Here is a 67,492-nt window from a genome sequence, read left to right as displayed (position 1 = left end):
ACCACTGCTGCTGGGACCAAGCTGCTCCAGGCACTGCTGGCAGAGCTGCAAGGTCCCAGCAGCCAAGCTGAAGTGAGGACACAGAAAGAGTTTAAGGAGGTATCCCAGCAGTTCCCCGCTCATTTCAGTTTGCTGAACTTTGCTCCAGCCCGCAGCCTGGCTGCCTGCCTTGTGCAGAGCCCTTGGTAGTCAGGAATGTCTTGCAGGAGCAAGGGAAGAAGCTGCTAGCACAAAAGCCATGGGTGCAAGAGGAAAATGGGAACTCCAGCAGAACACCTGAGAACAGACAGGGTGAAAGAAAATGCGACAATCATCATTGGGAATTGCTGTGAAGGAATAAGGAAGTCCCAGTCCTCCTCAGACCCGACACAGGATGGGGGTCTTAATGCCAAGTCATTTCCACCCCAGGAAACCACAGCCTGCTTTGTCCAGACTGCACAGCACTTGGATTTCAGGGGATAGTTTGTTTTGTTTTTTTTTTTTTTTTTTTTTGTGCAGAGCCTGTCCTAGCTGAACTGACTCAAAACAGCCACTGTGCAGCTTGCACTGCCCTCACAGAGGCTGCAGCATCCCAGACTGCCCAGGACTTCTGCAGCTCTCCAGTTTTGCTCCCAACACAGTCCAGCTTTCTTTCCAGAGCCAAAAACCAGGAAAGCACTCAGGGTTCTAGTGGCCAAAGTTGCTCAAGCCTCTTTTGCTCACTAGGGAAGAGCAGTCAGCCTTTGAACTTGAGTTCTTACAGACTTAAGGAACACCAGCCAAACAATCCCCAGCTCTTTCGGAAGGCTGGCCACTTCCAACACCAGCTTCCCCAGGGCACCACCACACCACATAAGTTGTGGCAAGACACAAAACACAATCCCATCCTTCCACAGCCTGGCCGTGCCGGTACACCAAGGGGGATGGGGGCGACTGTGGAGCCTATTATCCCCATGTCAGACCCAAAAGCAGCAGTGGGAGGAGCTGTGGGGGGCCTTGGAAGGCAAATTGCCTCTTATCTTTGCACTGGTGTGCTGCCAAAGGGGTGTGTTGTGTGGCAACAACCCCCAATTGGTGTCAAGGCAAGTCAAACGGATTTGTCGCTTTCCCAGTGGGAAAGGTGCCTGCTTCACCTTCCTGCTAGCACTCACTTTTCACCCAGAGCCAGCACATCTGCACAGTAGCCCCTGGTAGGGCTGGGTTTTGGCTGCAGGCAAGCCCTTAGCTAAGCAAACCACATCAGCCCCACTGCAGCATCCGGCACTGTCAGGCACAGGGCACTGCCACCAGCCAGGTGGGGGACACAGGTGAGGGACAGCCCCCCACACCCCTGCCTTGCAGCTGCACCAAATGTGACTCTGAGGGGCTGTGGGCACAACCCCCAGGTCCTTTTTTTCCTGTTGCTTGGGGTTTTTTGCCAGCATATTTCTTCCAGCCTTTTCCTACCAACTTTGTAGTGATCTGCTAGATTCCCTTCAACGGGCAACACTGCACAGAGGTTTTCAGCAGTCACTGGAGTGGGGGGAATCAAAGCTGAGAGACAGGAAAAGCCAGTTAATACATCTCCCTTGCTAGAAAGGACTATTTCCCTATTTTTTTTCCTCAGGCAGCCTGCTGCTCTTAAGCATTTTCACTTTGAAGTTGAGCACCACTGTGGTGCATTGTACTGTAATCACTGCTTTTACCTTGTGGGCCTGAGACACAATGTTCAGAGACATAACAGTTCAGCAGCGCCAGACACGATGTTATTGGGACAACTACAGAGAGGCAGACCCACGCATCAGAGAACAGACAAACCCAGCGCATTTGAGTCACCAGGAGCTCTACTGCAAGAACAATCCAGCTTTGGTTCCCACCGGAGGAGATTGCATCCTCTCTCACCATCCCTCCCCTGTTACAGCTGGATTTTTCCCCCTTGCAGCAGCAACAGCAGTCCAAGAACCAATAGGGTACTCAGAGACACATGCTTAGAGCAGCAGGCTGAGGTACAGCAGCTGGGTTATGCCATCCTTCCAGAGAAGGAGGGATACCCCTCCAAACACGGATCAACCCGGATCTAAGGCTCATCCTTCCCCCGTGCCAGCCCACATTCAGTTTTCTCAGCAAGAAATATGTCACAGGTAGAGCTGCTTTCCAATCTATTAATCCTTTCCAAAATACAGGTAGAATGTGCTGCCCTGCACACCAGCGCTGATGAGCTGCGGAGCTGCTTTTATTGCTCTTAAAGGCAGAGAAAAAAAGAAGCGATTTTCTTTTCTTATTAAGAAAGAAAGTGACCTAGCGAGGTTAAACAAATTCAGACGGACACACTGCATGAAACCACGAAAATAAAAGGCGGAGGAGTCATGAGGCTGCCCTGCGCTGCAGTTTGGGTGTAGCAGGCTGCGGGGAACACCCGCATTGCCCCGGCGGGCGCTGCCCCTCGCCCCGCTCCGCTCCCACCTGCCAAGGGCCAGCCCCTCCCGCACGGCAGCCAGGAGGTCGTTCTGCCGCTGTGAGTCAGCATTTACTGCAGAATTCCCGCTCCTGCCACCCTAAAGTTGGGCAGAGAAGGGCACCCCCATGCACGACCGACACCATTGGGGGCGAGGGGAGGGGGAGGAAATTAGAAAACTGCATGGCCGCCGAGGTGCTCTGCAGGGTGGGCAGCCCCGGGGTCAGTGCAGGTGAAGGGGGACGGGAGAAGCGCTGACCGCAGCCACAGGAGAGATTCTGGAGGGGAAATAACGCCGCTACCCCGGCCGAGCCGGAGCCACCCTTGCTCCGGGCAGCCCCCAGCTCTGCCCGGTGACCCAGAGGGACACAAGGTCCCGGCCGGAGAGAAGGAGCGAGTAAACCCCACACCCACCCCGCACCCCCCTCCACGTGTCCGCCGGGCCCCGTCCGCCGCCCGGCCAGAGGCCTCGGTGGGCGCGCTGCCTCCGCCGGATCACCCATCCCCGGGCACGCAGCGAGCCCGCGCGGCTCCATCTCCACCCCCGGCTCCATCCGCAGCCCCGGCGCTCGCCCGAGCCCGGGCCCGGCCGCGGAGCCGCGCACGTGGCGGGGCGGCCGCTCGGACCCGCCGTGCTGCCATGTGGCCGCCGCGCCCGGCCTGGGGGGCCGCCCCACGGAGCTCCTCCGGCCCCGGCGGGGCTCCCCGCACCACCGAGCCCGCACCTTGCCGCTGGCCGTGCCGCCGCTGACCCCGATGAGGAAGGGCTCCCCGCCGCTGGGCTGCCCCTGCTCCTCCAGCCGCTGCTCGCTGTCCCCCGCCATCCTCCCCGGCTCGTCGCCGCGCCTCCTCCGCCTTCGCTCGCCGTGCGGGGCCGGATTTATCTGATGAGTCAAGGGCCTTCCTCCCCGCCTGGTTCACATCCCCGGCGCTGCGGCTCCTTGCCAGGTGCTGCCGCAGCTGCACATGCTCCGGCCCAGCCCGCCGGCGGGCGGCACTGCGGCCACATGGGCCCGCACCGCGCCGCCGCCCTCCCTCCTGCCCGCCCGCCCGCGGACAAAGGCGCTGCGGCCCCGGGCCCCGCACCGGCCGCCTTCGCCTCCCTGCCCGCTCCGCTTCATCGAGACAGCGCTGGGACCGCACCGCGGTGCTCCCCGGCACAGCCTCCATTGTTTGTCTCCCACGCTGGAGGCCAAGGGCACCCTGGCTTAGACCAGCCGTAGTGTGGCCAGCAGGACCAGGGCAGTGACTGTCCCCGTGTGCTGCACTGGTGAGGCCACATCTCGAAAACCAGCTTCAGTTTTGGGCCCCTCACAACGGGAGAGATATTGAGGGGCTGGAAGGTGTGCAGAGAAGGGCAGTGGAGCTGGGAAAGGGTCTGGAGCACAAGGCTGGGGGGGCTCAGCCTGGAGAAAAGGAGGCTCAGGGGGAGCTTTATTATTCTGCACCTGAAAGGAGGTTGTGGCCGGGTGAGGGTCGGCCTTTTTCTCTCATGTAACAAGAGGAAATACCCTCAACTTATTCCAAGGTTTGGGTGGGTAGATTGGATATTAGGAAAATTTCTTCACACAAAAGAGTGCTCAGCCATTGGAACAGACTACCCAGAGAAATGGTGGAATCACCATTCCTGGAAATGTCCAGATGTGGCAGTCGGGGACAGTTTCATGGTGAGCAGTGCTGGGTCAATGGTTGCCCTTGGTGATTTTGCAGGTCTTTCCCAACCCTAATGACTCTGTGATTCTCCCACCCCAACTGAGCCCTAGTCCTGCAAGCTCTCAAATTTCTATTAATGACCCCAATCCAGGAATAAAAATTACACTTATGCCTTTGGCAAATGGGAGCTGTATGGGAAGAGCCGTGAGCACTGTGGAGGCCAGGATTCAAAGTCAAAATGACCTCAACAAAATGGAAAAAGGATTGGCAATATGTAGGGTGCAAGTCATTGCAGACAAATGTGATCATGATCCGTGGCAATGCAAGATAGGAACTTGCTGGCTAGCCAGGCCTTTTACAGATAAAGATCTGGTGTAGAGTGGATCAAAGAATCAATTGGTGATGCTGCAGTGAAAAAGGCAAACATGCCATTGGGGCATATAAACATCCACAGGTTTTGAGAAGGGTGAGGCCTGGTGGAGACAGTCCAGTGGGGACTCAGCAACAGCCCAGGGTCTGGCTTTGTATGACTGCAGGACCCATCTGTGTTTAGTCTGGGGAAAGTCTCTGCTGGGCTGTAAGGCTGTGGGGATACAATAACCATTTCCAAATACATAAAAGGCTGTCACAAAGAGAAAGGGAATAAGTTGGTTTTTTTTACCAGTAGGGATTAAAACAAAATGTTGCCAGCTCAACAATGTAATGAGGACAATTCAGGGACATTTTCTAGGGTTGAAAATGGTTAAATCCTAGAAAAAGTTGTTTAAGGAGAGTAAGGACTCTCCACTTTTAAATCTGAGGATTTAAAACAAAACAAGAAAACAGTAGACATGGTCCTGTATGGAAAATGTTTAGTAGTGCTTATTCTGTTTTGGGGCAGTAGCCAGCCCAAGCAGTGCCCCAAGGTTCCAGCCCTGTTTGGAGAGGATCAGAACTCTCCCTTAGGTTTCTAACTTCAACACGGCAAAACAGGTGTGAGATGTTTGCCAGACAGGTCCCATGTCCCTGCCCTCATCATGCAGGATGTGAGAGAGGATCTCCTGGGAAGCCCTGACCCCTCTGCCCACTGCTCCCAATTCCTCTTCAGCAGTGCCATGGGAGAATGGCAGTGCATGCAGCCGCTGCCAGGGAAGGAAGAGCTATATATGGATGAGAACTTCCTGCAGGGACGAATTCCTGTGGATTCCCATGGCCCCGTGCCAGTTTCCAAGCACTGACCATGGGCACAGCTCCTGTGCACCCCACTGGGATTCAGGAGCTATTCACAGCTCTTCTTTCTTATTCCAGCACTGACACAGCTGGATCTGGATGGCAAAACCCCCTCAGGACAGTGAGAGTTCAGGGTTATTGAGTTCTCCTCCTGTCTGCCCTCCCTGCTGCCCTGCTTGGGGACAGCCCAAACCCTCTGCTGTGCTGCACCTGTGTCAGACCGTGCTGGCTGTGTTGAGCTTCTCTGTAGGATGCCCATCACGGCATTTCACTTCCAGGCCCCCTTATCACTGGACATGTGGCAGGAGCTGACACCTGCAAGGGGAAGGAGAAATAAATGCCTCTTGATGGGCCCTGGAGGGGTTTGAGATAAGGGTATCCAAGGCTTATTTATACAGGACACAAGGAGAACTTGCAAAGGTCAGGTTAACAGCTCTTTCAAAACCAGGCCAGAGCTGTGAACTAGAAGTGAACCAAATCCAAGTCCCAGTTAGTTTCAGTTGGCACCTTTCCTCAAAACTGAGAATTTTACACACCCTTCTACTGGCTACTGGTCACTAAAACACTGTGCAAAGCAACTGAACCTTTTGTTCAGTTTAAGTTTCGAGACTTCAGTATATGAAACCTGCTGGGATTATGTGACTCTGCAATCTGGTTTCAAGGTTGCCTCCATAAATATTACCACTTCTATATCTAGAAGGTTTGTAGACTACAGCAGCCCCTGACTCATGTAACCAGAGCTATGTATTATGCAAATGCCTTCCTTTTTCTCATATCCCAGGCTGGTAGATCAAATCTGACTGCACTCAACCCTCATCTATCCTTTACACATTGATCAAAGCACAGAATGCTGTTTTGAAAAGGAAATGCCATTGAGGGTAATATGCCGTGTGTTGTCTGAAAAAAGGATCTGCTGATAAGGATCCCCGTGTGATTCAAAGTGACAGGATGAAATTACAAAGAGCCTGTTGTCACCTCTACCTCCAGTTCAAAGCACAGACACTGCAGAGAAAAGAGGTTCATGTCACTGACCATCTCCTCCTGGCCTGCATCTGCCAAAAAAAACCATTCAGTATCAATAAGTGATACCATGTGAATCATTTCCCTCAGCAGCATAAGAAAAACTATTTCAAAATACTGCTTTGAGACATGGTACATCTCACAGCCAGGAAAGTCAGGGAGCTCTAAAGAGAGGGAGAGAGGGTGGAGGATGGCATACAGCACAGGGAACTGGATGAGGTGGCACAAAACAATATAGAATCACAGAATGCACTGGGTTGGAAGGGACCTTAAAGATCATCTTGTTCCAAGCCCCTTCCATGGGCAGGGACACCTTCCACTATCCCAGGCTGCTCCAAGCCCTGTCCTTGGACACTGCCAGGGATCCAGGGGCAGCCACAGCTTCTCTGTACCCCCTGTGCCAGGGCCTCACCACCTTCACAGGGAAGAATTTTTTCTGTATATCACAAATCCTGCCACATCACCAGCTGCCAACATCTTCCCGCTCCCCCTAAACTGAAATATCCACCCTCAGTTTCATCCCTGTCTCCCTGAGTCCCGTTTTGCTGACATCAGTTCTCAGTTGTGCCCTGCTGTTGCAGGAAGCTCCCCGTGCCCAGACACGGTGCTGGGACTTTTCCTCTAGTGTGGAGCTGCAACTCTCTGTGACGTCTTGCAGCCACCTGCACACACCTGGCTCTCTGGTTTCCTCGTGTGCCTGTCCCTGGGCTCAGAGAGGCTGTTTGCTGTCTGACCTCACGCCCTCGCTCACTGCTTGTGCTGTCTTCTCCGAGCTACAGTTCCTCAACTCTTTCTGACTGGCATGTTTAATTTAAGGGTGGTAGTATTTTTCCTTTCCCTGTTTTTCACTCAGCTCTGCCCATGTAATCCCACAGTGCACCGCTGTCACCGGCAGCAAACTCCTCTGTTACGTAAGGACAGGCACAAACCTGCCCTTCCCTGCCTGCCCTGTTTCCTTTTCTGTAGTTCTGCTTTCTAGGTCTCCTCACCCCATTACAACCCGTGGGTTTGGTCTAGTTCTGCTGCTCCAGGTGTGATCGCTGGAGCCTCAATAAAAGTCAATTTGTCTGCCAAATCCTTGCCATTATTGCACTGTCCTCATTAATGCACTTCATAGTCCCATCCCATCCGTGAATATTTTACACACACAAGCAATGGGAGATGTGATTCCCTGAGAATCACAGAATGCTGCACTCCACTGCTGGCTCTACAAGGAACGTGTGGGACAGCAACAACCCCTGGTAAAGGGCAGGCAGCAATATTCCTAAATATTTGATCCCAGAAAGTGCTGCCTGGTGAGATGCACTAACAGGGTGTTCACAGAATCACAGAATCCTAGAACGGTTTGGTTGAAAGGGACATTAAAGATCATGTAATTCCTACTCCCTGCCATGGACAGGGACATCTTCCACTAGAGCAGTTGCTTCAAAACCCGTCCAAGTGGATCTTGAACTCTTCCTTTCAGGAAATTAACTCAGGGCAGAGTTGTAGAAACCAGGAAGGCTTCTCCAAGCCAACCTTTTCGCGAGCAAACGCCTTTTCCATCTTCCCTGGCAAGCGGGTCCAGGCACCACGTCCCGGCAAGGTACAGGGAGGGCAGACAGCCCCCCAGTGTCAAACTACACCAGGAGAGGTGTAGGTCGGACTTCAGGATGAATTTCTTCACAGGAAGGGTGATTAGACATTGGAACGGTCTACTCAGGGAGGTGATGGAGTCACCGTCCCTGCAGCTGTTTAAGGTGCTGGGTCCCAGGTTGGACTCGGGATGATCGCGGAGGTCTTTTCCAACATAGCTGATTCTATGAACCCCTCGGCGAGCCCTGACACCACGGCCCGGTGTATGGGACTCGGGCGGGCTGCGGCAGGACCTACGTCCGGACCTCGCCATCACAATCAACCTCCCTCAACCCCGCTGAGGGGCGGTGTCCACCGCCACGATTGACGGCCGCATGGCCCAATCAGCGCAGCGCCCGCCGCCACGATCGACGGATTGACAGCTGTTTTGCCCAATCAGAGCAGCGCCCGCCGCGCTGTCCCCGCCCCTCGCCCGTCCTCGGCGTCTCTCACAGCCCGCCGCTCCCGCCGGAAGCGCAGGTGGTCACTTCCGGCCGTTGCTAGGTTACGGGGACAGGCAGCTTCCGGGTGGCGGGTGCACTTCCGAGTGCGCGGCGGTGTTACCGGGTCGGGGGCGGCGGCACCACCATGAGCACCATGTTCGCCGACACCCTCCTCATCGTGTTCATCTCCGTCTGCACCGCGCTGCTGGCCGAGGGTGAGCCGGGCAGGCCGCGGCTGTGTGCGGGGGGTGACCGGCAGCTCCCGGGAGCGGGGGAAGGGTTGGCATTGGGGAGAAGGGCTGTGACACGGGGCTTGGGGTCATCCGAAGCTCCTCACGGGGAGGACAGCGGTGAATGCCCCCCGAACAGCGCTGAACTCTGTAGCAAAGAGCTGGGAATTGGGGTTATTCCCTCCGTGGAGGGAGGATGAAAGGGGACGTAGTGGGTTTTTTTGCTCAGTAGCTGTTGTGGGAAGGATGTGAAGAAATCACCTGAGCTTGCAGTGATGGTGGTTTAAGCTGCTTGAAAAGGTTTTTTTGTATGTCAATGTTTGAAATAGGGGCAGCTTTTCAAAGAAGTGCTGGATAGGTGCCTTTTGGGGTAGTCACAAGTCACAGTTGCTATTTCTGATACCATGCTGTATCCCTAAATCCCCTTTATCCCCCCGTCCCCAAATCTTCATCCCACACCTGCAAAACAGGTTTATCAATAAAAGTAACAACTGAAAACTTGTTTCAGTTTCACACCTATAACCCATTTCATGGTTTATTTTACAGTTCCATTTTACATGGAACTTGGAAGGGGGATTTAAAGGAAAGGGATGGTGCGGTTTGCTGGTGCTTTGTGCTCCTTCAGCTGTGTTGTAATAGGGTTTTGTAAAGTTTATTTAATAAAGTTTAATTTCTGCACGTGGATTTGCTCCCTCATATCAGCGTTATTGCAGGAGGTTTTTACTTCCCTCGTCACTGGCTGGGTTTTTGTTTCAGGTATAACCTGGGTGCTGGTTTATCGGACAGACAAGTACAAGAGATTAAAGGCTGAAGTGGAAAAGCAGAGCAAGAAACGTAAGTACTCACCAGGGGCTTGTTTGTGTCCTTAGTTCTGGTCTTTTGCTGGAGGAAGTTCAGCAAAGACCTTTTGCCTTGTCTAAATTGCCCCTCCTGTCAAAGGAGGACAGGAGGGAGTAAGAGATTGGTACTGGCATCTTTTTTCTGCACATGAGCAGCCAGTGTCTGAAATAAATATCTGAAATAGGTTCAAAGATGCAATTTCTACCTTTCAGGGGCAAAGAGGAGAATTTGAGGTCTCTAGAAAGAAAGAAGTGGAGTTGAGTAATGAATACCACGAGGAAAAAGCATTTTATGTAAAGATTAAAAGTGGGGATTGATGGTGGGCAGTGAGTAAAGACAAAGCCATCATAGAAAGGTCTGAGCAATCATCTGATGTAAAACCAAATTATCCTACTGTAAACTGGAGCAAATAGGTTAGGAAATAAGTCCCAGGTTCACTCCACAGAGAGGAGGTCTGGGAGAGGGTAAACAAAGGATGAGGGAAGAAGAGAAAAGGGAGCTGAGGGTGAGCAGTCAGAAGATCTGCATCAAATATTAATAGAAATGGTAAACAGGAGGGAGCATGGAGTGTTTAAAAGGGCCTGTCTGTATCAGAAGCAGAGTTGCAGAGGAGAAATTCTGACCTTTCAGCCTCAACTGTGTACACCCTCCCCGAGTTACAGCAGTGAGAGACAGCACACGACAACTGGGGCCAAAATAGAGCTGGTTTTACCTTACAAATATCTCATCATGGTGTCAGTGCTCCTTAATGCATGACAGAACAATATTATCACATATTGCTCTTACCAGCCCAGCTATTCCAGCCTTCCCCTGAGCAATTTAAACTGAGGAGCTGAAGTATAGTCATGTTTGTGTCACAGCTCCGACATTAAGGGCTTTTGTCACCACAGCAGGAGCAGATGGGGATTGCATCTCTGCCTGCCTCACTTGAATCCCACTTGTCCTGTGTGTGGGATGGAATTAGCCCCAGAAAAGCAAGTTAGAGAAGGAGCTGAAACCCAGCTGCAAACTTAGTGTTTGTGCTGTTCAATTCCAAAAGCAGTTAGCAGGGCTTAATCTCTAGGGCTTAATGATTGCTGTAGGAGTTTAATGCTGTTTGCTTTTATAGCTCTCCTGGTATCTAGGCTATCATCTGTGAAAGGAGTGATGTGAGGTTCGTGCATCTCAATTAGTTTCTGATCTCCTGGTCTGATTCCCCAACCCTCCCCGCTCCCAAAAAAAAAAAAAAAGAAAAAGCTGAATAAGGAGTCAGTAAAAATTCTGCTTTGTTTTTTTTCTCTTCCCCTCTTGTGCTGAGGACAGATGGCTGACCTGAGCGCTTACAACTTGCCAAGTGGACCACTTGAGCCACACCTTTCAACTGTTATCTAACACATCTGAAACAGGAAAAAACACATTTGAGACCTTTAAGCTCTCCCATGAGAGTCCTAGCGATCCTTAGTATTTGCAAAAACAAAGGGGCTGGGTAGTGTGTTTGAGCAGACATTGTTACTCTTTAATTTCATCTCTTCCTGTCCTCTCCTTCCTAGGGAGAGGCTCAGCGTTGGCTGAGGCTGCTGCAGAGGTTGTTCTGGGTGAATGTAGGGGGACATTTGCAAGGCTGAAGGCTGCCCCTGGAATTTCTGATGTGTTAATGTGGATGTTCCCACCGACAGTCCTGAGGCAATTGGGGCCTGGAGTTCCTCAGGCTTGGCATAATGCTTCATAGCACTGTCTAGAGTTTAGAGCTGGGGCTGTAGGGTTATGTGGACTGGGGCAGGGACGGATTGATGGGCTTTTCCCAGCTGAATTTGGCATAGGGGGGGCTATGGAGACGGTGTTCTGTGAGCCCTGGGTGCTTTGTGTCACCTGACACCTCTCTCCAGTATTCCCGAGGGACACAAGCTCCTTGTTTTCCTCCCAGCCCACCAGAGATCTTCTTGTTCCTCGGGAAAAGCAATTGTACCTCACTCCATTGCCGTGGAAGGTTGATGTTGAGTGACTTGTCTGGGCTGGTGTGATTTTCTGAGGAGTTGTGACTGACTCACAGGCATTTCATAAGGCAGCTCTACAAATCCTGCTGTGGCTTGGAAGGTTGGCTGTTTTCATTTCCTCTGGGCTTTGAAATCAGGGCTGGGAGGTCTGTGCTGAGCTGGTACTTCCCCCAGCAGTCAGGTATCTAGGAGCTGACAGTGAGCCAAAGCTCTTTGCTGGTAGGATAGATATGGTACATGCAGTTTGCATAAATACAGAGAGTTTAAAGTAAAAAAGGGTTTCTCTCTGTTGTTAGGCCATGGTCATGCTTCATCATCCTTGCTTCCTGAAGTACTCTTGGTATAGGTCTTGAATGAAAATCTCTCTTGCTTCCTGAAAAAGCCTTTTTTGCTGTCCCAGAACCTCCTTTGCAGCTGAGCAGCACATTTACTGAGTTCCCATTTCCCTGTGCTGGCCTGCTTTGCTGCAGTGCTGATTGGTGGCAGGTGCTCCATGCATGTCTGATTTGGGGTTTTAGTACCTTTGACCTTAGGCTCTGCTTTAAAATATTGGAAATACTTCAGTACTAATGAATTGAAGAATGGAGAGGCTGTGGCTGCCTGCTTGGACAGCATTTCCCCTGAGAATGGCTGCCTGTGAAGAAGGGATGTAGGAGAACACAGACTTTCCTGTATTCTGCTTCCCACTGCAGATAATCAGGAGCAGAGCTTACCACAAAGCTCTTTTCATTCCACTTGCTGAATCAAAAGTACTGTCTGATACTAATGACAAATCAGCAAGGGTCACTTGAGCCAAAATTGTCCCCAGACTGCTCAGTCCACAGTGTAATGGGCTCTTGACAGAGTTCAGAATTAACCCTTTAAATATGTTTGTATCTTATCCAGGGTTTTGAAACTTTTTTGTTACAGGTTTTTGGGTTTTTTTTGTTGGATTTTTTGGTTTTTTTTATTGGTGTAATCAGCCTTGGTAGTTGATAACTTGCTGATTCTGAACACATTCTTAGTCCTGCTTGGCTCCTTTTTGTACCCCTGTTCTGCAGAGGAATGAAATGTTTGGTGTGTAAAAAAGAAGAGGTGTAGAAATGATGGAGTATCTTTTCCTTTTGCAGTGGAAAAGAAGAAGGAAACGATAACTGAATCAGCAGGCCGGCAGCAGAAAAAGAAGATAGGTAAGACTGGTGCCTCAAGAATGGTGGAAAGTGAGAAACTGATGGAAGTCTTTATCCTTTCCTTCCTTTCAAGGTTATTTGTTCATTTGCCTTGCTCTCCCAAGGCAGATACCCAACCTCCTGGTGGTTTAGATCAAATGGGTGGATCCCTGAGAGGAGCAGCACCTCTTGCTGAGCTCCCTGATTTTTTTCTCCCATTTTAGCCTTGATATCCACAACTATTACTGACTTCAGCTGTCAAAGCTCTTTGCTGCAGTGCCTTGGCAGCTTGCTGTAGCTACAGGACTCTAATTGTGATTTTGGTTATTTTTTTTCCCTTCATTTGAACACTTTAGAGCTGAAGATGTTCATGTTAACTGTAGCCATGCTTAGATTAATTTCAGTTTTGATCAATTAGTGGTGCTCAGTTTTAGGCAGTGATTTATTTTTCCTTTCTTTTTCATTGTCAGTAAGCAGAATTCTTTCTGGGTTAGGGTAACTTTTTAAGTACTGAACTAAGCAAGAACAGGGTAAAGAGATGTTTAAAGGTTTTAGGAGGATCTGCTATCTGCAGGACTCACAACATGCAGCAAAGCTCAGTAAAGTTATTACAGAGATCGTGGCAGGAACACTTCTGAGAGCTCCTGGGAGTTGGTTTCCTCATTCCTCTGTAACACCAGGTAGCTGGATTAGTCATTTGATCTGTACAAAGCTTGGGAATTATAAACACATCTTCAAACAGTTCTTCCTAGGTAGAAAACCTGTTGTCGTTAGGTTCCTGAAGGGACAGGAGCCAAAATGCTTCCTCTTGTGCACTTCAGTTCTTAATCTTAACTAATCCCTGCATGGGATGAACACTGCTTGGTGGATAAGGCAACTTTGGAAGTGACCATATGTGACAACTGCAGATAACATTCAATAAAAAAAAGTGTGACAATGATTTTTTTGCAGGGCACCATCCAAGCTGTGTTCCTAGCAGACAATATTTTACTTGTGCTTGGACTAAAGCAATAAACAGTAGAACCTGAGGACTTCAGATGCTCCACCAATTTTTATACACTGAAATAATCTTGTTTTGCAGATGAAAAACAAAGCACAAAGGGACAAAGATCAGAACTTAGGAAGCAACCACTGGTTTTGTTTGCTGTGATGCTTGCTGGCCAAGCCTAAGATTCTGACACTGTGTTTTTAATTTTTTTTTTTTTTACAAGTGCTGCATAACTTCAGTATTTCATTTGTGTTCAGGAAAAGATGAATTATTGGTGTTTCTGAAAAATGAAACCTTAAAGTCACACTGGACTTCCAGAAAATGACTCACAGCTGTTAAATGGTTTGGAAATCTCTGATCTCAGTAACTTGTCAAGATTTCAAGGATGTCAAATCATTCTGCAAGATGGGGCATTGTTGTCACAGCAAATCTACTTGTGCTGGAGTTCTTCCAAGTTCTACCATTTTAGTTAACAAAAAGTAAATATTGAGCTGAGGCTTTATGGATAAGTAACAGCTGTGGTACAGACCTGCCTCAGTTGCCATCTGTTCTGTGCACAGAATAAGACAGGAGGTGTGTGGATGGAATTACTTGGTTTCATAAGGGATGAATCATGCATGTGCACAAGTAGGTAGGGGGAATGTTGCTTGGAAATGCTTAATTTGGTGTTTCCTACTTAAAACCCTTCATTTTTAGCTGCAAAATGAACCAGTTGTCATGTTATGTCACCCTGGGCACTGCTGGAACAGGACACCTTTAGCATTGGTGTAGCCTGTCATTTTAATTTAAAGAGATGATTTGTTAGCTTAAACCTTGCTACTGCTTTCTGTGTCCATGTGCTTCTGGAAGAAAAGACAGTGACATTCCCAGGAGTCCACACAAGTGCTGGATGGACAGCAAAACTAAAACTAAAATCCCCCAGTCTTGGCACATCTCTAAAACTGTATCCTCATAGTTTGTGTTCCAATGAGCAGAGTAAGATGATTTTGGATTCCAGGGAGCTGCTTGTTAACCAAGTCCTCTTCCTCTGTGACTTTACCCAACTGTAAACTACCCAGCAAAGTGCTTAACAGGCTGTTTATGTGTGATTTGGGCAGGAATAGACCATTTACAGAAGTTGGTAAATGACCCAGAGCATGTTCATTTTGAATCTGTAGAAATAGGTGAGAGATAGGTCAGGTATGTTGGGCAATCAGAGCTGTGTTCTTTCCTCTATGTAACCTTTAGTCCACCTAAATAGATGCTTAGTTATCAGCAGAGGGGAAAAAACAAGTGTTTGTGCCAAATGGGACTCCTGAAGAGCTGGCTTGTGGTTGCTGAAATGTCCCAGGACACAACTTTCCACCTAGCTCAGGAAGCAGGTGTCTGAAAGGTTCCTGCCAGAGGGGATGGTTTGTAGTTTGGAGCAAGTGGAAATAGCAAAGAGGGTTCTAAGAAATTGGGTAGGGATCTTGCTGTTGCTTTCCATAACACTGACTGTGAGTCCCTGTGCTTAGCTGGGGCTTGGGAGAGAATTGTGGAGTTTCTGAGCTGCAGGGCTCTTGTACTGAAACTTCAGTGGGGATCCTTTGAAATTCCCATGCTGGCAGCTGTTGGTAACCCTTCTGCATCCTCCCCTGATGCCTGGAGAGGCTACCTGGAAAAGAGGCTAGACAATACTAAAGGAATAAAGTAGTTATTTATTAAAAGCTCTTCAAAGGATTCACCTTGGGCAGTGCCAGAGCCTGGCTGTGGCTACACCCAAGGTGGGCTCAGAGTCAGGAGTTCTCACACTTTTATAAAAGTTTGGGTCCATTCCCATATTGGGTTTAATTGTCCAATTCCAGCTCCAGGTTCTGCAGTCCCACCCTCCCAGATTCTCTCCTCCATTCCCTGCTGTTTGCACTTTTTGGGGCTGAAGCTGCAGCGGTGTCCTTGGTTCTGGGGCTGGAAAAGGACTGAGCTGGGAGGAGAACTTGTAACACTTTGTGTGGAGTTCAGAGTCACACACTAATGCAGTGCAGAATCTGGAAAATATGAAAGCTAAAACTTAAGGCATCACCCCCTTCACTCATGCTGCTCTTTGGATATTCCTTTGTTATCCACATCCTTACTTCAGCTGGCTGCTGCTTCCCAGCCCTGGCTGCCCCTCTGGATCCTTGGTCTGAGGGGAGCACAAGGCATGATGGGGACATGGGACAGGAAAGGTGACAGATAGTGGGTAATGCTGAAGGCCAGAGCAGCCCTCCAGTTAGGGACATGGAAAATACCCTCTTGAAAATCTGAGTATCTTTGAAGTCTGTGCTGATTTAAGGACAGACTAAACTTCCAAAGTATTTCCTGCAAAGCACAGTAATACACTCCTTACTGAATTAGGTAGGAAATCTCTTTCCTCTTTGGAGAATCTCCTAGGTATGAGAAGGGTGCAAAATTCACTACTAAGACCAACAGGATTTTGGCATTGCTGAGGTGCAGCTCTGTGCATGGTTTTCTCTTTTGAGACCTCCAAAATTAAATCCTTCCTTACTCAATGTATTTATGACAGTGTGCAGCAAATTGATCAGTGCTCCCTTTGGGAACTGTGGTAGAGGGGCACTGTTTTTATTTCCTGGCAGCAGTGCTCATGCTCCTATGTGAGTTGGTTGAGTTAGCAAATCTGACATTTCTTTCAAAAATGCTGAATGGGTGATTCCAGCCGCCTCCTCTCTTTGTGCCTGACTTGCTGCATGTTGCTGTGGTGGAGAAGCAGTTGGCTATGAACAGTTTTTCACTTTCTACTGTCTGGCAAAGAGAGCTGGAGTTGATTTTGGAAGTGTTGTTTGTTTGGAGAGCCAAAGAGGTTAAATTTTCCTGGAAATGAAAACACTCTGGTTTCTAGGTTGACATAACTGATTATAACTGTTGTTTTTGTCTTTCCAGAGAGACAAGAAGAGAAACTGAAGAATAACAACAGGGACTTGTCAATGGTATGAGAATTTAAAGCCTGTTCCCAACTGCTGAAGATTTCAGTCAGTTTTCCAACAGAAAGACTTTGTTCAATTGGCAGACAAAGCTGCTTTTCCTCTGGAAAGGTCCTTCTGAATTTTCTCTAATAACTACAGATTTTAGTATGAGCCACAGAGTTACTGCCTCATCTCATACCAAACTTTAGCTATTTTCATCTTTATAAGTCTCCATGATGTTTTTCAAAGTAGAATTAATTTTTCTGGCTTCCTATAACTTTGGTCATTGTAATGATCCCCTGCTGGGAGTCCCCTGGGAAATCCCCCTGATGGGTTTTGTAGGCTTAAGGAACAAATAAAACCAGCCTGTGCAAGGTGACAGGACAATTCTTGAGCATTTTCTGGTTTCATCTCCTTGAAGCAGCGCTTCCCATCACTGGCCCACGCTGTTGCTGCCTTTGTACCCAGTCTCTTTGGGACTTCTCCAGTCGCTTTTACAACTCCTCTGCCTCCTGGAGCACTCTTTTTCCCTCTTGATTTCAGTGATCTGTACAAAGCCTGTTTTTAAGGGTGTGAGCTCATAATACCTCAGTGTGGGCCTGTTGTTTTAAATATCTCTGCCATTTCTGCTTGCAGGTTCGGATGAAATCCATGTTTGCCATCGGTTTCTGCTTCACTGCCTTGATGGGAATGTTCAACTCCATGTAAGTATCAACTTCCTGCATTTTTTTCTGAAATTTTTATGGTGAACCTATTTTCCACCTTCCCTTTATCACTTGAAGTGGTAAGAGTAGCATTGTCCAGCCAAGAACCATGAATAAATAAATAGATCCATATTTCTTATGAAGATGTGCTGGTTTGGTTGTCACATGCACGTTCTGCTCAAGAGGGAACACTGAGTACTGAACACAAGCAAATAGAACAAATTGAATTCAGTCTAGACACAGAATTTTTATCATTTCTCCATGGGAACATCCTGATTAGGGCAAGTTTGGTGCATGTCAGGTAAACATTTTCAGTCTTCAGCTGCTTTGGCTTTGCTGTAGTGGTGTGACCAAAGAATGCTCGTGCAAACCAAACTGGGTCAGCTCTCTTGCCCTTAGAAATGAGCTGTAATTGCAGAGTTTGTTGTTGTACTACTTGAGGTAATCAGAGTCCAGATACAAACAGGTCCAGGCATGGGCTCCAAGCTTCATTTGTTTTAGAAGTGACCTGGGATAGGTGTAGTTTAAAAAAAAAACAGAGAAGAAACCCAAAACTGGTATGCATGATTATAGACAGCTTTGTTTCAGATATGCAAATCTGAAGGGCTGTGTTTGGCTTTTAAAACTTGATTCAGTTTAAATGTGAACTGTTGGCTGTTCGGTCTGAAGATGGCATGAATATTGTTAGGGTAACCTTTAGGAGCTTGCTTGATATCTGGGCAATATCCTTGCCCTGCAAACAGGATTTTACAGGATTTCTTGGGCACTGAAGCTTTTTGCTTCTGTGCTGGCAGTCCCCAGGGTAGTCAATTGTTATTTTTCTGGAGATCTGGGGGTGGATAAATTGCAAACATGGGGTAACATAATAACAGAAGTGCCACTGTGTGGATCCTTTATTTATTCAGCTTAGTCAGACTTCAGCACTGAGTGTTCTGAGCAGAGCAAAGCAACCCAGCACTGGAGGATTTTAAAATTTGGGTCGGTGATGTCTCATTTCACTGCAGCCCTGAGCAGGGCTGGAGGTGCATCATGAGCAGTGAGGGGTCTGAGAGGGCATTTGTAGGGTTGCACCTGAGATTTCCAAGTGCTTGCCTTGCTCTTTGGGCACAATACAGAGCACCAGCACCTGCCTCTAAAGCAAACTGAAAAACAAACTAAAAATGCTTTACCCCACTGTGCCCACTTTCCCAGAGGGGGAAGAGGCAGTTGCTCTGAGTATTCTTTGACTAACAAGTACTACAGAACTGTAAATTTAAGAACTTCAGGAAGGGGTTGATTTGGGTTAAATTCTATATGGTTCCTCCTTCCATAGATATTAACTTAAAAAAAGGTAGAAGAAACCAATAAACTTCTACCAAGCTTGCTTGTCTTGTTCCTCTTTTGGGGATTCCTGCCCATGGAGACCATGCCACTGAACAAAGAACCTTTGGGCATATCTTTGATGTGAACCTTTGGGCATATCTTTTATTTAACTACCTCTTTCTTTAGAGGGAATCTGAGCTGCAGGAATATCCATGGAAGCACTGTGGGTGTGGTAGGAGAAGGAGAAAAGGGCGACACCTGCAGTGGCTGCAGCCACGTTTGCTGCTTTTCCTGTTCTTGTATGAGTTTATAGCTGCTGGGGAAAAAGGAGCAGGAATTGTGTGGAAGCAGCACCCTCTTTGTAGATGCTGCTACTCTGAGCACCTCACCATTGCCAAGTGCCCCCTTAGTCAAACTGGAAATCACTGGAGGATTTCCTGCTGTCATTCCTGGAGTATCAGCAGTACTGGGGCAGCAGGTTGAACTGTGATGGAAGGATGTGGAAGTGTCAGCAAGGCTGGTTTAAATCCAAAGAGCAGAATGCTGTGCCCAAGACAAACAGCTGAGTGACTGTTGTGGCTTAAAAGGTTCATTATGGCAGTGAGATCTGCAGCAGCAGTGGCCTCCAAGCCACCAGGGATTTCACCTGGGGCAGAAATTACCTTCTGTGTGTCTCAATTTTCTCTTGCCAGGAACTTTTTCATTCCCTGCCTTACTCTAAGAGCTGTGCATTCTGGTACCTCTTGATAACTGTGAAAACCTGCTGGAATTAGAAGCAGGTACCTCAGGGTGCTGCTGCTGAAGTACTTGTCATTCTCACAGCAGGAATAACGCAGAATTTTAAGCCACTGGGGGATGTTCCAGGGAGATAAACATCCGTTCCGAGCTCTTTTGCCAAACTGCCTGTGAGATGTAAACAAAGTTGGCGTGTGTTTGAGCCGTGGCTGTGTGAATGCATCTCCACAGGAAAGAAGGCTCATTTAGGATCTCTTGAAACAAGAAACACCTGTTCGAAAATCAGCACATGCAGAGAAAATAACATCCAAATATGCACATGCTGATGAGGCATCATACACATCTACATCAAAAGATTGGGTCGACTGTCTGGCTTGGGAGAAATCTTTGCAAACTGGCCAAAATTCACACTCTGCCTGATGCCCTGGAATGTGGGCCTGGAGGGATTCCAGGAGCAGGACATGCCGCTCACAATGTGCGGCATCATCCTGCCTCTGCACTGCCTGCATCTCCACAGCTAATGCAGGGAAACTGGGCTATGGAGTGTTCTGCTGATGGCTCTCTTGTGCATGCTGAGGAGCACAGCTGCTCCAGGGAAGGAAAAGGTGTCTTTGATTTACGCTCTGGTTTAAAAAATGCTGTTTTGCTTGAAGCAGAGGGTCTGTCTCGTTGCAGTAACTGCAGTACAGCAGGTGACAGTCATTCATCTTTTATTGAAGTGCTGACTGTCTTCTGCTAAGTCTGACTTAGAAATAAAGTGCACCAGGACACTGCAAAACATCAAAATTTCATGAACCAGCAGCTTGTCCAGGTGATCACCTAAATCACTAGGAAACACTTTGATGATGGTAAAACTGCTCCTGAGGGAATCTTGCCCTGAGGAGGGCTTGGGGAGAGAAATGTCTTTATCCTCCTTGGTGTAGAGAGGCTGGAGAAGGCAGCAAGGCCTTTTAGCCTTCCATGTGTCTTTACCTGCTCTGGTGGCCTGTTGGTGATGCTCACTTGTTCTCTCTATATCCAAAAGCTCTTCTGCTGTCTCCATTGGTGATGCAGTGCTCTTTTCCAGATTTGACGGCCGAGTGGTGGCAAAGCTTCCGTTTATCCCCCTCTCGTACATCCAGGGTCTCTCCCACCGCAACCTCCTGGGGGAGGATTACACTGACTGCTCCTTCATCTTCCTCTACATTCTCTGCACCATGTCAATCAGACAGGTGAGTACATTTTCTCTGGAACAGGGAAAGCATATCCCCATCCAGGAGGAGGACTATTGCACATATAATCTTGGATCAATTTGTGGTTTCTGTGTTTGTCTTCATTCCTGTGCCTCACATTCAAAGCAATTCTAGGCTGAGATCATTAAAGTAGTTGCTGTCCTGGATGGGCCTGGAACACTTGGCTGGAGACTTGCACCAGGGCTCTGGGACAGAGTGGGCAGAAATGGATTCCTGATTTGTGTGATAAGTCTGTGGATTGCCATACCAAGGGATTGTCTCCATCAGAAGCTGATCTAAATGCTACTCCTTAGTAATTACGACTTTTACAGCACTATGTACATCTTTACAAATAGCTGCATCTTTAGGGGGAACTTCCCAGGTGGCTTGCAGCTCTAGAAAAGTTTCATCAGTCCATAAAGCTGCTAGGAAAGTGAGGAAAGAGTTAAAGCTGTTCTTTTGGGTTTGTCCTTCCTGTTTTTGCTGGCTGCCTGTTTTTTTTCAGAGTCTCAAGAAGTGTACCTTTGGTGTCAAGTCTCTCCCAGCGTTAGGGACGTGACACAGAGAGGGGGCCTGGTGTGGTAAGCCAAGAGTAGGATCCACAGAGCTCTCCAGCAAAGCTCCATAGTCCCATCTTTTGGAAGAGGATGAGGATATCAGTGAGGATAAGGGACCTGTTCAGGAAGGTTCATTGGCAGCTCAAGTGGCAGAATGGCTGGTGAGGACAAGAAGGCCTTCTCAGTGCAGCAGGAATTCTATTTTATTTTCCACTTCCACCCACAGGATACTGAGGATAAGTTAATATGCTCTGGAAGAACGCTGGTACAACTAGCTGCAAATTACCTTCTCTTCTGTATCTATATTTCTCTTTTCTTTGATTCACTTCCTGAAGTCTCGCTGCTTTTCTCTCCCTCACTTGTTGCTTTTCCTTAGAGGTGCCAAGGAAACAGACTTAAAGCAGATCAACAAAGGGAAGTGGTGTGTAATGCCAGGATCTGGGGTGAGCTTGATGGAGCAGCTCCATAGCACAGAGTTCCTTTAGTCACAAAGTGCATGCTGCTGGATGGATTTCCCCACAGCCCTTTGTATTGGGTGCTTGTGCTGAAATGGATCCCAGTCTGGTCCCGTGCAAAAGCAGATAATGAATTGTAGAATCACTTAAGCTGAAAGGATCACCTGGGGGTTCATCTGGGCACCCCTCACTCCAACAGGCCCAGCTTCACCAAAGGCCAGGCAGGGGCTTCCTCTCTCTCTTTGCTGCAAGACAAACTTTCACTTCCCAGTGATTATCACAGGGTTTGCTGCTTTGAAGGCACTGAGAGCTCTTATTGAGCTCTTAAGATCACCTTCAGAATTCCTGGGATGCTGTGGCCTGATGCTGTTCCTTCAGGCAATCTTGGCTGGTACTGCTCTACCTTACCTGTTACATGGGAAGTCCTTTCTTTACAGTGTTGCAGATTATGATAGGAAACTAAATAGCAACACCAGCAAGATTTTTCTGCACCATTGGGTTGATTGGGGAACTCTCTTGCTGAAAAATCCCTCATTTTTTTTGTCCAAAAATAAAATTCTTGTGGTTAATTCTAATGCTGGGCATTTCCTGATGATTTATATGGTGAAATTGGTGGGCTGCATGAGCTGAGGGGCAGAAATGCCAAGCTCTTTACTGTGGGTTGAGCTTTCCATAAAGCTTCTGGGAAAAAATTGCCCTTGTGCTCAAGAGCTCATGCTGATGTCCCTGTGGAGGAGGAGAGTGAGTTTATTGCTTTGGAGAAGGGTGTGAGACTGCAAACTCCACAGTGCTGCCTTATCTACGTGACCATGGTTAACAATTCCTGCACTTCTCCAGCTGTCAGGCAGCTCAGCTTCTTCCTCCTTGCTGCTGGAGGGAAGGGCAGGGACACCTCAGTTTGCACAAGAGGTCAGAACTGAAGCTGTGATTGCTGCTGGCATCCTGCTCCTGGCTTTATTGCTGTTTGAAAGAACCTAGGTGATAACAGCATTGGGAAGAGGACTTCAGAGCTGTGACAGGCTGGGGGAGAGGGCAAGAAAGTAATTAAGGGCTTAAAATGGTGCCAAAGACTTGCACTTCGTGCTTTGGGTAACCTTGGAGGTGAAGGCTTTGTGATCCTTTGTATTTCACGGTGTGCAGAAGGGGAAATCTTGCCAGGTTGGCCTCAAATCAGGTGCTGGCTCAGGGGAGGACAAGTGGGAGTCGGTGTCTGGCTTGATGCTGCTGACACAAGAGGAGGAGCAGACTACCGAAAACCAGGGAAAAGGTTGTGAACAAACCAAGGAGATCATAGTCCCTCAATCTTTCCTTAAATCCTGGAGCTGCCTGTGAAACCATCAAAGACAGGGAAGAGAGATGTTCCTGTGGAGCTCAAAGGTAGAGCAGGAACTCGGGTGTGTGTGGAAAAGCAGTGACCTGGTGGGAAATGCAGGGGAGTCTGCGGGGGTGGGAGACGGGGGCGGTGATTGAAGTGGCATTAGTGGGACAGGCAGGAGCAGCATCAGGGACTCTCTTCATGTGGGGGTGATAAACTCTTCAAACACTGACTGGGAAGCTTTGCTGCCTGTGACCTGGCCAGCATCTCCCAAAATAGTCACCTCACAGTGAGTAACTTCCTTTGCGCTGTTCCCAGCTCTCCCTGGCACGTAAATCCTGTCCCCTAGTTCCTCCTGCCTTCCTGTTTGGAGAGAGGAGGGTTGCTGGGAGAGGCCTTCCAAGGGTCCTTGAGCTGTTGGGTTTTCAGCTGGGAAAGTCTGCTGCTGGGCTGGGTGGGAGGTGCAGTGTCAGGGTTACATCCTCTGTCGCTGCTCCTGCTTCTGAGCTCCCAGGCTTCACCTGTGCTGTTTGGGAAGAGGGATACGCTGCTGTTCCTGGGCTGTTTGCTGCTCTTCACTTCCTTTTCACACGCATCTGAACTGTAGATTAGGCTGCTTCTCACTGAAATGTATTCCCAGTGGGAAGGGGAGCCAGCAATTATCTCTACTGCCAGGATTGCACTTTCCCACAGAGCCTGGTTGTAGGGCAGGGAGCCACTTGCTGCCTTGTCTGAGGGCCCTTCTGGGTTTGAAGACCAAAGCAGGAGCAGCTCCCATGCTTCCTGCAGTCATTTAAGGAAAGATCAGAAGAGCTCAGATGAGACATTTGGATCCCTAAGTCTTACTCTTCCCTCCCTGCTCCTGAGGGTGATGGTCGAGCTTGTGTTGCACATTTCCTTGTCCAACAATTCTGCTGAACCTTGCCTCATCTTTGGTGTTTCCAGGTATAGATTTCAGAATTGCTGTCCAGCAAAACGTGCTTTGGAGCTAGTGTGCAATGCTCTGCCTTCCGAGCAGGGTCTGCATGTAGGGGTAATGCTGGACAGTGTCTGAGTCTGGAATTGAGACAGACTGTCATCTCTCTTCCTCTTCAAGCACTTGGAATAAACTTTAGCACCGCAGTTCTCCTCTCCCTCCCTGCTAGAAGGAACAGGGAGGAGGCAGTGCAGGTTTCCTTGGTTCCATGGATCGCTGCTAGGATCTCTGCTCCGTGGGTGAGCCGGCAGGACACCGGTCCTGCGGGCTGCTGGCTCTGCAGCACCCTCTGGTGTGCTTGCTCTGTCCCTTGACTGCTCCTTTCCTCCTTTCTGCCCACTAAGAGGAACCACAGCAAGGAGTTAATGCTCTCCTACATACATAGCTGCTGAACATCAACCAGGGGCTGGTTTATGTATGCCAGGACTAAACCTGATGTAATTCCTCTTCATGTCTTCCTTGTGTGTGGGCTGAAACCTTCTTTTTCATAATCTCAAACTGGAATGAATCCCAATTCTATTTTATTTTAGCTACTGTGAAATTGCAAAACTATCTGTCTTTCTTTTTTCTTTTTTCTCTTCTCTCTTTTATTTTTATTTTTTTTTCAGTTTATTCTCCTTCCATGATAAAAAAGTTGAAGAGCTCTGTGACCTTGCAGTCTTACCTATCCTGAAGTTATTTTGGAGAGGACACTGAGGATTGAAGAGAATCCTTCCTCCTTTTGTTGTCTCGATAGCCAGCACTGGTGGTGACACGAGGAGGCCACAGTTTTTTTCTTCTTTCCCCTGTGTCTCAGATGTCCCTTTTTTGCCAGCACTGCAGGAGCAGCATCTTGAGCTGGAGTTCCTTGCAGTGAAGGATGAAACTCAAAGAACTGATGGCTCTTTGGAGTTGCACTGTTGCGAAATTTAAAATTCCACAAAAATCAAGAAAAAACATTCAAATTTAAATATTCTGTTGTGATTTTTTTGGCTTATGCCTGGCTCTGCTAATTAATTCTTCCCCTGTTTGTTGTTTTCCACTGAAACACCCTGGATGCAGATGAGGTCATCCCACTAGTCAGGTTTTGGGGTTTGCTCCATATGTCCTGTTATCCTGCATGTCTCCAGCACCCCATTGTTCTGTGTGCAGCACTGGCATTCATGTTAATTCTGGGACTAAGCTCCTGACTTGCACTTGGCACACACTCTAGTTGCCATGCTGCTGTCCCAAATTCCAGCTGCATTAGGAGACTCCAGCTCCCATGGCCACCACCAGCAGTGCTTTCTGGAATTTGGGAAAACCGAGAGGTGCAGGGGTCTGTGTGGGAGCAGTTAGATAAAACACCATTGCAATTTAAATAGTGTGTGTAAACACAGCTGACAATGGGAAAAAATCCTCATCCAAAATATGGCTTCTGTTGAGGTGGGGAAGAATGGCCCAGCCATTCTTGTCTGGCTCCATGCTGAGCTGTTTTGGACATATAGGGAGAGAGGTTCAATATACAGTAGCCAAATGGATTAAGACTATGTGGGTGAGAACCTGAATCTGTTGAAACAAGTGGGGAGGTTTTACTTGTGCTGCTGGAGAGAGTCCAGCAGAGACCACAGAGATGATTTGGGGTCTGGAACATCTCTAATGAGGAGAGACTGCAGGAGCTGGGCCTCTTAGTCCAAAGAGAAGACAGAGGGAATCTCATCGTATGAACGTCTCAAAGGTGGGTTTCAGGTGCATGGTGCCAAACTCTTCCGTGGTGCCCAGCAACCAAATGAGGAGCAGTGGCCGTGAACTAAACAACAAGAAATTTCACCTCAATGTGAGAAAGAAATTCTTTACAGTGAGAGTGGCAGAGCACTGGAACAGCTGCCCAAGGAAGGTGTGGAGTCTCCCTGTGCAGAGATATTCCAAACCCACCTGGATGTGTTCCTGTCACCTGCTCCAGGTGGCCCTGCCTTGGCTGGGGGGTTGGACTGGATAATGTCCAGAGGTTCCCTCTGACCCCAGCTATTCTGTGAGCAGAATTGAAATTTCTCCCTCTTTCCCTCACCATGGTCTGACCTCCGCTGCTCTTTGCTGTTCTTGCAGAACATCCAGAAGATGCTCGGCCTTGCTCCTTCCCGGGCTGCCACCAAGCAGGCAGGAGGCTTCCTTGGCCCCCCACCTCAGGCAGGGAAGTTCTCCTGAAGCACAGCCCTCACGGGAAGCCTGACCAGTGCAACGAGACTGCTTTGGGGAGGTAACAAGACGAGGATTCTGCACCGGGCATCACTTGTCCAGAACCAGGCTATGCAGTATTGAAATCATCATCCATCTGGAGTATTCCACCAGCAGTTGTTCATCCAACCAAGAAACTTGACTCGGAAGATAACGCGACCTTTGTTTCTGAGTAATAAACGGCATGGGCATGTTAATTTATGTTAACGGCGTCTGTTAATTGGGCGATGGGAGCGGGCCCGGCTTGCGGACAGCTGGCACGCCCCGGGCGGGGCGGGCTCTGCCGCTGAAAAGGCGTCCATGGGAGAGGCGGCGCCTCCGGGCCGCGGCGCCTGACGGGACCCGCCGATGTTGGCACAGCCCCGGCTGCCGAGCCTCCTCCTGCTGCTGCCCCGGCTGCGCTGCCCTGCGCCCGGCCTCGCCATGAGCTCCGCCACCGGCACCAGCACCGTGCAGCAGCCGCTCAACTACCGCGGGGGCAGCCGCGTCCAGCCCGCCGACGGCGGGCAGCTGGAGGACGTGTTCGAGCCGGCCACAGGTACCGGGAGTCCAGGGCACGGAGAACCTCTGTGCCTGCAGGGCCCCGTGTGCCCGGCTTTCCCTGGGTGTCCCTGCTGCTCCCGAGCCACCCCAGCGTCTTTGGGCATTTGGGCATCCTCGTTGCTTATGCAGGAATCGGCTCTCACACCGCCAGGCGCAGTGTGATTTTGGCAAAACCCCACGATTTAAATATCTCTGTAATTACGTTGTTGTAGTTATCGGTATGTACTGGTGCTCGGCAGAATCACTTCTATGAGTTTAACCGTCCTGAGCAATGTGTAACGAGAGTGCTGAAGAGGGTGGTGGAAGTGTAACAAACTCAACTGGGAAACCCAGGATTTTTGTAGCAACTGGAGCTAATTAGTAACCAGAACGCGACTGTGGAGACTGTCAGCTCTTTTAATTCGGGCCAGCTGAATTGCAGCACCTCTTCTATAGCTAATTACGAATCTGTGGGTTTCCCTGGGAAGTTCTGTGCCTGGTTTAGCTGGCCTGACTGAAGTATGTGAGGTTTGGTGCAAGATAAACCCCTTTTCTGAGATTTCCATCTCATTAATTCCCTGTTTAAAACGTGTCCAGGTCGTGTGCTGTGCAAGCTGCCCTGCTCTGGGGAGAAGGAAGTTGATTTGGCTGTGCAGAGTGCCAAGGCTGCCTTTAAAATATGGAGTCAGATGTCGGGCATGGAGCGGTGCCGGGTGATGCTGGAGGCTGCCAGAATTATTCGGGTATGTTGGGGGAGAGAGGGATGGTTCTGTCTCTGAGCTTCCTTGTGGGTTGTTGTGGCTCTTGGGGGCTACAGCAGGCCTTGCAGAGCTCCAGGAATTGCTCAGGAGTTAAAACCCACCTTTGGCCAGAAGAGACAGCCTCAGGCAGGGCTTTGCTCTTATCACTGGAGTCAGCATCCTGCAGCTTTGGTCTTATCACTGGATCCAAGGCCAGTATGTGCTTTCTCAGCTTAATTCTGTTAGAAGATGTAAAACTGAAGCCACCCATTTGGCATCTTGTGGAGTTTGTGGTTCTTTTAATAGCTCCAAAGATTAAGTTTCACTCTACACAGTTTCAGAGCTGAAATTGCATAACTGGCATTGCTGAACTTTTGGCTCCTCAGAGGCTGTTGTTACATGACTGGAATGTGTCCTGGCAGTAAGAGAAAGTGGGAGTACTGGTTTTTATCTATCAGATAATACACATGGGGGAGGATGCACATAAGCAAGGTTTAGCACAGACTCCTTTCTGAGATAACAGGTTCTTGGGCATCAGAGTTAATCTCCATCAAGGCACAGATCTGTAAGAGCCCAGATCATCTTTTCATGAGAAAACTTTTCTTTATGCCAAACTTTTGCCAGACTTCCACAGCAGGATATTATTTCTGCCTGGGAGATGGACTGCATTGCTTTGTCCCTCTTCACCGACCTCTGGTTCCATCCTGATCTTGCTGTTTGCTCTTCCCAGTTTATTTCTGCGAATTCTAATCACTGTTTGCCAGCCGGCTTCTAAGTTCATGTTTGTTCATCTTTTAGATAAACAGGGATGTTAAACAAGACTAGACCAGCAGTGAACCCCAGCAGCTTTCTGTTTGATACTGCCCTGCACTCAGTCACTGTGGGGAAATGGATAAGCAGCAGTTGGGAATGTCCCTTTTGGAGATGACCGTTTCTCATGGCAGGATCTTGTTTGGGACTTGTGTGCTTGGGAAGCAGCTGTCTCCTTGTGGAGTTCTACTCCAGGCTTCTCTGACATGTTTTCTCTGTCCTGTGCCTCTCACAGGAGCAGAGAGATGAAATTGCCACCATGGAGACCATCAACAATGGGAAATCCATCTTTGAAGCCAGAGTGGACATCGACATTTCCTGGCAGTGCCTGGAGTATTACGCAGGGCTGGCAGGATCTCTGGCGGGTGAGCACATTGCTGGAGTTCGCTCTTTGCTCTCTGTCCCACCTTCCCTGGTAACTCCAGTGGCACAAAGCCATCTTTGCTGCTCATTTCTCTGAGAGATGGATTCCTTTTCCTGAAAACCTTGGAAGGATTCAGAGAGGTCTCTGCCCAATGCTGCCATGCTCTGTGGGCACTCACATACCTTCTGTGAGCTTGCTGGGGTAAAACTGTGGTCTCTTCTCCCAGATCTGACCCCTGGGGGCTCTGATCAGACAAGAAGGAACTTTGCTCTTTTCTTTGCAGGTGAACACATCCAGCTTCCCGGGGGATCCTTTGGATACACTCGGAGAGAACCGCTTGGGGTGTGTGTTGGGATTGGAGCCTGGAATTACCCTTTCCAGATTGCCTGCTGGAAGTCTGGCCCAGCCTTGGCTTGTGGTAATGGAGCCTTTCTGCCTGCACAAGTGTCTCTTCAAAGCCAAGGGATCCTGTGGGGGAGAGTGATTTCTGGGATGAAGCCTATGATTGCCTTGAAGTGTTGAAGGATTAGCAGAATGTTCAGGCTGTTACTCTGGCAGAAAGGGAAGGGAAGTGGAAGGAGGAACATGTCAGATGTCAAGAGGTTAAGAGTGCACCCAGCAAAACTGATAGCTTGGCTTTGTACCAGATGGGGAAGGTCTCTGGAAGTGTCTGCAGGGCAAGACCAGCAGCCCCATCTCCCCCAGCTCTCTCCCCAGCAGGAAGGGCAACTCTTTGCTAATTGCAGTGATCAGCTGAAAGTGTTTCCTCTTCTCTTGGGAGAAACTTCTGGGATCTGTTGAGACAAACTCATGGGTGCGGGGTGAAGATTGTTTTTGTTCCTTTTGTTCCAAAGCAGTTTGGGTGTTAACCCCACCTTTCCTGTTTCTGGGTTCCCTTAGGCAATGCAATGGTCTTCAAGCCTTCACCCTTCACCCCCATTTCTGCAGTGAAGTTGGCAGAGATCTTCACGGAGGCTGGAGTGCCCAAGGGGCTCTTCAACGTGGTGCAGGGTGGGGCTGCCACAGGCCAGTTCCTCTGCCACCACCCAGATGTGGCCAAAATCTCTTTCACTGGCAGTGTGCCAACTGGCATGAAGGTAAAGGCACCTTGAGACAAGGGGTCTGTAGTTGATACCTCCTTGGGCTTTTTGAGGTTGAACAAGGAGCTCACATCACATGCAGGGTCATGCTGGGGATCCAGTTAAGCTGCTGGGCATTGGGAGGGAAACCACTTGGTCAGCTTCACTTGCTTGGCCCCTGTTTGCAGTGAAGTCTTTGAGCTGCTGAGGTGGGTGTTGTTGTCATGAGGAGAGTACACGAGACAGCAGCTCAAGAAAAATGTGTTTCTGGCTGCTATAAAGCACTAAAGCTGCATGCAACCTACTCTTTTAAAGTAAGAGGGTAGTTTCTGTGAGTTTCTCCCCCTCAATTTATTATTACAAAATTAAAGAAAGACTTTTGGAAATCTGAGTTGAAGAAGGGGAAATGTCCTGTGAATGCTCACTACATGTGTGTACCTGTGGGTTGCAGTGACAGATGGCAGCTACAGCTGCCTGCAGCTTACACTGAGCATGAGACTTCCTGCAAATACGTATTTTGTTGGTTTTATCTGTGAAAAAACAACCCCCAAACCCTCTGAGGCTGTCCTTAATCTGAACTAACCACATCTAGGGAAGCCACCTTGCCCTTTGTGCTGCTTCTCTTGTTGGTGAATGGTCCTGCAGGAACTGTCCCTTTGGGTCTCACTTGCTTCTCCCCACCAGCCTCCCCTTGGCCAGTGGGTCACTCTTGTGTCCTTGTTCCCCTCAGATCATGGAGATGGCAGCTAAAGGGATAAAGCCAGTCACCCTGGAGCTGGGGGGCAAATCCCCCCTTATCATCTTCTCAGATGCTGATCTGGAGAATGCTGTGAAGGGAGCCCTCATGGCCAACTTCCTTACTCAGGGCGAGGTGAGTGTCTGTGGGGCAGGAGTGCTCCTTCCCAAGGAGGCAGGGTAGGATCAGGACTGGGCAGTGGGACGACCCTGTGACCTCCTGGAAGTGAGGGATGCCCTGAAGCTGCTTTCCCTGAGCAGTGTCAGAAGGGATATACCCTTGAAGTAGCCAGGGCAGGGTGTCCCAGCGGAGTGTGCCTTAGCCACAGGACACACTTAGCCAGTGTGACATGGAGCCTCCCTGGCACCAAGCACCCAGCTCAGCACAGCTGCCTCTGTGCCCTGGGCACCAGTGTGGCACTCACAGGTCAGGAGAAGCTGTGCTGGTGTCCCCTGGGGGGGTGGTCAGCAGGTTCCAGTCTGGTGTGCTGAGCCTGAGGACAGGGTTCTGTCCTTCCCCAGTTCGGGATATCCAGCTGTGCTGCGGGTTTTGTGTAATCCTGTTGGCAAATTTGCTCAGTGGGGTCATTTCTGGGAATTCAAAAGTCACCTCAAGGTCTCTGCTGCTGGTGACCTGATGTGTTTTTACCAGCTGGTGGCACCAGAGCCTCTGTGTCCAGCAAGGACCGTTCAGTGTAGTCATGGCCCCAGGGTAATCTCCTTGTGTTCCTTGTCCTCTGGGACAAGTTAGCTGTTGTAGCAGCTGTGGAGGGGCTTTTCCAAGAGCCTGTGGAGCAGCACCCAAGCAGAGAAGGGCTGTGGAGTGCTGTGTTTGCTATTTTGAGCTGCCTGTCCTGTGTCCCAGGTGTGCTGCAACGGCACCCGGGTGTTTGTGGAGAGGAAGATCCTGGATACCTTCACCAAGGAGGTGGTGAAACGCACCCAGAAAATCAAAATTGGAGACCCCCTGCTGGAAGATACACGGATGGGAGCCCTCATCAACCGGCCCCACCTGAATCGTGTGCAGGGCTTTATCAAGCAGGCAAAGGAGCAGGTGAGATTGTGATGCTGCCTCCTGAAATCTCTCCTGTTAGAAAAACACACTGCCAGCTGCTCTCCTGCCCTCTGCCTTCCCAGTTTTTTTGGGGTTGTTTTTGGTTTATTCAGTGGGTGTACTGGACCACTAGATACAGAAGTCTGTGGAATCTGATGGGATGTGTCCCAGGGTCCTCAGAAAATTGGCTGAGCCATTTTCCATGATACTTGAAAAATCATGGCAGTCAGGTGAAGTCTCCAGTGATGGGAAAAGGAAAAATGCCCATTTTCAAAAAGGGTGGACAGGAGGGGCCTGGGAATTACAGACCCATCAGCCTCACCACTATGACTGTGGAAAGATCATGGAACACATCCTCCTAGCAGTTGTCTTAAGGCATGTGGAGGACAGGGAGGTGATTTGAGCCAAGTACAAGGTGCTGCACCTGGGTCAGAGCAACCCCTGGTATCAATGCTGGGGGATGAGCAGATAGAGGAAGGACTTGGGAGTGCTGGTGGATGAGAGGCTGGACATGCCCCAGCTGTGTGTGCTGGCACCCAGAACTTCTCATGTCCTGGGCTGCATCCAAAGCAGTGTGGACAGCAGGTGAGGGGGAATTCTGCCCCTCTGACCTGCTCTGGTGACACCCCACTTCTCAGCACAGGAGGAGCACGTGAGGAGGGGCTGAGAGTTGGGGTGGTTTTGCCTGGGGAGGAGAAGGCTCTGGGAACACCTGATTGCAGGATTCCAGTACATAACAGGGGCTCATAAGAAAGATGGGGACAAACTTTTTAGCACAGCCTGCTGAGATAGGCCAAGGACCAGCCAGAGTGGGCAGGATGCTCCTGGATGTGCTTGAATCTCTTCCTCTCTTGGCTCTTTTCCAGGGGGCAGAGGTGCTGTGTGGTGGGGACCTGTACGTGCCAGATGACCCAAAGCTGAAGAATGGCTACTACATGCGCCCCTGTGTGTTAGGTAGGATCCATCTCTGTCATGGTACTTGGGATTTCTCCTGAGAAAGCTGAGCTCAGCTTTGTAACCTGGCTCTGTGATGTCCCCAGTGTGGACTGGCACTTGGATGGGGGTCCTAGAAAGTGCTGAGGCTTCCAAGAACTGCATCCAGGGAACTCTGTGCTGTTGGAGGGCCTGGCAGGAATGGTGCTGTTGGTGCTTTTGAGGTTCAGGGTGTGCCTGGCTGCTCTGCCATGCTGGGTGCTGTCTCCAAGGCTGTGTGGGTTGCTGAATGCACAGGCTGTGCTGCTGCTCTTCCTCCTGAAGCTCCTGTGCTCTGCCACGCTTCCAGGGAACTGCAAGGATGACATGACGTGTGTGAAGGAAGAGATCTTTGGGCCTGTCATGGCCATCCTGCCCTTTGACACGGAGGAGGAGGTTGTGGAGAGAGCCAATGCCACCAAATTTGGCCTGGCAGGTGGTGTCTTCACCAGGTATGTCTGGGCAGCACTGTGGAATCATTCTGGGGAGGGGAAATACTGCAGTGATTTGCTGTGCTCCTCTTGCAGTGCCTGGGTATGGGTATCCGCTTCCAGAAAGGCTTAAGCAAGGGATTGCCAAAAGGGAAATTTCTAAATGACTGTACAGCTCCCATTTTTTTCCTGAATTGTTGGGTGGGTCCAGCTGTCCCTTGGGTTCCTCTCAGCCTGGCTTGGCCTGCTGCCTGCCTTCCCCTCCTGCACCTCCAGGACGCATCAGGAGCCTGCTGGGCTGCTGTTGGCCACTTGTCCCACCCCATATTGCTGGTTCTACACTCTTAATTGAATGCATTTGGAGCATCTTTGGGAATTGGTGCTGCGTCCTTTGAGCAGGCAAAGACAGAGTAGGGCAGGTTGGATTCCCAGAAGCTGTGTGGCTTGCTGGCCTTTCTGCAGTGGATGTTGCCTGGCAAGGAAGGAGGGGTTCCAGCTGAGTTGCCCTTTTCCTGCAGGGATATCCAGAAGGCTCACAGAGTAGTGGCTGCTCTCAAGGCCGGGATGTGCTTCATCAACAACTACAACATCAGCCCTGTGGAGCTGCCTTTTGGAGGATACAAGTCCTCAGGTGAGCTCTGTGTGCCCTCCCCTGGTCCATGCCAGCTCCAGGGGCTGTGAGTGGCCCCTGGCACTGCCTGGAGCTGTGTCCTCACTGCAGCTCTTCCCTGCAGGATTTGGCAGGGAGAACGGCCGGGCAGCCATCGAGTACTACTCACAGCTGAAGACTGTCTGTGTGGAGATGGGCGATGTGGAGTCTGTGTTTTAGTGGCTCTGGGGCCTGCTCAGGCAGCTCTTTCCTGCCAGCCAGAGATGTGGATCATGTACCCAGCAATAAAGCACCCTAGAGCTGTCAGTGCCCAGGAGGAAGCAGAGCTGGAGCAGCATTTGGCCACCCTGCTCCTGCAAGGGGGGTTGTACACACAGGGCTCAGCTCTGACCTGGCTGGTGGACAATGGGAAGCTCAAAGCAGGAGGCACCAATCTGGTTTTTGGCAGCAGCTCCTGCAGCCACAGAGGTGTTTGTTGCCAGAGGCTTGTCAGTGGCCAAGGCCCCAGCTTCCCAGACTGTGTGCCTTGATTCCCATTGCCTTCCACCCTCCATCAGTTTCATTTCTGGCTTCTTAACAGGTAGAACACTACTCAAAGCATGTATAAGCTCTTGGACACACTGACATCCTGTAACTATTCTAACCCTGTCTATTCTGTGACCACATAAAAGCCTTAAGTGTAGCATTGTTTATTCCCTCTAGACCCTTGGTAACCTCAAGTTTTGTTTTGTTTTTTTTCTATCTGTACCTTACTTACACGTGGGACTAAATATTGTGGGGAGTGTTGGCTGTTGCTGCCTGGGCCAGGCATGGCCCTGAGAATCACCTCCACACAGGAGTGGTGGTGAGTTCCAGCATAGAAAAGTGAAAGCTATCTCGTTTCCTTCCTGTAAACTGCCTGTTCTTTATACACATGATGAAGCAACAACTTCAATTGTTTGCCTACATCTTTTTTTTAGCGATCAAATAAACATTTACTCTGCAACATCTTCTCAGAGTGACATGAATTGAAGGGTCCAGAAATGGGGCTGCTGCTGTATGAGTTAAATGAGCTGCAAGGTGGCTTTTTGATCACTAAAATCATGAAAGCTAGAAGGAACATCTCTGCCTGACAGATTTCTGTAGTTGTACACAACTAGAGTAGTTCTAGCATTCCAAAGAGCTGCTTAAGAAAACTGTCTGTAACTTTAGACTGAAAATAAAGAATGGACAACTTCCTTTATTAAGAAAAATCACAGGAAGCTAAGTGTTCTAAAGGAAAACAGAAGAAAACTCTCTTTAGTTTCTGCACCTGTGCTCGCAGATCCAGCCCAGGTGCTGGCAGGCTGAGTAGATGCCTGTGCCCACCAGCCCAAGGAGAGCCACAGAGCCAAGGGCCCCTCTCCTTCGGTTTTTGGGATCTGGAAAAAAAAAAAGCAGGATTTGTCAGTTCACTGAAAGACTAGCTCAGCCTGGAGATGGAAGAGGGAGCAGGAACTAAAGGGAAATCTCCAGGGCTAAACATCAGGCACCAGCTCAGGCCTCTTAGGGTAGGCATCCCTGGTGCATGAGGGCTCTCCCCAACAGCAGTCCTACCTCCTGTGTAGTAGCCATAGGCATAGAGGAGTCTCCCAATGATCCAGGCGATGCCAAGCCCTGTGGCAACTCTCTGCAGAGAACGGAGAAGCATTAAAGGCTGTGCAGGCAGCCAGGTGCTCAATCTCATTCCACCCCTGACCAGTGAGGACTGTGGAGGCAGCTCCTGCTCCAAGCCCTGCCTCCAGCAGGTGTTCCAAGCTTCCACCTTGACTCTTAATTTAGAGCACGCTCCAGTGTGGTTCCTGTTTGCCAGGTGTGCATATGCTGCTTCCTTCCCTCTTGGAAAAGGAGTCTGTCTTCAGGAAAAACTGAATTTGTCGTTTAATGGCAAAGACAGAGCTACTGGATTTGGCTTCTTCCATGTGCCTGCCTCTTCGCAAGTTGTTTCCATCTTTTAGTTAAAAATAATCCAAGCTTTTCTTGACTTCCTTTGGCAGGGCTTGGAAAAACTGGGCTGAAGGGATTCTTCCCACTCAGTGACTGAGGGCTGAAAATGCTTTACTTTGCCTAACAGGGCATCTTTAGGGGAAGGAAAGGGTTCTTAATAGCTGAAACAGCAGTACTGAGTTTATTACTTGTGATTCTCCTGCAGAAGACCTTCTACAACTAAATTTTAAGAAGGGGTACTGCTCTTAAGTGTGATGTAACTACTGAAGGGGCTGTCTTGGCTCCTGCCCCCACCCTGCCCAGGTCAGGGAGTCAGAGCAGAGTTCTGCATCACTTACTGGGTGGTGGATTCCTCCAGTGCCAAGAAAGAACAGGAAGGCAGGATAGACTTCCAACCTGAAAATAAAAGTGAAGAGGTTGTGTTTGTGCTCAGGTTGCTTACAAAGACAAAACTCCAGAAGGGCAGAAACTGCAAACATCCCCTGCCAAGGGCATTTCAGCCTCATTACAAGTCTGTGCCCAGTGTTATGCCTGAGGAAAGAACACACAGTTTTTGGGGCTTCTTCCCAGCATGTGCCTCTCTCCCAGGACACCTTTGTTCCCTGAGCCACTCTAAACATTCCCCAGGAGCTGTGCTTTCCAGCACCCCTCTGATGTGCTGTTGCAACCTGCAACAGAAGCTTGGTGGACTTTGGCCTCTCCCTAGGGAGGCCTGGGCAGCACAACAGATCAGCACCTTCTGGAAACAAGATTCCTCACATCTTAAACTCTACCCATGGAAGCAAATTGGTGGGAACTGGGGAAGAGGGGACAGCTTCACAGCACCATCCCATGGTTTAAGGGATGGGAAGGAATCAGCATAGCCTTCCTGCTGAGCCTGGCTCAAAGCAGTGGCAGCAGCACCTCTGGGGCTGTGGGCTCTGCCCCTCAGCCCTGTGTGTTCCAAGGCCCCCGTTCAAACGAGTCACTCACGTGTTCTGGTGTGCACGCTGGATGCAGTTGAATATCTGCCCATGTTCAGGGTCTGTGCTGTACATGGTTGGGTACTGCCAAAAAATAAACCAGCAGCAAAGCATCAGCAAGTGTGGCCTGCAGCTCCTCTCCCTGCCTTGTGCTTGCAAGACCGAGCTGCAGTGGCAGGTTACAGCCTGTGCCTGCCCTGGGGCCCACAAAAGCTGTGTTCAAGGTCACTGCCTTCCTGGAACTGCTGCCTGGCTCCAGAGGCTTCCCCAGGCCTCAAATCCAGCCCTCTGTGCACCACATGCACTGGGTACATTTGCTGCAATCCATCCTGATGCAGTAGGAATGGGATCACCCCAACAGGCAGCTGGGGCTGTCCTTGTGCCCACCCCTGCTTGTCACTCCCGTGAAGGAAGTGGTGAGAGCAAAGCAGCAGTGGCTTGTGCTAAAGCCAAGTGGCACAGCAGCCACTGCATGCCATGGCCCTGACTCAAAACTGTCTCCACCCAGCCCACAGCCCTGCCTGGCTCAAAGGCTCCTGAATGGATGCTGAGGGAAGGTCACTTGAAAGACTTGTGACAGGGCTCACGTGCTCCCCCGAGTTTAAGAAACTCTCCTGGCACTTTTGTGCCACTATGATCCCTTTCCCCGCAGTGCTGCATCAAGTCTTACTTGCAGGGGAAAAGGGCTGAGCAGTTTCTTGCCCATCAGTGCTGCCAAGCTCAAAGCCACACGCTTTCAGCTCAGTGCCAAACACCTGATATCCCAAATCCCAAGCTCTGTTATGTTTTCTGGAGAGCCATGGCAGCTCCATCCCTTCTACATCCGTGTGGTGGGGCAGGAAGCATCAGCAAGTCACCCCAAACTGATCAAGGTGTCACTGAGCATGTCAGCAGACTGGCTCCAACCTTGCCACCCCTCAGGCTGAGCACTCACCTCCACATGGTACTTCTTGCGGGCCTTGCCCACCTTTATGGCGAGGTGCATGACCAGGACAAAGCTGGCGGCCCCGGTCAGCATGACATAGCCATATTCCTTGGAGAGAACAGCCATCCTGGTGCTGCCAGAGAAAGGGAGCCTGTGAATGTTTTGGGGAAGTGGCAACACATGGTATGCATGCATGGAAGAGTTGCTGGGACTGGCTGAAGGAATTTGTACCTTCTGGAGCTTGCACAGACCAGGAGTTCTCTGCACAGCTCCTGTCAAGCAAGCCTCAAAATCATCTAAGCGTCGGTGGGAAGTGGTGACTGGAGAACCCTAGTGCAGCCTGGGCACAAACTCATGGGCTTTCCAGCCCCAGAGCTAGGAAATTAAATCAGTTTATTTCCAGCCTGACCCCTAAGAGAGATGTTTCTTCATACACTGGGAACCAGACCTGTGGAACTCCTTGCCAAGGGACATTGTGAATTCAGGCACTTCTCATAAATTCAACAGGACACTGGACATGTTCTGGGAATAAGAGGTAAGCTGGGAATTATAATAGAACCTGGCTCAGAAATCCCCTGAGCTGGAAGAAGCTGGGCTACATCAATGATTAGTTTGTAACTGCTAAGGTAATTCTTATATAAAATAATAATAAAACCCACCACCATAGCAATGATAACTAAATTTTGGTAAACAGCCACTGACCAGATGACCAATGCTCAGCCCTGCAGCTCCCAGGATCCCTCTCAGAGTCCCAAACTGCAGAACAGCTCCAACAACACACAGCTATGGCATTTACAAACATCTGCACCAGGGGACACCAGGGCCTGTGTGGCTTTTGTTTAATGGTTCTGTGCTGCCTCATGCAGGCCTGAGACAGAAGCATGGGGCAGAAGGTGCATCCTGCAGCCTCTGCCGTGCTGCCCCACATTCCACACTCACTCTTTCCTGCTCACCAGTCCCCATAAGCCTGCCCTGCTCCACACAGAGCACTCTGGCTCCCTCCTGGCTGCCAGGGAGCACAAGGGCCCTTCCCCACAACCATCTTGCACAACTCCAAACCTCAGATGCCTGTCTGGGTGACCCAGGACAGTGCTGCATGACACAGCACAGCAGAGAACAGCACAGACCTCCCTCCTGAGATAATTCTCCCAATCACACCCCAGTTGGTGCCTGTCTCCAGATGGTGCCTCCACGATGTAGTGAGGTTTTGGCATCTCCTGCACTGACCCACCAGCACAATCTGTCAGTGTGGGGAAAAAAAAACCACCTCAGGGAACTGCTGTAAAGTCTTCTCCTTTCACCCCTCACAAGGGATCTTTGGGAACTAAAGGGTTTTATTTCTCATTTGCAAAAGATTATCACTGATGGAGCAAGCTGCCTTTGTCCACAGGACGTGTGGTAAACAAAAATCAGTAATATTAATAAACAGTAATATTAAAATCCTTAAGTAATGAAGAAAAGTCAGCTGGATGCACCTGTAATTGAGGTTAGCACCTGCCAGATGACACACTAAAAATAGAACATGTAGAGCAGGTTGGTGGTCGCATTTCCCCCTTCAAATTACAAGGTTGTTGGAGAACCAGGCATTTTATCTTCCAGCAGTAAGTTATAATCTGAGGCTTTATCTTCGGAACAAAGAGCACGGCAAAGCATTAAACCGGGTGTGTCATAAAACTGCTACTCTTACACTACTGATATCGAAGTGTACCTCAAGCCTTTGCTCTCGCAATTTGGAGCCATATAAAGCGCTCCAAAGTCACCGGGACTCCCACGGTCGTTTCCGGATTGTGGTGCCCGGGGCGTTTCAGCAACCTTTGCCCGCAGCTGCAAGGGCTTTGCTCACAAGCCAAGTGCACAAGACTCAGCTTCTGCCTTTTACCCTGCGATGGTTCCGGCTGGAGCCACAGACGCGAGATTTTAGAGCATGACACGGCATAGAGCGGCAGCAGAAAAAGGGTCATTTCCAACTCTGCCACAACACTGCAGCTGCTGTGAGTCAGCAAAGCGCATTAAGGCTCCTTGAGCAGACCCACGCGTGGATTCGGACTGGATTACCCGATGGAAGCTCAGCCCCCGGAGCCAGCAGAGCCTTTTGTCACCGCGCTCGCTCCGGGGCCGAGCCCTGCCCGGCCAGACGAGCCAGGCACAGCCCCGCGCCCTGCCCGTCCCGCAGCGCCCTTCCCCGGAGCCCATCCTGCCTGGGAGATGTCCACGGCCCTTCCTGCATTTTCCACCGGGACAGTCTGAGTTCCCACGCCCTGGGAGCCTCCCCCTGCCCGCCAGCCCCGCACTCACCCTCTGCGCGGCGCGGAGCAGCCCGGGCGCTGCGGGACGGAGCGGGGGACAGCAGCGGGACGGAGCCGGGGACGGCAGCGGGGCCGGGGGAGTGGATGCGGCCGGGGGTGTGAATGGGGCCGGGGGAGTGGATGGGGCCGTCCCGCCCGCAGCACCGCCCGCAGGCGGGGCCGGGGCTCGGCCAGGCGCGATCAGTCTCACGGCTGCGAGACAGGAGTGCGGGAGGGATTGCTGAGCACAGGGATTTGCCTGCCCTTTGTGCCCCAGCAGCTCTGCCCGTGTCCCCAGCGCACAGACATCCTTATCCTCACTCTTTCCCCCATACCCTCTTTGCCGTACCCGTTATAGCTAAGAGCTCCCAGCTTTGATTCGCAGTCTACAGTTTAATGGCTCTAAGTTTGGTAATTCACACCGTGCTCGCTGAAATCTGCTGGTTTCCCTCGCAGTGTTGGCTGAAGCAGCCGGTGTTTCACACCTGGAGTTGCTGTACTGGCTCATGTAAGCAGATACTTCCCGTGGCAATTCCCAGCGCTGGTGGCAACAAGGATCTTACATCTCCCTGTAAATGTAACTCTGACACTTCGGTATGGACACACAACCCATTTCCAAGAATATTTGGAGAGCGTGTAAGCAATACTTTTACTTTATAAAACATTCCAGTTTTAGGGTTATGTGTCAGAAAAGCAGAGCTGGACTTTCCAGTTCTGTAAATGTTCATACAACAGTGGAGGCACAGGCAGTCTGGCTGTGCTGCAGGAGCACAGAGGGTTCCTTTGCTGTCACCATTGTAAAGGGAAATAAAGGAAGAACCAATGGGATCCTGGGATCCTAAAAGTCTTGGTTTTAATCTCTTTGCCTTTCCACAGCAGGAAGTTCATAGATTCCCTGAGGCTCTAGCAGTAATTCCCTGGGGCTCCAGCTGTGTAGGCTGATCCCAGTAAACCCTGCTGAGTTTTTTGGCCAGGAAGGGCCTGGTGACCTCCTTGGCTACAGCACAGTTCCAGGACCTTTCCCATATTTCTGTACCTTTTCAACCCAGTCCTTATGTCCCTACTGTCCCATGGTCTCCAGACAGGGTGGAAGTGGAAATGCCTGGCACTGTGTACGTCTCCCCAAAATAAATATTTTGCCAATATCCTGAGTCCCAGTGGCAGAAGTCTGAGTATAGAGCAGCAAGTGAAACTGGAGCACAGATATTTCCTTCTCTTGCAGTTTTATTTCACTTCCCAAAAAAAAAAAAAAAACAAAAAAAAAAGTCTAGGGTGGGACCACATGGGAAATCAGGCAGGAAGGGCCTGCATTTGTCTCCCACAATGGGAGCTCAGAAGGGCTGATCCTAAGGGGCTGTGTCTTCCTCCTCCTCTTCCTCCTCTTCCTCTCCCTTCGAGGCATGGGCCTCGTAGATGACGGCACAGATGCCGGCCAGCCAGGCTGCCATGGTGCCAGCAAGGAATATGCAGAAGCCAACGAGACACAGAAAGACATAATCCTGCTTGTACAGCTGGGTCAGGCAGCTGAAGTGGAGCTGTGCCTCTGCTGCTGGCATCCTCAGGGCATGCAGGCCTGCTGGGGTGTAGCAGGTGATGTTGTCAGCATCTGCAGAGAGACGAGCAGAAGCAGGACTCTCTAGCCTGTACCATAAGTTAATGAATAAGAGCCCTGGTAGAAAAATCATGGGAGCTCTTGCTAAAAGCCTGAAAAATAGCTGCAGACTTCATACCCCTCATGACCTGGGTAAAATATGACAGCCAAACTCATGCCAAACCTGTGCTAAACCCTTGCCAAACCACAACTCCCAGGTTGCCAGAATGTTTTATGCAGTGTTGGCTCCATAGGATAATATTGCCTGCTGGATTATGCCATTGTGGCAAACTGCTGTCCCTGCCCTGCTCATGTCTGCCGATTGAGCACTTTCATCTTCATATATGAGCACCTGTGTTTGTTGATTTTTAAATCTCAAACACCTTCTGAAGTGATACAGCCTAAATTATGCTGAAATAATGAGGCTGCTGTGCGTTTGACAAGGAGGGTGGTTTGCAGTCAGGCACAGCCTTACCTGCTCTGTGAGGGAAGCAGAGGCAACTCATCAATGATTCAGTTCCACTGAAATAACAACCATACCCTGTCACATTGCAATATCTGCAGTGATAAAACAGATGCTGCCTGCTCCCTTTCGAGTTAGTGAAGGAGGAATGTGGCGTGGGGTGTGCCCTCAGCCGTGGCCCTCTCCTTCCTCTGCAGGTTTTGAACCCCAAAGACACCGTGGTGGGCACGGGCTTGATGGACAGGATGGAATAGCCTGAGGAAAAGGGAGCCACAGCTTAGGCACTGCTCGATGCTTGGGATGGAATGGGAGTGGTGGAGGGGAACAAGGTGTGGGGGATTTTTATTCTATTACACTGTATTGCACGTGACTGAGTGATGTTGTTCATGTTGATCTCACTCCTGTTCCTGAGAAAAACTGGAGAGCTTTTATCTCTCTGTTACCCAAATCCATCCAAACTTGGGCAGCTTTGTGTCAGCCCCTAGGCTGAGCTCAAAACTCTGATGCACAGACATTTCTGAAGGTGAGGAGCCTTTCTAAAGGACACGCTGGGGTCTGCCTACAGCAGATTCCAGGACTCTGTCCTAATACCCTTTTGGCCTGGAGTAACCCTCAGTTTAAGGCTGCCTTTCCTACTCCTCCCCTTCCCAACAGCCTTTAATGAGCTTTATTCTCCTGTTGCAGGGTTCAGTGGGTTATCTCCAATCTCCCTGCTGATAACTGTACTTTATTCCACTGTTCCATAATTTCCTGTATGTGGAAAAAAACCCTTTTACTGTCTATAAGGAGTTTACTACATCTAATAAAGACCCTGAGATGTCTTTAATTCAGTCCTGTCCTAACACCAGCTTCTAATTGTCCTTCCCTTTTTTTCCCTTGGGCTCTTTTGTGGTCCTTTCTTATTCAGTGGACAGACTTTCTCAACCAATTTCTCTCTTGCAGCTCTCTCTCACCACTGTGCCCTGCATTACTGAAACCAAAGCTTTCCTTGTTCATGTATGCTGTGTCTTTCCAGTCTGGAAAAACTAAGTCCATGTGCTGCAGCTGCAAAGCAAAACATCACCCTTGGGACAGTGCATTTATGGGAAAGGGAACTGGTGATTACCCTGCCTCAGCCTCTCCAAGGCCCAGTTATAAGAATCTCTCAATAGGATGGGCAACAGCTGTTTTTGGGGTGGAGACAAAGCAGGAAATTCAGAGCAATGATTTTCCCAGTGCACATCTCCCTGGAGTTGTGTTGGGCTCCTCGTTCTTGGCGCTGCAGCCATGGGGTGCTGTGCAGGCACAGGGACACCTGAGGCTGGATCCAGGTGTTTTAGGGAAGCAGCAGTGTCCCAGCTACAGCCTACACCTCCCTGGCTGCCCTGGGGATGTGAACAAGCGGGACTCTTCATGTGTGGAGTGTGTGTAACCAGGCTGCTCCCATCCCTGCTGTGTGACAGCAGAAAATGGCACCCACAGCTGACATGCAGTGGCACAGCCCCGTGAACTGAACTTCTGAGAAAGAGAACAGAGGGCTCTCTCTGTTCCACACAGACCTGTGCTCACACAGCCCTCACCTGGAAAATGCACATCGCTCTCCATCATCCAGGTGATGAAATCCAAAAAGGAACAGTTGCAGTGCCACAGGTTGTCACTGAGCCCCAGAAGCCTCAGGTTGGGCAAGTCCCTGACGGTGCTGGTGTCCAGGAAGGTTAAGCCTGTCCGGCTCACATCCAGGTGCCTCAGCCAGGTGTTGTTGGCAAAAGCACCCTTCTCGATGGCCACGAGGTTAGGATTGTCCGAGATCTTCAGCACCACCAGGCTGAGGAGGTGGGAGAAGGTGCTGAAGGTGACCTGTGTGAGGTTGTTGAAGCTGAGGTCCAGATAGACAAGCTTGGCCACACCAACGAAAGTGAAATCCAGGTCATCCCCCAAGAGGTTCTTTCTGCAGTCCAGATAGACCAAATCAGCCAGGAAGCTCAATTCCACTGCCGGCAGGTAGGAGACGTTGTTTGCTGCCAGAATCAGCTGCCTAGTGTCCAGAGGGATGTCCACAGGGAACTCCTGCAACTGCTGCCCGGTGCAGTTCACCTCCAGGTACTGACAGCTACACCTGCTCGGGCAGCTGATCCCCTCTGATGCCATCCCCAAAAGGAACATGATGCTCAGGGACCACGGTCTATCTGAAGGAGACATGGTTTGAGACCTTCCAGGCTGCTCAGTGCTTCATGGACGGCAAGCAGCCCTATGGAAGCAGCGCTGCCCTCCCAGGCATGCCGAGGAGGAGTCCGGCTGCAAGGCTGTGGTGAAGCACTTTGTGTCCGTGGCTCACCTGAGCCCTTGGCAGAGTGCCCGGCTGGAAACCGAGCCTGGCTTTTACATCGGCAAGTGCGGAACAGTGGCTGGAGCGTCTCTGTCTCACACTCAGTGCCAGGTGACACCTCCGTGATGTCAGTGGCTTGCAGAAGCTGCCTGCTTTCGGGGACAGTGTTGTGACCTTGCTGACCTGCTTCCAGCTGGGAAGCTGTGCATGGCCTGGGAGCACTGGAACTTTGTGGGGAGAGTGTGAACAGCCTGAATTTTGTCAGAAATGGCGTCACACTGCAAGAAGTGGTACTGGTTAGGCAGGAGTCTTGTGCAATGCTGGGCTGGCATTGTCTCCCTTCAGTAGGCAGGAGGCTTTATCCCATCTGGAGTAGTGTGTCCAGGTTTGGGGAACTCGGCAGAAGATGTGGAGATGTTGGAGCAGGTCCATGAAAATGCTCACAGGGCTGGAGCAACTCGGCTATGGGGACAGGCTGAGTCAGGGCTGTGCAGCCTGGAGAAGATTCTGGGGACACCTCACCTAAAGGGCTTTCGGAAAAGAGGAAGAGTGACTCATTACACGGGCAGGTAACGAAAGAACAAGGAAGAATGGCTTTAAACTGACAGAGGGCAGGTTTAGAGTGAATGTAGGGAGAAATTCTCCCCTGGGAAGGCGATGAGGCAGGGGTTGCCCAGAGAAGCTGTGGCTTCCCCATCCCTGGAAGTGTCCAAAGCCAGGTTGGACGGAGCTTGGAACAATCTGGGATAGTGGAAGGTGTCCCTCTCCATGTCAGGGGAAAAATTAGGTGAGCTTTAACGATCCTTGCAGGATTTAATGACTCTTCCAGAGGCCGTGACAGCGGTGCCGGACGGAACCGAAGCGACGCGGCCGCCTCACCCCGCCCTTCCCCTCACGGCCAACGGCCGCGGCGGGGCGGGGCCCGGAAAACCACGCCCACCCGCCACAGCGCGGCCGCGGATTGGCCAGGAGAGGGCGGGAAGGGGCTGAGCCCCGCCCTCAGATGACGACACGGCTTCTGATAGGTCAGCGAGGAGGCGGGGGCGGGGCGCGGCGGATTCAAGTAGCGGGTGCGCACTAGTGTCGCGGTTGTGTCTCCGCCACCGCCGGGTCCCTCCACCGCCATGGAGAACCTGACCTTCCCCCGCCACAGCCCCGACACCATCGTCAGCTACGTCCGCTCCGAAATCCTGGAGGGCGCCGAGGCCCGGAACCTGGTCAAGGAAGACTTGTTCAGCACCTCCAGGGTGCGTGAAGGGCCGCGGGGCGGCTCCGGGCGGGATGGATGCGCTAGGCCCGGCCCGAGGAACCGCGGGGTTGGGCGGAGCGGGGCTCGGAGGGGCTCTCGGGTGCGCTCGGAGGGGCTCTCGGGTGCGCTCGGAGGGGCTCTCGGGTGCGCTCGGAGGGGCTCTCGGGTGCGCTCGGAGGGGCTCTCGGGGCTCTCCTCGCCGCTCAGGGAGCGCGGTGGTGACACCAGCAGCACACGGCCTGTCTTTCCCAGTTCGGTGCGACCTGGGTAAACACAGCCACGGTGTCTAGTTCCAGCATTTCGCTGGATCCACTTAGTGCTTTCAAACCAAGCCCTGCTTCACCCCCTTTCATCACTGGTGTTAGTGAGCGTCGTCGGCGGAAAAAAATTGGCTTTAAAGTGGAATTGATACCTCCGAGTGATTCCTGATGCTGTTGTCGCTTGTTTGAGCTTGCGGTGGGAGGGGTCTGGCCCTTCTTGTTTACATGGTTTTTAAAAGCAAAATTATCGTGCTATAAATCAAAAACTGTTTGGCTTGTAAGTGATTTTTTTTCCTCTTCATTTTAATAATCTAGTGATGGGCACTCGTTGCTACAGGATTATAATTTCTGTGGGGCTTTTTTAGGTCTTTGGAAAGTGCTCAGCAAGCAGCAGTGTAAGAAAACCAATGCCTGGCATACACAGTCAGGGCTGTAATTGCCTGAGCTGACTGCTGCCCCTTAAAACTCAATTATCAGCAAGTAATGTTTGAACTGCAAAATGTAGGAAAGTTAAACCTGATTGTTGTGGTGGCTCAGTGAAATAATGTGTTCATGATTTAAAAGCTGAATGCTTTCATGGCCTGGTCTGGGAGCCCTGAGTAATTAAACACGTGGAATACTGATTCATGTCCTCTCTCCCTGCAGCACGACGTTTTACAACTGATTTACCTGAGAATCCTGCAGAAAGTGTGCAAGATCCAACTGGAGGAAGTCTACATGGTAGGGCTGCCTGTGGCAAGGGTGCTGGGATGTAAAAGGAAAAGAACCTGTTATTTGGGAAGTTAAGGGTGCCAGAAATGTCTGTAAGGTCCAGGAGGGACTGGACAAGCTTTTGGAGGGACACTATGCCTTGAAAATCCATACTGGGCTCCTTTGGCCATGGCTGGAGGAGGTTGGACTGATCTCGATGGAATGTAAATGTTGGTTTTGATATTTGGTCATTTCCACTCCTCCATTAACTGAGAGGAAAGTGAGGAGAGGCTGATACCTAAATTGACTAACAATTTATTTACTGTCTCTGTTAGGCAAGAACTGATCCTTCAATGTGAGAGTAAATGGTTTTGTCTCATGGCATTTCTGGATAAATGGAAAGGGAAGAGTGTTATGTGCACAAGGTAACTCTGTTCTTCCCAGACAGTGACATCAGCTGCCATGCTGTGCTGTGAGGTTTAACGTGTCAGAGAAAGGGGACAGTGTACCACTGTATTCTCCTCCTGACATCATGAAGCAGTTGAGTGTGTCAATTTTGGAGTGTTTAAAGAAGGAGCTTCCTGCTGGTAGCTGTATAATGCAGAGACTTTGTGCTGCACAAGTTATGAGCAAATTAAAACAGTGTTTAGATTGAGTCCCAGAGTTTGTAATGTTGCTGCTTTAGTTATTACTGTATTTTTGTCTTTTCCAACCAAAGTTGACCCTTAAAATAATGTGCTGATTAACCTGATGACATTTTCCAGCCTTTAACGTGTGTTTCCTGTGGATGGGATGATCATCCTCAGTGTTTTTAATCTTTATGCAGTGGAAAGTGCTGCATAGTTTTTAAGTATTCTCTACTTATGCACCAACTCTGTTTTTACTCTTTAGATGCCACTCAACGTAGACATAATGTACCCAGTGATATATGAAGGCTTTCTACCTGTCTGCAACTTGTATATTCGTTTGTAAGTAGAAGATGCTTGTCTTGTGCTTGTTAGGCAAATGCTCTGGGATGAGGGGACAAGATGTGTTTTGTAGCAGATGGGTACAGGGCAAGAACTGAGCCATGGTCACAAAACCTGAGCCATGGCCACTGCAGCTGAGGCTGTGTTTTGTTTTCCTTGCAGGGAGCGCTTGCTGCCGATGTGGGGGATCAGTGACTTTCAAATTGCTGATGTTTTAAGCCCAAGTAAGCAAGTGCCTTGTAATCCTTGTGTTTCTGTTTCCTGGGGTGCTGGGTGTTGCTTGGGTATTCCAGGTGCTTTTTCTCCTTGGGCGTAGCCAGATCTAATGGCATCTAGTGTGGAGGAGTGTCCTTGACTTCCTGCTGCTCTTCTGACCCTTAAGCAGTTCTAGTTTGGTTCTAGTTCTGGTTCCAGTGAGCAGTTCTTATTCCTTATGTGGGCTGGTGCAGGTCAGCAACTGAGGGCAGTTTTAAATGCTGTGAATCTGTTGAACTGCTGGTCTGGAGATGGGTTGTGACATACTTAGAGCAGTGCAATAATAGATGGTGATGAAAATTACCCTGACAGCTCTGGAATACTTTAGGATTTCTTATGCTGATGCCTGTGCTCCACTCCTTTCAATACCCAGTTGTGGTGATTCTGCCACAACACAGATAACTTGGAAAAGGCTGCTCTGAAGAACACTCTCACTTCTGGATCTGCCTTGTGTAAGACACACAAAGCTTTTGTAATCATCTTTCAGAAAGTTTGCTTGGAATAAAGCCAAAAAGTCCCTGCAGTTCAAATTACTGCCTTCAGTTTGGCTGATGGCTACAGAGAGGTTCTCTCTTCAGAGCTGTAGTTCAAGATTGACACTCCTACTCCCTGGCTTCTGTTTGAATGGGAGGCTGTGTTTTAACAGCCTTTTCTCCCAGGTGCCATTATTCATTTGTTAAATTACACAGAATTGCTAAGTGCTTGGTGCTAGTTTTTGAGTAGTTGAAAATCTTTGCAAGCTAAGTGGAGGAAGAACAAATTTGGATTGTTGGATTTGTAATTTCTGTCTTCCCTGAATTATGCTTGGCCCAACTTTTTAGAAGCAGTTGCAATGCTTTTGGAAACCAGCTCAGTGAGCTCTTGCAATTCCTGTTTCAGAGACAAAGAGGACTGTTCGCTTCTTGAGTGGCATGCTCAACTTTGTGAACTTCATGGAATCCCAGCGTAAGGCCTACCTGGAGCTACAGCTGAGATATGTAAGATTGAGTGCTGCTTTTTTCCAAATACCTATAAAAGTTTAATTGATATTAACCTAGAAGTAGGCACTTGAAGTTTGTGGTTTAACTTCAGGTTGATGTAACATATTGGATGTTAAATGTAGCCAGGTAATTCAGGGAGGTACTGATTATTACTTAGGATATTACTGAAAAGTTTAGTTATTTTTTTCCCAATGACTTACTGGATGCTTTTTCCTGGTAAGTGAAGGATTGACACCTTGTATCATTTTGACAAAAATGGTGCAACAGTTGTAGGTGGCTTCTATTCTGAATGTTCAGAGATGGTGCATTTTGAAGCCCAGAGAGAAACTACACTTCTATAAAATTAAATATTTAACTTGCAGAAATCAGCTGTGGAGAAAAGCCAATACCTGGAGACTGTGAATCGGGAGGCAGCACTGAAGCTGGAGAAACTGAAGTGAGTGTGAGGAGTAAGCACCATGAGATGCACTGCTTGCCTTTTCTGTTCAGGCTGGATCAGTGGGCCAGATGTGTGAGGCTCAACAAGTCTGGAGCACAAGTCTGATGAAAGGGAGCTGGGGGTGTTTATTCTCTGCTGGCAGAGAAAAAAAATACTTTTACAGTGTATGGTCACATCCTGTATTTGTATGTGAGGAACTAGGTTGAAACTTTTTGCTCTTAGTTAGCTTTTAGTGATGTATTTTTATCCCTTAATCAGCTGGAGGAAGCCCATCTTTAACTTAATAGATGAGTAAAGTTGTCTTCTTAGTTATTTGACGTGTTTGCCACAATCTCTGTTTCAGGCCATTTAGCCCTACTGCTTGTGTCTTTGCACCATTAAGTTTTGTTTTTGCTTGTGGATAATAGGATGAAGAAATGGCTGGTTTCCAAGAGAGCTTTCAAAACAAAGTGTTGGGTTTTTCTTTTTTGTTTTGTTTTGGTTTTTTTTTCTGACAGCTGCTCTTGGTGTGTGCTACACAGGGGGTTCTCTAGCTGGGATAGGTCTACACTAATATAAGCTATTTATATGACAGGTAACGTGCAAATTTCATAAATGAAAGTCACCACCAAAGTTGGTAGGAGTGTTGTACTTTCATGCTTTGCTTAACACAATCTTTAAACTTAGTCCTCTAAGTTTGTGCCACTTCTTGCCAAAATGCCTCTTCAAATTATGCTTGAATGGCAAAATTTTACAAGCAGAGGAAAATAAGATGTATTATTTTGAGACTGTCTTGCTCTGACTACTAAAGTTACTTGCTGTAAATTCTGTGAAGACAGTGATTGTTTTATCTCCTGTACTCTGACTGGGCTGTAATGATGCTGAAACTGCCCAATATCTTTATTTTACCCTCAGCACGGTCCCAGTTGAACATGAGGCAGAGATCAAGCAGCTCACAGAGAACATTCGGGAGCTGGAGCAGCTGCTAAGGCAGGATTATCGTCGGAAACAAGTAGGATCTTGTTCTGTATTTCTCTGGAAAGCTGCTATGGGTTCCTCTCTTCTCTTGATTTCATTCCTTTCCCTCCAACTCAGTGGATAAAAGGGACTTTTCTCCTTTAAAACAATGGCAATTTTAGCAAAATGGTGTTGGACCCCTCTTGGTTTCACTGTAAGGAATGTGAAATGTGCTTTAAATCAGACTTGGGGAATATAAAAGTATAGTTGACTCTTTTTTTGAAATGCATTTCTGCAATGACTTGGGAGATGCACATCACACTTCCAAACAGGAACACAGGGATGTTCCTCTTCATTTTCCATTTGAATTCAAAGAATTGGACTTGGAGGTGAGCTGTGGCAAGAACTGAGGCCTAAGAAGGGTCACCTAAGAGAATGCCAGGCAAAAAGAGTAGCGGTGACTTTTCAGCAGTGGAAACTTGCTTCTCAGGTCTCATAGATAACATTTCTTTAGCTCTGTTGGGAGAAAGAAAATAATCTATGGTCAGGATTTTTTTTGTTTTGCTAAGTCATGTCTCTATTATTAACATTCTTAACCTTGTGTTTGACTATTATTTGGGACCTTACATTAAATTCTATTTTTCCCTGAAGAACAGGGCCCCTGGCAAAGAAAGTTGTGGAGGTATAATAACTACCAGGGCCAATGAGAATAGGGATGGCCAATCTCCTATCCCTATTCCCAGTTACCCACTGCTGGCTGCATCCCCAGTGCTTCCAATGCTTTGGTGACAATATTTTCCTTTCCTGTCTTTGAAGTCTTACAGACTGCAGTTTTGTCTGCTGGTTATGGCACTCCAAAGAACCCATAAATGGGATTTCTCCTGTGGACAGATCTGTGATAGAAGGATAAGGCAGGTAGCAGCTGTAGAAATGCTTGTTGAAAGCATGGTGCCTTTTTTTTTTTTTTTTTTCCAGGCAGCTTTGCAAGAAGTGACTTCTCAAAAGAAGACTGAGATTGCTGAGAAAACCCAAATACTGGTAAGTACACATCTGTGTGGGTGCTGGCTGCAGCTTCCACCTCAGATCAACTGAGAGACCATCTCTATTTCTAGGATCAGATTATTCCTGGAATTAAGTCACTAGAAATCTGCAGCTGAGGTGTTGTGGGTTTACCTTGCATGCATAGAGGTGGGCTAATGAGGCAGAACAGGAGGAAAGCAACAGGAAACGTGCTCTTCTAGGGTAATAGATCTGGCTCTGGAATGCTGCAGTCACTGCCTCAGTATCCCTGGGTCAAGAGTTCTGAGGGGAGGGCTGCTGGCAATATGATTGGGACTTGGAGCAACCTGGTGTAGTGGGAGGTGTCCCTGCCCATGGCAGGGGGTTGGAATGAGCTGATCTTTGAGGTCCTTTCCAACCCAAACCATTCCAGGATTGGCTGGAAGGCTCTTTGTGGAAAATTCCAGTTAACTGCTGTTCTTGTGCACCCCTGTAAGCAAATCTGGGAAGCAAAATGGGCTGTTAATTGCTTTGATTTGGAATGTTAATACTGTTTAGAATAATTTATTTTTAGAACTTCCTAATGAGGAATGACTACACACCAAAAAACCTGTCTAGTCATAAGATCATGGCAAACCTTGCTACACAATTCCTCTTTGTTCACCTAATCACTAATATTGAAAGTGTTTGTCCCATTAACTAGAATGAGTATAAAGTGTCTCTGAGTGCTTTAAAAGAAGAACAAGAGCAGCTGAAGTCCAAAATTGTGGAGAGTCCAGAAGAAGGGAAAAATTTCAACGAGATGATGAAAGAGACTATTAAGAAATTGAAGAGATCTCAGGTGAGGTTTTCCTCTGTCCACACAAGAAGGTATTCTGTTACAAAAAGCATGGACTGTCATCATGTAGAACTGCTTCTTGAATGATGGTAAAGCACCAGCAGGACAGTGGTTAGTCTGAAATGAAATCACAGCCTCAGAGAAAATTGAAGATTTGTGGTAGAGGTGGTGGTTTATTTTTGATGGGCTTTTTTACCTTTTGAAAAGCAAGATTGCAGTCATTTGTAAAACCAAGTGTTGAACTCTTGAATCTATACCTGTTTGGCTGTTTGCTCTCCAGAGGAGATGATATTTTGTCAGCTCCTAAATATCTTTGGATTAGAACATGTGTTTCTGTTGTCATTCATTGTTTCTGGAATCGATGGCTGTCTTCACTATATGCTGAACACTGTTCCCTCATAGCTTTTTTTTAATTATTATTTTTATTATAATATCCACTCATTTCTGTGGTTTGTGGTTGCTCACACATCAGTGAAGTTTGCACTTTTCCTCTGAAGGTGTTTTGTTCCAAAGATGTAAATTCGATTGCTGTAATTTCAGGTGTGAAGCTTTACCTAACTCTGGTTTTACCAGTGTAGAATTTCTTCACTCTACAGCTTTTTTTTTTTCCCTGAAAGCTCTTGGAAAAACCTGATTACTGATTAATTCAGTGTAAAGCATTTGTATGTTGCCTTTATATCTCTGCTTCCAAATAAATGCCTTTTTAAATTTTTGTTTTTACAAAGTGAAGAGCTCATTTCACTAACTCTTAAATATTTCTTATAGCACCTTTAAACAATGAGGAGAGGGTTCAAAGTTCAATATGCTTTAATTCTATATAAAAGAACTCTAAAGCTGTTTATTGACAGTCTTTTTCTCTCTTTAAAGCAAGAAGTTACTGAGAAATATGAAGGTTATAGAGATTTAGTTGAGGTTCTGCCATCATGCCAAGTGGAATTGCAGTTATACCAAAAGAAGATGGAAATACAGGGGGAAAATGTGGAGAGATTGGCCACTGTATCATCAGAGGTTTGTATTATCCAAATTATGTTCTGTTAGGGAGAATTTGAAGTCTAAGCAATGTTCCCCTCTTTCAGTGTCATTCTTTACAGTGAGGAAGTAGTTTCCAAGTTCTTTCTTAAAAATGTCAGTAAAACATTGCTGCTTTGCTGGGTGGTACTAGCTAATGTACTATGCACTAGCTATTGACCACTTTGAATAGTCAAAGCCTTTGTTGCCATAGAAACCTGACCTAAAATAGTTGGAACTGTCTTGGGGTTGTTGGTAGGAAATGATGGGAAAAGAAAAGTGAAATTGAGCTTCTTCTGCCTTGAGAGTGGAAATGAAGAACAAAAAATTGTTACTTCAGGAAGAGTCATGTCTTAAGTGCCTCTAACTTTATTAATATTACTTAGCCAGACATTCTCTGATGAAATGTTTGTCACAATACTGTCCCTTGCTATTTGCTGCTAGGTTTTTGGGAGAATGCAGTTGTTAGGAGCAATTGAAAAATGGTGTGGAGTCTTTTTGGGTATTTGTGTAGCATGTGTTCAAATTAACCTTGGCAAAAAGCTGTAGCAGGAGTCATGGTCACTGGACGTCATCCTAAGGGAGAAGGAGCTGGCAATCAGATCTTCAAAAAACAGCCTGCTAGTTATAATCTTAGCACATTTACAGGGTATGCTGTCTTGATAATCCCACCCCCCCCAATTTAATTTATTTCTACATAATTTATTTCTGTGCTTCTAGGCCAGAAATCTGGAGGATCAGCTTGAGAGTGCTCAGGTAGAGCTGAAAAAGGCTAAGGAAGATGAAACCTCCCGAAAGAGAGCGGTCACTGCCAAACACGAGAAGCTTGCTACAGCTGAGATCCAGCTTAAAAAGATTCGTGAAGTTATTGAGCAGTACAAGTGCACAACACTCGAGTATGGAGGAGCTGATGCTTCTGCTTTATGTCTTTGTTATGTGCTGCCAAAGTTCATGTCTGCTACAAACACACAGCTTAGCAGTGAGGGGAAAATGAGCAGTGTGGGACAGCTCTGTAGGAAGACCAGTAATGCTGCAGGCAGGGAGTTGGGGTCTCAAATCAATAATTGCAATGTGACTTGACAGCAGTTCTTTTATTGGAGCACTAATTTAATTTATAATGCTTATTCTTGATTCTTTTATCTTCTTAAAGAGAATGTCACATTGGGATAATTTTCCAACTTATCAGACTTCAACAAAGCCCCATTTGCCTTTCATGAATTTTTCATAATTTCCCTTGCCACTTTTGCTCATTATCAAAGATGTTCAAGACCCATGGGGAAATGGGGCTCACATCTCTGAGGAGCATTATCCTGACATGATGCTTCTAAAACAAAAGGAAAAGTGTCATTTGATCAAAGCCTCTCAGCCCCTCTTCCTTCCTCCCATATGCTGAAGGCAGCACCAAACTGCAGCCCTGGAAGGTCCTGGCTTCACTGTGAGCTTAGTGCTCAACTGTTGGGGAGAAAATTGATTTTTGGAACAATTTTCTTGTACACAGATAGATAGGAAAGGGAATATGGAGCATTATTGGCTGTGATGGAAGGGAGCTTCTTGCACTTGGCTGAGAGAGTCAAGTAAGATTTAGTCAAGCTTGATGTTTGTGTGGTGTGCAGAATGGCACTTAGTGTGTTGTACCAGCTAAAGGAGATTATTTGGGAGGAAAATAGGTTGGGCATTGGGAGGAATTTTGGACAGAAAGGGTGGTTAGACTTCTTGTACCTATGTTGTTCTAGTTTAAAAGCCATATCAATTTCTGACAAAGTAAATTCATTATTATTATTATTATTGTTGCTTCTGGGAGCTGCTGGTTTTATGCTCATAAAATGCAAGCTTTGCTCATGGTGGGTTTCAGTTTAATCTGGAATAAGTCCAAAGGCTCAGTACTTTTTTTTCTTTTCTGTCACCTTTAGACAGTATAACAAAGTCCAGGAGAAGAGGGGTGCTGTGTGTGACAAAGTTATGGCCATTCGCAAGGAAGTGAAACAGCAGAAGAGCAAAATGGAGCAGCTGCAGGATGATTATGAAAAACAAGCAGCAAAAGCCAAGGTGAGGGTTTTTTTACCTCCTCAAAGGAATCTTCTTACATTCCTGTTGTGGTCTGGACAGTGCAGTGATCCTCTAAACAGCCCCTCTGTGTTTTGTGAGTGCTTCTTCTTAAGCCATGGATGAGATGCCCTTGAAATCATTTGAGTCCACCAGACCACTCACTTGACATTTGTGCTTGATAAAGATTTAACTTTGCTGATGGATTTTTTTTTTTTCTTCTTCTCTTTCCAGGAAATACAGCTAATTTTGAAGACTGTATTGGACAAGTACCATGAATCTCTCCTTAAGGCAGTAAAGACTTCTGCAGCCTCAAGAGCAGAAAAACTTGATGAAATAAGGAGAGGCCTGCTCAGCATTCAGTCTTCTGGAAGTATTTCTTAAGCCTGTCTGAACTTGTGTTCCATTTTCACTGTTTGTGCTCATACCTGAACTCAAGAGCTTCTGCTTTGCATGGGAGGGATAATAATTCCAGGCAAATCCAGCTTTCTCAAAAACCATGTCAGAACACTTTTAGCTTTCCAGGCTGATCCTGGTGTCATGAGCTTGCTGATATGGATAAGAAAACACTCAGTTTCTGTTGTTTCAGTCAGCACCTGGTCTTGGGGAATAGTATTGCAATCTTGCTAACACCAAACTGCTCAACATTTTAGGCAGAGCCCTGCATTTGTAGAAACTGTTCTGCAAACTTTGATCTGGGAACACCTGGAGTCTTGGTCTGGCTTGAATGTTCAAGATAAGGCAGTAACAAGTGATATTCTACCACCATTATTCAATTAAGATGGATTCTACTGTCAGGATTTCATCTAAATGCCAAATTACTCTCACCATAAATATCTGTGACTGTAAACGCTCAGAAATGTAATTTTAATATCATTTTAGTTAACAATATACTCCCTCTCAGTGCTTGAACTCCTTGTGTCTGCTTTGTGGGGTATTGAACCCTCCTCTGTGTTCATCAGTCTGTGTTAGGATGCTCTTAAAATCTGTAGAGTGATGTTTTGTACCTTGTGATGGTGCTTGGTGTGCCACAGTGGCTTTCATTATTTGGAGAATTGTAATGTTAATTTTTGCACTAGTTGATATAGAGATATTTAACCCTTTTTCTCTTGGGTATTTCCACTCCCCTAACTGACTTGGAAGAACATTCCAGTGCAAAAATTTAGCTTTATACATTTGTACAAAGGAATGTGTTATGAGCAGTCCTTTATGATGAAAGGAGGAGGATGATCCAAGCCATCTTTAAAATTTTACTTCTTCATCTCTTACTAGCTAGAGGTGCTAGCAAATCAGTTAGCAAGAGCATGTCCTTGTTCCTTCTAGAGCACTTACAGAGGCATCTCCTTCCTTTATAAGGATTGGTTGGAGGCTGTACTCCCTAGCCTGGGTACTGCAGCAGCTCTGGGGAAAGAGATTCCCAGAAACTTCCAATGGATGCTGCAGGGGATTATTCCAATCAGCAGATCAAGGCTCTTGGGCTAGAGAGGTGATGCTTTTGTATCCCTGTGATGAGGAATTTGCAGGACAAAGAAGAAGCTGGAGTCTGGTTCCTGCTCTGAGAGATTTTGCCACACCAGCTGGTGGGTAAAATAAAAGCCTGCAATTAATGAAGAAATAAAAACTCTAATTTCCAGGTTTTTGTATTTCCAATAGGTTCTTGTGCTTTCACATTATTTGTGTAAAATACTTATAAATAAAACATAACCAAGGTATGATTTATCTAGAGATAATTGATTCCTAGGTGTGAATTGATTCCTACTGCTGCTTGTCAAAAACTTCTGCCCACCTTGGGCCATCTGGCAAGGCAGTGGGGGAGTTTAGTGTGGCCTGAGGAGCAGGGAAGGGAGAATGGTTTAGCTGAGGCAATACAGCTCCCTTTCCCTCAAGAGGGCAGTGTTAGTCAAAATTTTCTTTTTTTTTTTTTGGTTGTTTGTTTTTTTCTTTTATTCCCTAATCTTTCTGCCTTAGCTACTGTTTAAAGGTGTAGTTGAATTTAATTTTTTTGTAAGTACTTCAGTATTTCATATACAACATCAAGCTTGTAGCAAGTTTGCAATGTACTGCTAGGCCTGGCCATGTTTGTTTGAAAGGTGTGGAGTTACTAACAATAATCTGTAAGCAAGTATTTGAATTCTGCAAGCAGAAAAAAATAACAGTGGCTAAGGTGGGAAATGGGTTGATAGTGACACATTTTTCCCAGGGTAAAGGATGGAAGGAAACCTCTGTATCACTCTTCTTTTGCCTTTACTCCAGAGCATGGCTGGAAAGATCTTCAGAGCTCTGTCTCAAAAGTCAGATTTCCTTTAGGTTTTGGGTGAGAGCAGCTGAGCCAGGTTTGTATTTTCAAATACAAAGTGGGATGAGCTGGTGTGCTGGCCACTTGGTGGGGATGTTGGCACGGAGAGTGGCCCTGGATTCATGTTCCATTCCTGCCACAGCTCTGCTGAGGAAGCCAAAGGAAAACCTGCTGAATCTTCAGCTTCAGCATAACAGCTTTTCAGCTTAGTACTCATATATTCTAGGACTAGCCAGGAGCAGGTAAGCTACAAGTTAAAACTTACTGACAGATGTTTCCATCTAAGATGTGACCCCTGCTGCTGCTAAAGCAGGAGCTGCTCTGGAGGATGGAGCCTGCACTTGGGAGCCTATTCCCTGTTATTTGTGCAGGGGAATTAGGAGGGAGTGTGAGAGGCTCAAGTGTGTGTAAATCATGAGGTTGTGAGGTGCAGAGTAAAGGAATCTGGCAGATAAATGCTCCTGTGTGTTGAGGTCTCTTGTATCTAGGGCACATTTCAGAAAGATTCTCTTGATCTTTCCATCAGGCTCCTTTAAGGCAATCCTGATTACAATACAGTAAAATAAATGGCTGGAGATACCTGGGAATAAAACCAAAGAAAGCTTGGAGCAGAACACACGAATTCTTGTTGCCTGCAAAATTCCTTTTTCCAAAGCTAACAAGGGAATGCTGTTTCTTGAGATGCTGTAAATGTGGGAAGTGTGTGACAAGTCGCAGTTGCAGGAGTTCCCGTGTGTTTTTTTTTACTGAAAAGTTTTATTGCCATGAGGCTTTTGTCCCTCTTTTCCCCAGGAAGAGAAGCAGGGTGTTCAGGAGCTGAGTTTCTCATGGGTAGCACATTAAGCAATCCTTACTGCAAAGGGAGAGTCTGGAGGCTGGGCCAGTGATACTGAGCAAGGCAATCACTGAAAAATGTACTTGTAAAGAGAAATGGGCGTTAGAGGGGAAAAAACCCACTGGTTTTGCAAGCTGCAACTCCAACTTGGGAGGACTGGGAGAGGCCAGTGTTTGTAGAAAATGAACAAACAAAAGGAGGGAAAACCCAGGTTATGTTGGGGTTTCCATAGCAACAGAATACTTTTCCTGGAAAACTCAGATGATGAGATCTAATCTATCTGCTATTTAACTCTTGCATGCAAAGCCCCCGTTCTTGACTTACCTGTCTCCTCCACAGCCCAGTCCCTGCTGCTGGCTGTGCTGTCACTACACCACGGTGGTCTCCATGGGGAATGACATTCCTGAGACAAGGCTGCTCCTGTTCTGTTCCAAAGTACACAGAAAAGGAAGAGCTTGAGGCAGAGGCAGCTTTTGTGTGCAGGAAAGGCTTACCAGGTGTGCTGATCCTGGGCAGCCTCTGCCTGAGATCTGTGGAAGACTTTCTGTGACTCTGGAGAGTTCATCAAAGCTGACTTAAATTTGTGCCTGATGTTCTGCCTGTTGAAAAGCCCCAGCAGTGGGGAATGGGAATCCTTGGTGGCAGGGGAGGAAGGTGGAAGGGTGTCAGCTTTTGCCTGACAAAAAGGACAATTGAGGGAGTGGGCAGCACCACAAATTCTCATGAGATGGCTACTGCTCTCAGATATGTAGAAAGGAGTGTCTGTTTTGGGGAGAGAAGTGGAGAGAGTGGATGTGAGACCCCACCCTGGTACAGCAGAGAGGAAATGGATTCTGTTCTCTGCCTTCTGAGCAGGCTTTGCAAGAGGGGCTGCCCTTGGAGGGGGAAATGGGATAGAAGAGGCAGAATTTTCTCAGTTTCTGGGCACCTCTGCATGGAAAGCAGTTACAAAGAGAGGGTGGGAAGAGAAGGTAGGACACAGAGTGTATTGTCATAGGGTCAGGGAATAGATTGGGTTAGAAGAGACCTTAAAGCTTATCTTGTTCTAACACCCCTGCCATGGGCAAGGACAACTTCCACTACCCCAGGTTGCTCCAAGCCCCATCCAGCCTGGCCTTGGACACTTCCAGGGATCCAGGGGCAGCCACAGCTTTGTGGGCACCCTGTGCCAGGGCCTGCCCACCCTCACAAGGAACAATTTCTTCTGTTTGATGTTTTTGTCACAGCCTTGTAAGGGCCTGGCAGTGGCTAAACACTGCAATATTCAACAAAAGCAATATTTTGTTTAATTGGTGGGCTTTATGTTTGTTTTTTCCTCTCTCTGACTGTTCTGTTATTAACCTGTTACTGCTTATTGAGCCCTGAAGATTTGGGAATAGAAAACAACCATGACTACAATATTTAAAAGAAAACCTCTTCAGGGTGTTCAAAGGGTAGTAATCCAGGTATGTGCCAATAATCAGGAAGCAGGGCTTTAATATCTCTTCACAAGCCTTCCCTTATCTTTAAACATTTATTATATTTCCTCATTTCTCCTGACAGCCACCTGTTCAACTTGTGACCTGTTTGTAAAAATCTGCACACCATCTATCAGAGGGATACACGCACTTACAAACTTCTGTTCTGTGGGCATTGAGTAAATTATTTCTTTAAGATCATATGGCAGATCTATAATTAATTAAACCCTCCATGATATTAGCGCAAAATAATTTAGCCTTTCTAAAAAGGTAAATGTAATTTGCCGATCTGGTATTTGGAAGAATGCTTTCCCCAAAATCAATTCCTTTAGTTTCCAGAGAATAGAAATGAGAAGCAATCTCATTTTAATTATATCTCTTTATTGCTAACAAAGGAATGATTTATGCAATTAAATTAACTGGCTAGAAAATTATTCTCAGCTGGGCTGTCCTAATTCTTTGCTTTCTGAATTGCAGGCTCTTACACTTCTCTATGTAGATTAATTTTTCTGATATGCAAACAATGCTCCTTGTGTTCATTTTTAACATTTTTTATTCACAGCTCCCGTTTTCTTAGTGTCAATGACATGAGTAATATTTGTGCACTGCTGGGCTCTGATTCAGGCCTTTTTTATGTAGAAAGATTGAGAAAAAAATCTTTTCTTCTGAATCTCATTATTGCAGAGCAAGGTTTTGAAGTTTTCTTATCTATTGCTTAGAAACAGCAGCAGGAACATGGAGGGACTGCAAAGATGTCAAAGGATGCAAACTTTTGAAGGAAAATGTAACAGCACTGAGGAGACAGGTAAATTTGCAGTTGGTGTTCAGAAAGCATTTTTTAATGTATTCCTCTTAAACCTCTGTCTCCTTGCAGCCAGGCAAAAAGCTGAAATACCAGGGGGGAAAAATGAGAGAGATTTATGTTGTACAGAGAACGAATTTGGGATTTTTCTTATTTTTTTCTGCCTGGGATTACCTTGCCGTGGCTGGCCAGAATGTGAGCTAGAGATATTTGGGCTGAGGGGAAAATTACCATGTAACAACACATTGTGACCATGTGCCAACACAGCCTGACATCTTCTGAATGGGGCATTGGTGTAATGTGCTGCTCTAAAGCAGCAGTGAACATATTGCAGAGCACGTGTTGGCTCTGTCTGAGCTGTCCTGCCCTGTATCAGTGGAGATGTGTCAGCTGGTCAGGGTTTGCTGTGCTGGCACTCTGTGCTGCTGTCAGATGGCTTTAAACCGAGGGAAAGTAGCTTTAGGTTGGATGTTAGGAGGAAATTCTTCCCTGTGAGGGTGGGCAGGCCCTGGCACAGGGTGCCCAGAGCAGCTGTGGCTGCCCCATCCCTGGCAGTGTCCAAGGCCAGGCTGGACAGGGCTTGGAGCAGCCTGGGATAGTGGAAGGTGTCCTTGCCCATGGATAATCTTTCAGGTCCCTTCCAACCCAAACCAGGCTGTGATTCTATGAAATGAAGTTAAAAACCAGAGATTTTTGTCTGGGTTGGGATGTGGTGGTTCAGTGGGGAAAGGTCTGTGCCATTGGGATTCTGAAGGCCTTTGAAATGCCAGATAGGAAGGACCAAGTTATTATCATTTGGGTGGGACAAGGAAGCATTTTGAGCCTCTCTCCTTGGACTGGGGATCTTCTGAAGGGAATCTTTCCTCTGGACTGCATGGCTGCTGGGTGGGTGAGGGAAGGGCTGGCTGGTGCAATGCCTCTATTGACTGCAGTTATCCTTGAGGACACCACTGTAAAATCAGCATAAACTGAATTTGCTTAGCAAGTGGGTTCACACTTATTTATTGGAAGAACATTTCTCGTAGAACAGTTGCCCTTGGCTTACTGTCAAACAGTGATTTTTAAATTTTTTTTTAAATTAAAAAAAAATTCCCCTAGTTCTGCAAATTCCCTACACTGATTTCAGTTCTCCTGCATGAATATCTTGACTTACACAGGAAATAATCCCTTGCAATGCCTCAGGAAGGTACTGTGAGGTGTGAGTTTACCAGCAGTCTGCAGAGAAGGCTTTGAGTTCAATATTATCTATACAGCAGGAATGGTTAGAAATCAATAAGATGAAATTCATGACAAATGCTACCTTTAGGGAGGAAACATCTGATTAAAAGAATGAGAAACAGCTGCCTAGGCAAGCAGTACTGCAGGGAAGGGTTTGGCTTCAGAGTGAATCACAGATAAGTGAGTCAGTGATGTGCCTTTAAACAGAAATCTTGTTCCTGGAAGCATTAATAGGAGTGTCAGGAGCAAATTGTGGGGTCGGGGCAGAGATATGACTGCTCCGTGCTGCCTGCTGAAGGCTGGCAGAACATTTCCAGCCTTGCAGCTTGCATTTCAAAAGCCAGGAATGGGGAAAGAACTGGGAAATCATGATCTGAGGGCAAAGTAATGACAAGCCTTACAGAGGGAGAAAATTAAACTTCACTTGCAGCAGGAGAGAATGAAGCTGATACCAGGAAATCCTTAACCACAACCCTCAATTCTCACCTATCAGCCCACCTGGAAAAGACCTCTGGGTGTGCCCTTTGGCCTCCACCTCCACCTGATTTTACTCTAAACTCCTGTTCCCTGCTACCTTTTTCATTCTGCTTTGGCAGCAGATTCCAGTGGGGACTGGCACTGAGAGCTGTTTCTGGTGATGGTCAGGGGAAGGTTTGATTTCTCAGTGCCAGAAATCCTCCAGTTCTTTTGGAATAAGCAGTGTGTGTGAGGAGCAGTGTGAGCAAAAAGATGTGCTCACAGTGGAATGAAAGATGAGGAAGGAAAAGAAACTAAAATAAGAAAAAAACCCAGAAAACAAGCAACCACAGCTGGGAAAAAACCCACAAAAAAAAAAAAAAGCTCCTTAAGGAAATCAGAAAATGTCTCCCTTCACAGAGTTGGTGATAAGGAGATGCTTCCTTGCCATCTGGGATCAGCTCCCTTCCAAAGGGCACACTGGGACCTCCAGAACAGTTTCAATGGTGGGCAGTACAGGCTTTCAAGGATCTGCTCTGTCACAGTCTGAATTCTGGACTCCTGTTCTGTTCCTTAACAAAGGAAATAAGAATGAGTTCCCTCCACATCCTCTAATAGAATTAATCACCTCTCCATGGACCATTTCCCAAATGTGCCAGGATTTAATTTCACAGCGAGTGCTATCCAGATGAAAAGCTGCCTTTGCTAACGTGGGGAATCTCTCCTCTGCAAAGTCCATCACTATTACAGGTGCCTGTTCTCCCTGTGAGAAGATCCCTGTGCCTTGCTTGCTGATTTATCCTGCCAAGGCAGCTGCCTGGGAATGCCCTTTCTCTCTGGGGTGAGGTTTTCTGCCTTGTGAAGCTCCTGTGGATGTGCTCTCTGCAGGTGCTTTTCTCCCAGATGAGATGCTGCTGAGACAGCAGGAAAACAAAACTGGGTGGAATCTGAGAGCCTTGTGCATTTGTCCAGTTTCCTTACAATAAGAGAAAATCACTAGAAAACCCCATTTTGCTGGTTTTTTTTGTCCAGAGTGTTGTTGTTAAAATCTGATATCTTCTGCTCTTATTCCTGCTGAGGTTCTCACAAAGCAGGACCCAGAGAAATGGAGTTTAGACTTGCAATATCTCAATAAAGCCAATTTTAATTTTTTTTCTTTTTGTTTCATTGTGTAACATAAACCATTTAATGAACATTTTGCTGCAAGTTAAGCAAACAGTTAATATTTCATTTTGAATAGCATACTTTTGTTTATATTGGATTCTGGATATCAGAGTGCTGAAATCAGAGGTTAATCTGGTTCACCGCACTGAAAGAGATGCAAGTGCTGGAAAGCTTTCTGTTGACCTTGTGTCTTCATTTCTCCTGACTTTTCATTTCTAGTCTTTCCCATTTCCCAGTAAATTACTGAGAGATAGCTCCTAGCTGTGTCTTACAAGCAGCAGAAGAAATGAAGCAGTGTAAAATATAGATAATATAGACTGAGCAGCCCTGCGTGCAATTAGAGCCGTGCACGCCTGTGCTTTCTGTCTCATTGCATTTCAGAGAGAAGAGCTGGGGTACAGCCCTGTTTCTCTGGCCTTTTAGAACCATTTGTTGTTATCCTTGTTGAGATCTAGTTTGGAGCTGGGTGATTTCCTGAAAAGTCCTTTCTCACCTGAACCTTGCTGCTTCCGTGGAGATCAGCATGGCCCCTGTGCCCAAATGGGCAATGACTGCTCTGTGTGAAATTTGCACTCAGAGACAAAAGCCAAACATCCCAGTGAAGGTGCTGGAGTGTCCCCAGGCTCAGCATCCTCCAGCACACAGCTTGTCCCTCTGTCCTGGTGTTCCCTCCCTGTTGGGATGCTCTGTCCTACGCACTGGTCCCAGTGTCCATCCCTTAAGGGTGTGCCATCATCACTTGGGCTTTGTTCTGCTGATAACCAGGCCCAAACTGTTTTCTGCCCACCTCATTTCCCATTTCTGCCCACCCTGAATCTTCTTCTTTCCCCCTTTTCACCCTGATGAACTCTTCCTACAGAAATCTCGCTCTCTAGAGGTGTCTTGGCAAAAGACTTGGCCACTTTAAATGGCTTCAGCAAAATGTTAAATATGCAAATAATAATAATAATTATTGCTGGTAAGAACAGGAGCAGCCTGGGATTTCTTTATTTTTTTAGATTCCTCTGTCCTTTGCAGATGCCACTTTAATGCAAATCAAACTTTGCGGATTGTGTTACCTATTGAAAAATAGTTTCAATTAGAAATTCAATTACACTGTCTTGGGGGGGATGGAACTGACAGTTTCTTTGAATTTTGCACGTTATAGAGGGCTCCAAAGTGCCATAAATCTGCTAATTGATTTCTGTACCTGTAATGTTTGATTAGGTGTATTTTATTGTCTTCTTGGTTTTAATTAACCCCAGGCTTGTCAAAATGCTTCCACTGACAAAGGATATATGATGAACTGAGATAAACTCTATTAACAGAGGCTGACTTTTGTCAGTAATTGCTATCGTGCCTGAGAGTTATTAGAAATGATCACACACAAAGAAACTGTACTTTTGGTAACAACTTTTATGGGCTGTTATAAATCTGTTGATTGCCCCCCACACGCAGGAGATAAGCAACTGTGAATGACAAGGGGGTCCGAAGGAAAATCAATCATTTTCTGCGTGTCTTATAAATATTAAGAGTGACAAAATGGGAAGAGTTATGAAGTTAAGAGTTATGAAGCACTTTTTCCAAGTGCTGAAAATGGAATGGATGCTGATGCACCCACACCTGTCCTCATCAGAGAGCACGAGGGCTCTGCAGACAAGGGCACGGCCACCTCTGGCTGTGGTGAAGCAGAACCTCCTTACCTTGGCTGGGGAGCTCTGAAAGGCTGCAGGGATGCTGAGATTTTTGCTCCTGGGCCTTTGGTTGGACTTGAAGGCTGCCCTGGAGGGCAGGGCCATGTCACTCGTGTTTGGGACAGGAGTGAGGGGATAGTGAAGGGCCCAAGAAGAAATTTGTGTATTTACTGATGCTCTGTGCTCTTTGTGTTAGAAGGGTTTGACCTAGAAACAGCTGGCAGACCTGGCAAACCAGCTCTTGAACATTTTTTCTGGACTTTCTTTATGTAGGATCTTTATATAGAGATGTATCTAAAAATACACAGAATTTTGTGCATAAATATTTTTGGGTGAACTGCAGCTTCATTTGTTGGAGCTCTCTGTCTGCCTTTGAGTTCTGGAGCTCTGTGTGAGCGGGGTGTGGATACAGGTGCAGTCCTGAGAACACAAATGGGATTACACTGAGCAGGAGTAAAGCCACACAAAGCTGAGAAAAGGAGGTCAGACTTTGTGCAAATTGGTTAAAATTAATATGAATGCTTCCTACAAACACCAATACATTCATTTATAGTTAAGGTGATGTCTATAAATGTTTTGGTTTTTTAAAATATATATACATATATATGTGGGGTGACAAATTTATAGTCAGGGTGATGTTTATAAATGTTTTGGGTTTTTTTAAACATATATATCTATATGTATGGTAAGCACACAAATCCCTCAGGAGCTGCAGAGATCTATTCTCTGTTTTCTGCCAACTTCTGTCCAAGCTTTGGACACTCTTGGCTGCAGCAATTTAAAGTTGCTTAATAGCTCTTCTGTCTTGCTCAAAACAGTTATTTTTAGCTTGATTTTTTTTTTTTAATCTACAGCTGAGAGGGTATTTTGAACTGACCTTCATTTTCTTTCCTGCTTTTTCTAAGAATTATCCCAATGACTTGCAGTAGCGTGAGTGGGCATGGGGAGAGGGGGAGCAGAGTGGAGCTTTCCCACACAGAGGACACTGCAGTCCCAAAAGCTGCTTTACCTAAGAGCATTAGGATATTCAGCTTGTTCTTAATATTTTGGAGAGCTTGTAAAATACCTCTGGAGCTTGCAAGGTGCGAGATTCTCATTTTGCTGTCTTAGTTTAGCCCAAAAGAGATTTTTCCAGTGCTTGGGGTTTTTTGGAGAAGGGTAGAAGGGGCTGCTGTGAGTGGGTTTATTGGGGTGGGGAGGCACAGCTGGAAGTGCTGCAGTGGCCATAAGCATCCTTCAGTTCCCAGGGAGAGGGATCCATTTATTCTGCTGACCCTCAGAGGGTCTGGAAACCACGTTCTGCTTGAATCCCAGCTCCTGTGGATCTGTGTCCTGTGCAGGACACACAGGGCAGGTGGTCTTTGATTGAATTGCTGGAGTGAGAGCTGTCACTGATTTCTGCAGCCTGACAGAGGATCTGCAGTGCTGGACCCCTGGCACAGCACAGGTGGGATTTTCTGTGGGATCCTCTGCTGGATGGGGAGATCTCACAGTTGGGAGTCGTGATCTGGCCTAATGTTTTGTGAACAATTAGAAGAGTCCTGGACATCCCAGATCTTGAGATGTGGGAGTTGAGACCAGCAGGGGAGGGAGAGTTGAGAGCTAAGGATGCTCTGTTTTGAGGAGCTGAGACAGATCCTTCAGCCTTGGTATGTTGGGAAAGGTTCTGCAGGCTGGGGAGCTCCAAATGACCTGTATGTGGGACCCCAGTGCTGTGTCATGGAATTCCAGCTGTCCCACCACCCCCATCAGTGCCCCCAGCCCACAGGAGCCATTGTTAGCTTTAGAAGCTGAACCTTCCTTTTGGTTTGCCTTGGTTACACGGCTCTGTTGCAGAGATTCCATGCAAGTCTCGTGTGTGTGAGAGTGCACATATATCTATATTCCCTCTTGGGGCACGCTGAAGACAATCCATTTAGAAACCAGGTGTCCTTGTCTCTCTTGGCATCTGGTTAAATATCAGCCAAGTAGGAAAAGGTAAATCCTAGGATGCTTTAACAACTGCCGGGGCCGCGGAGCCCTGGGCTCCATCTGATGGGATTTGAAGGTCACGGTGGCTGCCCACGTGTGAAAGATGTGTCCTTATTCCCCATAGATAAAGCAGAGCCGAGTGATCCGTCTGAAGGTGTCCCCAAAGCGAGCGCATCCCGGGCGCCCGCGCTTCAGGCTGCCGGGAGCAGAGGTCGCTGTTGGTCTGGAAATGAGCCCTGAGCCTCTCCAGGGCCACCTTCCCTCTCTATTGTGTCCAGCCCTGTGACACCTCAGGCTGCTGGATGAAAATCCTCAGCCCCTTTCAGGAATCCCCATCAAATCCCACAGGTCTGAACTTGCTGCAAATTGCCCGGGTGAATTCATGCCTTGCTGCCAGCATTCCTTAGTGCTCAGAAACACCTCGGATTTAAACTTCTCTCTGGAAAAAAAGCAGATTAGAGCTTCCAGCACAGGCTGTGGGTGCTTGTGTCTTTCTTCAGGAAACCTTTGGCAAGATGGGACATCTGTGGCAGCAGCAAGCTGGGAAGTAAAGAGGCTGTGCTTCACATCCCTCCACTGATTCAGTATTCACAGCAGCCTGAGATCCAGCACTTTGTTCTCAATTGGTTTATTACAGTCAATACTTATTATTTATAGATATGAAAGAGACAAGATCTGAGCCTTTTGATGTTGTAAATCGATACAGATCTGTTCACTCCCCGAAACTGCAGGGCCACAAATCCTTAGTTAAAACTTCAGCCTCTTGCCTAGACCTGCAAACTTAATGTGGAAACCTTTGTCTTGGCAGAAACGGGACTGCCATTAATCCCCAAATCCTACAATTCCAGAAAAAGGCACTGTTTGGCTGGCAAGGTTGGTGTGGTGTGGTTATTTTGGCAAATGCTCACAGCCAGGACAGCCTCATGGAGAATTATCTGTATTTGTGTGAATCCATCAAGCCTCTCTTTTCTTGGGAGAAGAACTCTCTGTTCAAAGCAGTGGGAGTGCAGGAAACACCGGGTGTCTAAATAACTTGTAATGTTACTGCACAAAAGGTCTGAGTTAATGATCCAGTTGATTTACAAGTCAACTGCATGACAATAGAAATTAATATTCACTGATGAGTCAAACTGAGAGACTCTGAATTATTTTTTTTCCTCTCTAATGGTTCTGTGTCAGATCTGTGTTTGAGTTCACACACCTGGGCATGGATCAGAGGCTGTCTGGGGATAAAAGAGCATT

General features: G+C 47.9%; 6 protein-coding genes across 6 annotated transcripts in view; 3 read left to right on the top strand and 3 right to left on the bottom strand.

Moving 5' to 3' along the window:
* UCK2 (uridine-cytidine kinase 2) overlaps positions 1 to 3,406 on the bottom strand; it is a 20,680-nt gene extending 17,274 nt beyond the window's left edge. The window contains exon 1 of the mRNA XM_033067471.2: positions 3,139 to 3,406. Within this exon, the coding sequence (XP_032923362.1) occupies positions 3,139 to 3,237 (99 nt within the window). The 5' untranslated portion in view covers positions 3,238 to 3,406. The remainder of the gene's footprint in view (positions 1 to 3,138) is intronic.
* Positions 3,407 to 8,428: 5,022 nt separating this feature from the next.
* Positions 8,429 to 26,097, top strand: TMCO1 (transmembrane and coiled-coil domains 1). Its single transcript, XM_033067344.2, has 7 exons — positions 8,429 to 8,567; positions 9,339 to 9,416; positions 12,505 to 12,564; positions 16,430 to 16,476; positions 17,089 to 17,156; positions 20,260 to 20,404; positions 25,772 to 26,097. Exons 1-7 carry the CDS (start codon positions 8,498 to 8,500, stop codon positions 25,868 to 25,870), a joined length of 567 nt encoding a protein of 188 aa, XP_032923235.1. The 5' UTR covers positions 8,429 to 8,497; the 3' UTR covers positions 25,871 to 26,097.
* Positions 26,098 to 26,231: 134 nt separating this feature from the next.
* On the top strand, positions 26,232 to 34,206 carry ALDH9A1 (aldehyde dehydrogenase 9 family member A1). Its single transcript, XM_033067343.2, has 11 exons — positions 26,232 to 26,438; positions 27,020 to 27,165; positions 28,208 to 28,337; positions 28,620 to 28,754; positions 29,237 to 29,433; positions 30,146 to 30,286; positions 31,016 to 31,204; positions 32,071 to 32,158; positions 32,487 to 32,628; positions 33,126 to 33,238; positions 33,342 to 34,206. The coding sequence occupies exons 1-11, from the start codon at positions 26,249 to 26,251 to the stop codon at positions 33,434 to 33,436; spliced, it is 1,566 nt and encodes a 521-aa protein (XP_032923234.2). The 5' UTR covers positions 26,232 to 26,248; the 3' UTR covers positions 33,437 to 34,206.
* Positions 34,207 to 34,410: 204 nt separating this feature from the next.
* On the bottom strand, positions 34,411 to 39,474 carry MGST3 (microsomal glutathione S-transferase 3). Its single transcript, XM_033067345.1, has 6 exons — positions 39,365 to 39,474; positions 37,079 to 37,202; positions 36,155 to 36,228; positions 35,521 to 35,578; positions 34,793 to 34,865; positions 34,411 to 34,617 (listed from the first exon to the last, which is right to left on the bottom strand). The coding sequence occupies exons 2-6, from the start codon at positions 37,193 to 37,195 to the stop codon at positions 34,496 to 34,498; spliced, it is 444 nt and encodes a 147-aa protein (XP_032923236.1). The 5' UTR covers positions 37,196 to 37,202; positions 39,365 to 39,474; the 3' UTR covers positions 34,411 to 34,495.
* A 1,218-nt stretch (positions 39,475 to 40,692) lies between these two features.
* Positions 40,693 to 43,607, bottom strand: LRRC52 (leucine rich repeat containing 52). Its single transcript, XM_033068137.2, has 2 exons — positions 42,968 to 43,607; positions 40,693 to 40,960 (listed from the first exon to the last, which is right to left on the bottom strand). The coding sequence occupies exons 1-2, from the start codon at positions 43,584 to 43,586 to the stop codon at positions 40,701 to 40,703; spliced, it is 879 nt and encodes a 292-aa protein (XP_032924028.1). The 5' UTR covers positions 43,587 to 43,607; the 3' UTR covers positions 40,693 to 40,700.
* Positions 43,608 to 44,779: 1,172 nt separating this feature from the next.
* On the top strand, positions 44,780 to 56,064 carry NUF2 (NUF2 component of NDC80 kinetochore complex). The gene is made up of 13 exons (XM_033067608.1): positions 44,780 to 44,960; positions 45,868 to 45,942; positions 46,804 to 46,880; positions 47,043 to 47,104; positions 48,015 to 48,112; positions 48,478 to 48,551; positions 49,449 to 49,545; positions 50,466 to 50,528; positions 51,193 to 51,330; positions 52,195 to 52,335; positions 53,056 to 53,231; positions 54,246 to 54,381; positions 54,613 to 56,064. The coding sequence occupies exons 1-13, from the start codon at positions 44,838 to 44,840 to the stop codon at positions 54,760 to 54,762; spliced, it is 1,410 nt and encodes a 469-aa protein (XP_032923499.1). The 5' UTR covers positions 44,780 to 44,837; the 3' UTR covers positions 54,763 to 56,064.
* Positions 56,065 to 67,492: the final 11,428 nt, after the last annotated feature.

This window comes from Catharus ustulatus, chromosome 9 (assembly GCF_009819885.2).
Source record: "Catharus ustulatus isolate bCatUst1 chromosome 9, bCatUst1.pri.v2, whole genome shotgun sequence".
Lineage (NCBI taxonomy): Eukaryota > Metazoa > Chordata > Aves > Passeriformes > Turdidae > Catharus > Catharus ustulatus.
This window is presented reverse-complemented; position numbering and strand designations above follow the sequence as displayed.

What these genes read in the sequence shown, in the direction of transcription:
- MGST3 (XM_033067345.1), bottom strand. Translation starts at nt 37,195, where the DNA reads ATGGCTGTTCTCTCCAAGGAATATGGCTATGTCATGCTGACCGGGGCC. An exon ending in CAGCGTGCACACCAGAACAC is followed by an intron (nt 35,579 to 36,154) that starts GTGAGTGACTCG and finishes TTTTATTTTCAG; the next exon opens with GTTGGAAGTCTATCCTGCCT. An exon ending in CTGGAGGAATCCACCACCCA is followed by an intron (nt 34,866 to 35,520) that starts GTAAGTGATGCA and finishes CGTTCTCTGCAG; the next exon opens with AGAGTTGCCACAGGGCTTGG.
- ALDH9A1 (XM_033067343.2), top strand. Translation starts at nt 26,249, where the DNA reads ATGTTGGCACAGCCCCGGCTGCCGAGCCTCCTCCTGCTGCTGCCCCGG. An exon ending in TGGCCCAGCCTTGGCTTGTG is followed by an intron (nt 28,755 to 29,236) that starts GTAATGGAGCCT and finishes GGGTTCCCTTAG; the next exon opens with GCAATGCAATGGTCTTCAAG. An exon ending in GTGTGCCAACTGGCATGAAG is followed by an intron (nt 29,434 to 30,145) that starts GTAAAGGCACCT and finishes TGTTCCCCTCAG; the next exon opens with ATCATGGAGATGGCAGCTAA.
- NUF2 (XM_033067608.1), top strand. Translation starts at nt 44,838, where the DNA reads ATGGAGAACCTGACCTTCCCCCGCCACAGCCCCGACACCATCGTCAGC. An exon ending in AACTGGAGGAAGTCTACATG is followed by an intron (nt 45,943 to 46,803) that starts GTAGGGCTGCCT and finishes TTTACTCTTTAG; the next exon opens with ATGCCACTCAACGTAGACAT. An exon ending in TGGCCACTGTATCATCAGAG is followed by an intron (nt 52,336 to 53,055) that starts GTTTGTATTATC and finishes CTGTGCTTCTAG; the next exon opens with GCCAGAAATCTGGAGGATCA.
- TMCO1 (XM_033067344.2), top strand. Translation starts at nt 8,498, where the DNA reads ATGAGCACCATGTTCGCCGACACCCTCCTCATCGTGTTCATCTCCGTC. An exon ending in CACCGCGCTGCTGGCCGAGG is followed by an intron (nt 8,568 to 9,338) that starts GTGAGCCGGGCA and finishes TTTTTGTTTCAG; the next exon opens with GTATAACCTGGGTGCTGGTT. An exon ending in ATGGGAATGTTCAACTCCAT is followed by an intron (nt 17,157 to 20,259) that starts GTAAGTATCAAC and finishes GCTCTTTTCCAG; the next exon opens with ATTTGACGGCCGAGTGGTGG.
- LRRC52 (XM_033068137.2), bottom strand. Translation starts at nt 43,586, where the DNA reads ATGTCTCCTTCAGATAGACCGTGGTCCCTGAGCATCATGTTCCTTTTG. An exon ending in GAGCGATGTGCATTTTCCAG is followed by an intron (nt 40,961 to 42,967) that starts GTGAGGGCTGTG and finishes GTCTCTCTGCAG; the next exon opens with ATGCTGACAACATCACCTGC.